At 39.1% G+C, this 72,089-nt stretch overlaps 1 protein-coding gene and 1 non-coding gene across 4 annotated transcripts; both read right to left on the bottom strand.

Annotated features, from left to right (window-relative positions):
* Positions 1 to 11,555: 11,555 nt before the first annotated feature.
* SMAD4 (SMAD family member 4) lies at positions 11,556 to 68,760 on the bottom strand. Of its 3 annotated transcripts, XR_009733323.1 has the most exons (13): positions 68,668 to 68,760; positions 48,685 to 49,063; positions 47,642 to 47,816; positions 47,182 to 47,211; positions 42,196 to 42,408; positions 38,852 to 38,971; positions 38,639 to 38,755; positions 37,153 to 37,206; positions 30,775 to 30,958; positions 29,455 to 29,623; positions 19,853 to 19,991; positions 19,198 to 19,310; positions 18,261 to 18,347 (listed from the first exon to the last, which is right to left on the bottom strand). XR_009733323.1 is itself a non-coding variant. In XM_061400224.1 (12 exons), exons 2-12 carry the CDS (start codon positions 48,931 to 48,933, stop codon positions 18,136 to 18,138), a joined length of 1,662 nt encoding a protein of 553 aa, XP_061256208.1. In that variant the 5' UTR covers positions 48,934 to 49,063; positions 68,668 to 68,760; the 3' UTR covers positions 11,556 to 18,135. The 3 variants fall into 3 exon arrangements, 2 of the variants coding, with proteins under 2 accessions (XP_061256208.1, XP_061256209.1); XM_061400224.1 differs by lacking the exon at positions 19,198 to 19,310 and having other exon boundaries at positions 11,556 to 18,347; XM_061400225.1 differs by lacking the exons at positions 19,198 to 19,310; positions 68,668 to 68,760 and adding an exon at positions 68,357 to 68,447 and having other exon boundaries at positions 11,556 to 18,347.
* Positions 30,569 to 30,732, bottom strand: LOC133237878 (U1 spliceosomal RNA). The gene has a single exon (XR_009733391.1). It is a non-coding gene; the product is annotated as a U1 spliceosomal RNA (small nuclear RNA).
* Positions 68,761 to 72,089: the final 3,329 nt, after the last annotated feature.

Here is a 72,089-nt window from a genome sequence, read left to right as displayed (position 1 = left end):
GTACAAAAAGGCAACAAAAAAATTATGTATATACAAGCAATCAATTTCACTCTGAGGTGTTCACTTGAGAGAAATAAAAGCAGATATCCATTCAAAAACTTGTACATCAGTGGTCGTAGCAGCTGATGCGTAATAGTGAAAAACTAAGACAATCTTGATACTATGCCAAAATATTAGGCTTCTAACATTCTTAAATACCTCCCGGTGGGCTGGTTCAATTAAGTCAAAAACCACGAATAGTGACAAATGCCCTGCTCCCTCTATTACTTTAGGACTCATTCCTGGGCAAGGGTTTAGTTGAGTCCTGCCCTGATCACAAGTTGGGAACAACCTACTGACTACATATGACAGGTACCATTCTAGGCACAAAGCAATGCGAGGTAGGGTCCCTGTCTTAGCCTCTAAACGCTCTATCTAGTCTTGGGGAACTCCCACCTGCCAGGCAGAGCCCACCTCCCACTATCGAGTCAGAACCTGACAAATACTTGCTCTCCCAGCTTCTCCTGCAGCCAAGACATGGACACAGTGATCTAGGCTCTCCAACTATGTGATCTCGATGCAAACTTGGTGGGCCACCCACAGTAGATGTGGAAAAGGTGCAGGATCCATGCCGGCGAGGGGGGCTGTGGCAGGGGCAGATTGCTCCAGGATCCAGGGCCAGCGACATTAGAGGCCAGCGTGTGCAGTACAGGCAAAGCTTGCTGCCCTTTCAGGACCCAGCGACCAGATCTGCCATGTGACACGGGCAGTGCCTGGCTCCGTGGGCTCCAAGCTCGCATCTCCTGCTCTAGTGCTAAGTCATTTCTGTCGTGTCCGACTCCTTGCGACCCCATGGACTGTAGCCCACCAGGTTCCTCTGCCCATGGGACTTCCCTGGCAATAATACTAAAGAGGGTTGCCATTCCCTGCTCCAGGGGATCTTCCCAACCCAGGCATCCAGGTCTCCCGCATTGCAGGCAGATTCTTTATGGATCTGAGCCACCAGGGAAGCCTTCTCTAGCTAGGATTCTACTTACTAAGCCACATCTTTTTAATACATTCATTTTCTACTCAGCCAGAGTTGGTTTATTTGCTTGCTAGATAAACCAGGTCCTTAAGAATTTCACGCTCTAGACAAGACATTTACACAGTCTTCCTGAAACAAGAGGGAACAAAGACAGTGAAACAAAGACAGTATTACACAAGTGTTAAACTGAGTAGAATAAGCTAGAAGCTCAGAGCCAGGGCGATTGCTCAGGGATTGGGAAGGGCATGGATGACGGCATAGAAGAGCCACCATAATGTGGGAAGTGAGGGGTGCCCTGCCCCAGGGCCTCAGGGCTGTGAGACCTGCGGGTTCCGGAATGCTCTGTTCCCCAGGATTGTTTCCAGCCTGGAGGGATGGATCAGAGCACCCCTTTCTCTTAGAGCCAGACCCCTGGGCAGCACAGTGATGAGCTGGGGTTGACTTCAAGAGCGTTTCTCTGGGCTCACTCCCGAGTAGTCCTAGGGTGTCCTGGAGAACCTGCTGACGACATCATCTGGGGAGAACAGCCCAATGGGAGCAAGTCCTAGCTCCTAGAGATCAGCCTCCACTGTAAGCGGCACAGAGCAGACGGGGACGTGGCTGGTTTCCAGTCCTCCCATCGGCACATCGGATTGAGCATCTAAAACAAGAGATTTCGTGTGCAGAACCCAGCATAAGCTGTGAGGACCTGGAAAGACTGCCGGCTCGCAGGACAACAGTCTCCTCTAGCAGACGGGAGGGCTGAAGGGCCCCTCCCAGCCTACGTGGGCTCCCCTGAGCTGTATCCTACAGGAACCCCAGAGGGGACAGCGGTGCTCACAGGTGTCCTGGCCCCCCTCACCCTGCGTTTCTGTGACCCACGCTGTCTAGGGTGGCAGCTGTGTGCCACAGCCGTTCTGCGGGGTTGTCTCAATGAAGAAAGGTTTCCCCCAAGGTCCCAGCAGCTCTGGGCGTTCAAACCCACGTGAGACGTGTAAAAGGTTGTTCCTGCCACAAGTATGCTGGTTCTGAAGGGGGGGAGTGAGTTTGTGGGTGTTCATTTTCTCATTATAATCCATACATCCTGTGTATTATGGTCATTCATTTTCATTGGGTTTAATTTGGTTAAAAGTTTTACAGGCAAACACTATAGCAAATAGAGCTTCCCACGCAGCCCTGGTGGTAAAGGATCCACCTGCTAATGCAGGAGATGTGGCTTCAATCCCTGGGAGAAGGAAGTGGCAACCCACTCCAGTATTCTTGCCTGCCAAGTCCCATGGACAGAGGAGCGTGGGACAGTCCATCGGGTTGCAAAGAGTCGGACATGACTGAAGCAACTTAGCACACACGCACTAGAGCAAATGGGATGTCTGCAAAGTTCTAAGGTATCTTGGGACACACACGAGTCGCAGGCACTGGACAGTGTGCTCTTGACTCCTGGAGAGATTCCCCAACAGTAACATCTTGCTAAATGATACAGCAACTCCACACCAAGTTGTCCACATTAATACAGCTGACCGTTGATCAACACAGGTTGACCTGTGCTGGTCCACTTATATGCAGTTGATTGAAACCACAGATATGGAACCCAGGAGAACAATAATGTGATACACAAATCTTCCACTGCTCAAGGGTCGTAACCCCTCACCCCCGGGTTGTTCAAGGTCCACTGTACAGTCAGCGTACGCATTTCCATCACTTCAAGGATCCCTCTGTTACCTTCGACTTTCTACTCCTTAACCTCCCACCTTGGCCTCTGGAAACCACTCCTCTGCTCTCCATTTCTGTAATTTTGTCATTTCAGGAATGTTCTACAATTGGAATAATTTGTAATTTGGGGGAATTGTCTTTTTTCACTCAGCAGCATGCTCTGGAGTTTCCCCCAGACGTGCATGTATCAACTGTTTGCTCCCTTTTATGGCTGAGTTGGGGCTTCCCAGGTGGCGCTAGCGGTAAAGAACCCGCCTGCCACTGCAGGAGACATAAGAGATATGGGTTCCATCCCTGGGGCAGAAAGACCCCCTGGAGGAGGACACAGCAATACACTCCAGAATTCACGCCTAGAAAATCCCATGGACAGAGGAGCCTAGCAGGCTGCAGTCCACAGGGTCACACAGAGTTGGACACAACTGAAGCGACTTAGCACGCACGCACAGTATTCCATGATGTAGCTACATCCCAGTTTGCTTAACCTGTTCGTCTGTTGAAGGACATCTGGGTTGTTTCCAGTTTTCATCTATTACAAATAAAGCTGCTATAAACGTTCAGGTACGACAGGTTTTGTGTGTGAACATAAGTTTTCAGTTCTCTGAGATAAATGCCCAGGAGTGCAGTTGGTGAGCTGTGATCGGTTCATATTTTTTGTTTGTTTAAGAAACTGCCCAAGTGTTTTTCAGAGCCAGCCGTAACATTTTACATCCCCACCAGCAATGTATGCGTGGCCGTTCTCTGCATTCCCTTAGCATATGATGTCACTGTTTTTATTTTGCCATTACAGGTATATAATGAGATCTCATTGTGGTTTTAATTTAGATCTAGTGATATTGAATATGTTTTCATGTATTAATACTTAAATGCCACCTTCAGTGGCATTCTTTAGTGAAATGTCTCTTCATGTCTTATGCCCATTTTCTAATGGGATTATTTGTGGTTTTTTTTTTTTTTTTTTACTCTTTTGAGACTTCTTTATTCTAGATATTGTCATTTCATTCTCTTAACAGGGTCTTTCAAAGAGCAAATATTTTTAATTTTGACAGAATCAAATGTATCAAATTTTCCACTTATGGATCTTGATTTTGGTGCCAAGTCTAAGAACTTCTTTTAGGGGAAAAAAAAACTTTAGGATTTAAGAACTTCTTGCTTGATCTTAAATCCTAAATTTTCTTTCCTAAAAGTTTTATAACTTAAGGTTCCACATGTTAAGTCTATGATTCATCTTAATTTATGTGTAAAGGGTAAAACTTAGGTCAAAGTTTCTTTCTTTGTGTGTATCAAACTTCTCCATCACCACGTGGTAAAAAAAACTATCATTTCTCCATTGAATGGCTTTTGCACCTTCATCAAAAGTCAGTTGCGCATATTTCTGTGGGTCTATCTCGGGGTTCTTTGCATGTGTACTATGTTACTTCAGTCATGTCCAACTCTGTGCGACCCTATGGACTGCAGCCCACCAGGCTCCTCCGTCCACGGGATTCTCCAGGCAAGAACACTTGCCTGCAGCGGGTTGCCATGCCCGCCTCCAGGGATCTTTCCGACCTAGGGACCGAACTCGTGTCTCTTACATCTACCTGCATTGACAGGCAGGTTCTTTACCGCTAGTGCTACCTGGAAATCCCCATCCATCATATTGATTTGTGTGTCTGTCCTCCAATACCACAGTCTCGATTACAGTAATCATGTCCGACTCTTTGTGACCCCATAGACTGTAGCCCGTCAGGCTCCTCCGTCCATGGAATTCTTCAGGCAACAGTACTAGAGTGGGTGGCCATTTCCTTCTACAGGGGATCTTCCCGGCCCAGAGATGGAACCGAGGGCTCCTGTATTGCAGGTAGATTCTTTACCACCTGAGCCAGCAGGGAAGCCCTCTCTCTCTGTGTCTCTCTCTATACACACACACACACACACACACACACACACACACCAGGGAAGCCCTCTCTCTATATATACACACACACACATTCAGTACACACACACACATATATATGCTATGTTTATATTATCTTGATTTGAGTAAACTAACTCTTCCTACTTCTTTGTCAAAACTGTCTTACCTTCTGTTTGCCTTCCCATGTACATTTTAGAATAATCTTGTCTATATATACAAAAAACAATCTTGCTTGGATTTTGACAGGATGTGTATTAAATCTCTACCAGTCTAGGGAGAATTGACATGTTTACTATGTACAGCGTTCCAATCCATGAACACACAGCATGTTTTTCCATTTATTAATATTTAGATGTTCTTCGATTTATTTCATCAGCATTTGTAGTTTTCACCATACAAGTCCTTTACATGTTTTGTTAGATTATATCTGTGTTTCTTTTTCAAGTGATTGTAAATAGTATTGTATTTTAAATTCAGTGTCAACATGTTCATTGTTTATGATAAAACTACAGTTGACTTTTGTATGTAAGTCTTATATTCAGTGACCTCACTGGACTCACTTATTAGTTGTGAGAATTTTTAAATACATCCCTTGGGAATCTCTACATAGACAATCATGTCATTTACATATAAGGACTGTTTTACTCCCTCCTTTCCAGTCTGTAGGGCTTCCCTGATAGCTCAGTTGGTACAGAATCCGCCTGCAATGCCGGAGACCCCTGTTCGGTTTCTGGGTCAGGAAGATCTGCGGGAAAAGGGATAGGCTACCCACTCCAGTATACTTGAGCTTCTCTTGTGGCTCAGGTGGTAAAGAAACTGCCTGCAATGCAGGAGACCTGGTTCAATCCCTGGGTTGGGAAGATCCTCTGGAGAAGGGAAAGGCGACCCACTCCACATTTCACGGAATGTATAGTCCATGGGGTCACAAAGAGTCGGACACGACTGAATGACTTTCACTTTCACTTTTCCAATCTGTATGCCTTTTATTTCCTTTTCTTGCTTTATTACACTGGCAAAAACTTTCAGCACTCTATTGAATAAGTAGTGAGAGTAGACATCCTTGACTTGTTCCTGATCTAAGATGGACAGCATTCATTTTTTCACCATTAAATATTGTTAGTTGTAGGTTTTCTATAGATGTGCTTTATTGCATTGAGGAATTTCCCCTCTATGCTTATTTTCTGAGTTTACTGTGAATGGGTGTAGAATTTTGTCACATGCTTTGTCTGCATCAATTGCTAGAACAATGAGACTTTTTTCCCTTTAGTCTGATAATGTGGCAGTTGGACTAATTGACTTTCAAATACTGAACCAGTCTGGAATTCCTAGAAAAAACTCTCCTTGGTTGTGTATAATTTTTTGTATATTTCTGAATTCTATTTGCTAATATTTTGTTAAGGATTATTGTATATCTGTTCATGAAGGTTATTGGTCTATTATTTTTTCTTTTGGTATTGTCTTTGGTTTTGTATCAGGGTAATACTTGCTTCATAAGATGAATTAGAAAGCGTTCTCTTCTATTTTCTGGATAAGACTGTGTAATTGGTATTAATTCTTCTGTAGTAGAATCTTCAGTGAAACTCTGGGGATTGGAGATTTCTTTTCAGGGATTTTAAAATTAATCTTATTTCCTTAATAGCTGTCAAATAACCTATCTCATATTGGGTGAGTTCTAATAATTTGTGACTTCAGCAAATTGGTCAGTTTCATCTAAGTTGTCGAACTTATAAGTGTAAAGTTGTTTGCAGTATTCACTTGTTATCCTTTTGATGTCTATAGTGGCTGCAGTAATATCCCATTTTATTCCCTAAAAAAGAGCTTTCAAACTGTGGTGTTGGAGAAGACTCTTGAGACTCCCTTGGACAGCAAGGAGATCAAACCAGTCAATCCTAAAGGAAATCAACCTGAATATTCATTGGAAGGACTGATGCTGAGGCTCTAATGCTTTGGCCACCTGACTCGAAGAGCCAATTCACTGGAAAAGACCCTGATGCTGGGAAAGACTGAAGGCAGGAGAACGGGAAGACAGAGGACGAGATGGTTGGATGGCATCACCAACACAATGGACATGAGTTTGAGCAAACCCCGGGAAATGGTGAAGGACAGGGAAGCTTGGCATGCTGCAGTCCATGGGGTTGAAAAGAGTCGGACACGACTGAGTGATTGAACAACAATTCCCTATATTGGTAATTTGTGTCTTGTCTTTTTCTGTCAGTCTTGCTAGAGGTTTGTTGATTTTACTGACTTTTCCAAAGAATCAGCTTTTGTTTCATTGATTTTTCTCTGTTGGTTTTGTTTCAATTTTATTGATTCCTGCTCTAACTTTATTTTCTTCCTCTGCTTGCTTTGAGTTTTTCTAGGTGTTTGATGTGGAAGCTTTAGAGTATTGAGATTTTTTTCCTCTTCTTCTCTAATGTTTGCGTTTAGTGCTATAAATTTCCCCTTCAGTACTGCTTTAGCTGAATCCTACAGACATAAACATTCTAGTTTCATTTCTCATTCAGTTCAGTGTTGTTGGTGAGTCACTAAGTCATGTCCAACTCTTTGCAACCCCATGAATTGCAGCACACCAGGCTTCCCTGTCCTTCACTATCTCCTGGAGTTTGCTCAAACTCATGTCCATTGAGTCGGTGATGCCGTCCAACTATTTCATCCTCTGTTGTCCCCTTCTCCTCCTGCCTTCAATCTTTCCCAGCATCAGGGTCTTTTCCAATGAGTTGGTTCTTCACATGAGATGGCCAAAGTATTGGAGTTTCAGCATCAGTCATTCCAATGAACACTCAGGACTGATTTCCTTTAGGATTGCCTGGTTTCATCTCCTTGCTGTCCACAGGACTCTCAAGAGTCTTCTCCAACACCACAGTTCAAAGTATCAATTCTTCAGTGCTCAGCTTTCTTTATAGTCCAACTCTCACATCCATACATGACTACTGGAAAAACCACAGCTTTGACTATATAGACCTTTGTTGGCAAAGTGATGTCTCTTAATAGGTTGTCTGGGTTTGTAATAGCTTTTCTTCCAAAGAGCAAGCATCTTTTAACTTCATGGCTGCAGTCACCATCCACAGTGATTTTGGAGCCGAAGAAAATAAAATCTGTCACTGCTTCTACTTTTTCCCCTTCTATTTACATGAAGTGATGGGACCGTATACCACAATCTTAGTTTTTTGAATGTTGAGTTTTAAGCCAGTTTTTTCCCCCTCTCCTCTTTCACCCTCATCAAGATGTTCTTTAGTTCCTCTTTGCTTTCTGCCATTAGAGTGGTATCACCTGCATATCTGAGGTTGGTATTTCTTCCAGCAATCCTGATTCCAGCTTTTGATTCATCCAGCCTGGCATTTTGCATAATATCCTCTGCATAGAAGTTAAGTAAGCAAGGTGACAATACAGCTTTTATGTACTCCTTTCCCAATTTTGAACTAGTCTGTTATTTCATGTTTGGTTCTGTTGCTTCTTGACCTGCATACAGGTTTCTCAGGAGACAAGGTGGTCTGGTATTCCCATCTCTTAAAGAATTTTCCACAATTTGTTGTGATCCACACAGTCAAAGACTTCCACATAGCCAACAAAGTAGAAGTAGATGGTTTTTTGGAATCCCCTTGCTTTCTTTATGATCCAGTGGATGTTGGCGATTTGATCTCTGGATTCTCTGCCTTTTCTAAATCCAGCTTGGACTTCTGGAATTTCTCAAGCCTAGCTTAAAGCATATTGAGCATTACCTTGTTAACATGTAAAATGAGCACAAGTGTACGGTAGTTTGAGCATACTTTGGCATTGCCTTTCTTTGGGACTGGCATGAAAACTGATCTTTTCCAGTCCTGTGACCACTGCTGTGTTTTCCAAATTTGCTGGCATATTGAGAGCAGCACGTTAATAGTATCATCTTTTGGATTTGCAAGATCTCAGCTGGAATTTCATCACCTCCACTAACTCTGTTCATAATAATGCTGCCTAAGGCCCTCTTGCGGAGAAGGCAATGGCAACCCACTCTAGTGTTCTTGCCTGGAGAATCCCAGGGACGGCAGAGCCTGGTGGGCTACCGTCTATGGGGTTGCACAGAGTTGGACACGACTGAAGTGACTTAGCAGCAGCAGCAGCAGCAGCAAGACCCTCTTGACTTCACACTCTAGCATGTCTGGCTCTAGGTGAGTGACCACACTATCGTGGTTATCTGGGTCATTAAGATCTTTTTCGTACAGTTCTGTGTACCCTGCCACCTCTTCGTAATCTCTTCTGCTTCTGTTAGGTCTTTGCTGTTTCTGTCCTTTATTGTGGAGAAGGCAATGGCACCCCACTCCAGTACTCTTGCCTGAAAAATCCCATGGACAGAGGAGCCTGGTAGGCTGCAGTCCATGGGGTCGCTAAGAGTCGGACACAACTGAGCGACTTCGGCTTTTCACTTTCATGCACTGGAGAGAAAATGGCAACCCGCTCCAGTGTTCTTGCCTGGAGAATCCCAGGGACAGGGGAGCCTGGTGGGCTGCCGTCTATGGGGTCGCACGGAGTCGGACACGACTGAAGCGACTTAGCAGCAGCAGCAGTCCTTTATTGCGCTCATCTTTGCATGAAATGTTTCCTTGGTATCTCCAATTTTCTTGAAGCGATCTATAGTCTTTCCCATTTTATTGTTTCCCTCTATTTCTTTGCGTTGTTCACTTAAGGAGGCTTTCCTATTTCTCCTTGCTATTCTCTGGAACTCTGCACTCAGTTGGGTTTATTTTTCCCTTTCTCCTTTGCCTTTCGCTTCTCTTTTCTCAGCTATTTGTAAGGCCACCTCAGACAACCACTGTTTTGTTCAGTTCAGTGCATTATTTTTAATTTCCCTCAGGACTTGCTCTTAATCCCATGGTTTAGAAATATTTTGTTTAGTTTATAAGGGCTTGGAGATTTTCCTGTTATCTTTCTACTATTGATTTCCAGTTTGATTCCCTTGTGGTTGGAGAACATTCATGATTTAATTTTTGCTGGGCTTTGAGTCTATCCAGGATATGGTTTGTGTATGTTCTGTTTGCATTAAAAAAGCAAAATAGTATATTTGGGTACTATGTTGTTGGATGACTTGTTCTATAAATCATATTGGTTGATGGTGGTGTTCACTTCTTCTATACCCTCGATGATTTTATGTTTGGCTGTTCTATCAATTGTTTAAAAAGCTGTGTTGAAGTCCCCAACTATGGTAATGGCTATATTTCTCCATTCAATTCTTTAAAATTTGCTTCTCATATCTTCCTCACACTTAGGATTAACTGTCTTGATGAGTCAAACTCTTTTTATCATTATATAATGTCCCTATCTCTGGTATTTTTCTTTGCTCTGATATCTCCTTTATCTGATATTAATATAGCCATTCCTGCTTTTGTTTACCTAATATGTATTTTCCTATAAACTTTCTTTCAGATTTTGTTTCAGATATTATTATATTTGAAGTTTCTTGTAGATACATAGTTTGGTCATGTTTCTCAATACATGCTACTAATATCTGCCTTTTAATTGGTGTATTTAGACCATTTATTAATATGTTAAAGCTTGTCTGATTTTTTAAAAAGTATTTCTTTGTTCTTTTTGCTTGTTTTATTCCACCTGACCACCCCCTTCACCTGCCTCATTGTGAGTTACCTGAACATACTTTAGAGTTCCATCTTGATTTATCTATTAGTACTCTGAGTTCATCTGTTTCATTTTTTCAGCAGTTTTAAATATTTACTCTGTATACATTTAGAATCACCTTAGGTAGTGTTACAATTTTGCTTCAACTATCAAACTCAAGATTTACACATTTTTCCTTACTGTATGTATTTTTTGCTTACCATATTTTAAATTTCTTCTTTTATAATTTCCTGTTTAAAGAAACTCTTTTGCCATTCTTTTAGGGTAGATCTGCTGATGAAAATTCCCTGAACCCATTCTGTGCATCTGTCTGAGCCTGAGCAATGGCCCAAAAGGACCACATCAAAATCCCATCCCCATAGCAGGGCCAGAACAAAAAGAATTGCTCATTTTGAACAGAAAGGGCTGAGGGGTAAAGAGCACTACAATTCATCACAGAAGATGGAGTGAGAAGGGTTTGAGAGGAGCTGGGACTTTTCAGGTTGTCATTTTTGGGGAGCCGTGGTAAGGAATAAAGCACAAAGAGTCAAGGGTCAAAAGCACGGGGCAGAAAGAGACAAATACATAAAACTGCCCTTTCTCCTGAAGTATTCCACAGAGAAAGGCTTTTCTTGCCCTCAAGAGAATGCCAACTGACAACCCTCTTCAAGTTCTGGCTTAAAATACTATGAACTTTAGGTCAGGTGAGGACAAGTCTCTTGCCCTGATAAACACCTCTAGAACTTACATCAGCAAGATCAGAAAGAAAATCCTGATTTGGTCATACTTTTTTTTTTTTTTACAAGTCACTGCCAAAGGATCACCTTACCTGACCACCCCCTGCCCCACACGGACCCTTCATTTCATAGAGGAGGCAGCTAGAGGGGAATAGCTTTCCTTGCCTTTAGATAGGCAATGATAGGGTTCCCAATTTCCGTCTCTCCTTTAAGCATCTTGGGTTTCCCTTGTGGCTCAGCTGGAGAAGAATCCACCTGCGATGCAGGAGACCGTTGGGAAGATCCCCTGGAGAAGGGAAAGGCTACCCACTCCAGTATTCTGGCCTGGAGAATTCCATGGACTATAGCCCATGGGGTCACAAAGAGTCACACACAGCTGAGCGACTTTCACTTTAAGCATCTTGGTTCTAATTCCCTAGCAGCCACCTCTTCAAGCAACACCACTTCACTCTCTCCTTTTAGAAATAAGAATGGGGTTTCTTCTCCCATGGTCTTATTTGAAATGCTTCAGTTTCCATTTCAATGGTCACAAAGCAATAAAGCAAAATGTTGTCCTCAAGTCTAAGAATTCACTCAGTGATTAGGAATTATTTTTAGATCTAAAACACCCACAAACTTAAGAAAAAGAATGAGCACATAATGATTTAATTGGCTTTCTCTTTTAATCAAAAACATACTTTGTTACAGAGTTCTCAGGAAAGGTTCAACTGTTTTTTAGCCACAGACTTCAACCAGGCAAAAGCATACAGAAAGCCACAAAGGACCTACCAGAGCCCTTAGCTGATCAGTTTTCCCCAAAGCATAAGCTAAGTGTGGCTCGTCTCTTGAGTTACGGCATGGCTCCTCTGACTTCAGGATAGGAAACAGAATTGGCAGATACTACCGCCAAATCTGTCCCCAACCCCTAGTCGCCTCTTCCAAATGGTTCTGCAGCCCACCAGGTTTTCATCATCTACAAGCTTTCACACTTTTCCCTTAAATCACACGTCCAAGGCATTGGCCAGAACCCAACACTTGGAAGAAGTTTGTTGAATCCGTGTTTAGCCTTTTAACCGATCCAAGCCCTGAGTCCTTCTATCAATGACAAGCAGCCATAGCAATAGCAGCTGGTTTCATCCCTTCCTTTCCAGCTACCACTGAGCTGGCCTCTACCAGGACTCCCCAACCCCCCTACCCTTGACCCACCCCCAAAGAAGGCTTGATCCTTGAAAAAGCCAAGTCCATTAATTATACTAATCCAAGGATGGGCTGGAAGAGAACTCTGAAAGGAATGCTCCAGCCAAGTTTTCTGATCAAAATGGACCTAACAAGAGCCAAAAATAAAGTGAATAATCATCCACTGGTATTGTTTTCTTGAGTCATATAAACCATTTTAATTGATACAGTTTAAGGGAATTTCCCTATTTTGAGAGGAGTTAAGAAACCAAAGACCCAAAGCAATGACCTCTAATATCACTAGGCATTTACAGTAAGTTTTCAACTCATTTTAGTTTTAAAAATTTTTACCAGCACACAGCACTAAGATGATGGTGTCATAAACAGACCCAAAAGGTAAAAATACCATGACTCAAAAGAAGCCTTAATACACCATGAAAACAGATGATGGGAAAATAAAATGAAGGCTTTTCTCCCTCTTTTTTAAGTATTTATTGCAGCCCCCAAGGTGGTGCTAGGCCTTTGGTTGAATTTAAGTCTTAAGGACATATTATGTAACTTCTTGTCCACAGAACAGTAATAAAATATCAAGCCCAGTCTCATTTGAATAACATGGAAATAAGTAAAAAGCCCCCTCAAACAGCAGACCAAAGTAAGGAAGAACTCCCCAACTGCTGCAAGGTAGGCAAGGTCACTTAAACTTCAGAGCTGGAAGAACTCATCTAGTCCAACTCCCTCATTTTACAGATGAGGCAACTGAGGCCCAAGGAAGGGAAATGACTTGCCCAAGGTCATATACATCAAGTTTCAGTGGCAGAGCGCAAACTAGAGGGTGCAGCTTCTGGCCCCAGCCCAGAGCCACCAGTTTCAGGCTGAGCAAGAACACTGGTTCTGAGACCTATTTGAGAAAGCATCTGAGATAAACTGAAAATTATCCACATCAGTAGAGAGAAATGATTGTCTTCACCAGTTTTCTCCTTAGTTCTTCCTACATTAAAAAAAAAAATGATGAAGGGGAAGAAAAAAGGTTCATTCACTCATTCAAAGCTGATGTTAAAATCCCTGAAAACATCAGCAATCACTTTAGCTACTCCTTGGGGCAGGTTATCAGACCCTCAATTCTCATAAAGGCACCTAAAGGTCAAAAATATCTGTGAGGAGGAAGGCCAGAAGATAGGACTCAAAAAGGGACACCAAAACAAAACAAAAATAACCCTCTCATTTTCCAAGCTTTCGTTTTTTGCTGTTTTTTTTCTTTTTTTGCTGGTGTCCTCTAGGCAGTGATGCTGCCTTTGACTATTGATGCTCATTTCATAACCAACCAACACTTGTAACCCCAGTTTTTGTTTTGAGCAGCACTCAAGTGGAAGCAACAAAACCTGTCAAAGGGGAAAAAATATATGAATATGACTCACTTCTCTCTATTCTCAACTACCTGAAACTCAGCAAGGATCAGGAAGCACACTCAGTGTCAAACTGATATCAAATGCCAAAGCCCTGAAGTCCTTTCAGCACTTTACAGGAAAGTTTCTTGGGTCCTGTCCCAGTTGCCCGTGTTTTAAAGAAAGTTCTAATAAGTATGGTTATCGGGTTTTCTTGCCTAAGCAGTCCGGAAAATCAATCAGAAAGGGGAGAAGGAAGAAAGGGGAGGTATACTGACAACACACAGGAAGTGGCTGCTGTCATTAACTGGCGGGAGGAAGGGGTCTGTGTATAACAAAACCAAACACTCCAAACCACAGCAGCCTGTGACCATTTAGTGAAGGTAAAACTGTCCCACATGTCTCAGCAGCCCCTCAAGTCTACAAGCCAGTAGGCACAAGAGAAACACCGTATCCAATATGTTCTCTGACACACATATCAAATAACTCCACCCCAGAAAATGAGCACAGTAAAAAAAGTTTTACTGCTTAAACAAGGTAAATTTGGATTATGCAAAAATTTCCATTCTGTGGTGATAGCAGAAGAGTAAGATAAACACTCTGGCAACACTGGGGCAAGTGCTTAGGGACAAGGCTGGGCTTGAGGATGCTACGAATAAGGTCACTAGCTTTTTATGTCCTTCCTAATGTATCTTAGGAGAAAAGAAATTACCTAGTTGTCCAAAGGAAAAAATGGAAAGGTTGCACACAAGGTTCTCATATCCCATTTTCTATCATATTGCAAAGGAGGGTTCAGGCAATTATTTTACAGATAGCTATCTGCAACAAGAGGGGTCCTGCCTTTAGGAAGGAAAAAAAGCATTTCTTCCATCTGCAAGTCTTAGCCAAGCCCATCCACAGGAGTTGTTAACTGACTTTACAGGTAATTACTTTCATATACTCATCTACCCCAGTAACTTAAACACTCCATTTTCCCAATCTGCTGTCATTAAACACAAAGCCAGTAAAATGACTCAGTGATGGTGAGAACCTTTAGAAACTATCAACAAAAAGGATTCTGCCTTACTCAGAATACCACCGTTTCTTCCAAAAGGCTCTCAAAAAGGTTCAAAACTAATCTGATTTTGTATAATCGCTAGTAACTATTAACTAGTTAATACCAAATCAAGAATAGAAATACTTCACCATATATTCTTTAACCTTCACAGATACTTAAGGAGCACCATGGGAAAAATGCAAAATTTCCCTTCTTTAGGTGGGCATGGTCAAGAAGAGAACTGCAATTAAGCTTTTAAAATAAGATATTTATCATCTGGAAGACAGGACATTTTATTCTGCCGTCAAATGTTCTATCACAAATACCCGTTCTTTACACTACACCCTTCCTCATGAAAGCGGATTTTTGACTTTGAAATGCAACACAACTAATACGTGTTCAGTTTATCTGGATATTTTGAGTATGGTTCTCCTTAAGCCAGGTCACCTAAACTGTAAACCTACAATGTTTACAAGAGGAATGGGACAGGCAACCTATTTAGTGGTTAGGTCAATACAAATGAGCCATGCTTCTAGAAAAACAAGGTTATATGGCAGTGATTTACTATCATTATCTTTGTATAACAGGGGTAGTATACTATAAAAAATGAGATAAGACTATATCCCACAAAAGAACCTACCCCCTGGAAAATAAAGGCAACAACACCATTTTGGATTTAAGGATTTCCTTTTGATAATGCACTGAAAGGCACTAGACAAAGTGGAAGGGGCCTCGTACTGGATTATAAAGGTACATACTTGGTTCAACTCTCACTCAGTTCTCACCGAAACTCAACATTCTGAGCATTTTTGAGATATGAACTAGCTAGAGAAAACCCACCCAGAACCCTATCCTCATAACAATCAGATTCCAAGAAATGTGGAAACTATTCTACTCTTAAAATAGCCATAAAATCTTAAACCTAGTGGTTCTTTTAGTCTTACTCATCAAAGATGACTACCTCTAAGAAATGTAAATACTGTTCAACAACTAAGACCTCAGAAATAACTGATTATAATATACTAAATGTTTTCTTAAAAGCATGTGACTGAACCTAGGCACAAATATAAAGCAATTAATAACTAGAAGTACTTCTATGTACTTGTAGGATTTTTATGGCTCTTTGCAAAAAGCAATCAAGGTGGGTGGCCTGGCCTCAAAGACAGACTGCTGCTGCTGCTGCTAAGTCGCTTCAGTCATGTCTGACTCTGTGCGACCCCATGGACAGCAGCCCACCAGGCTCCCCCGTCCCTGGGATTCTCCAGGCGAGAACACTGGAGTGGGTTGCCATTTCCTTCTCCAATGCATGAAAGTGAAAAGTGAAAGTGAAGTCACTCAGTCATGTCTGACTCTTAGCGACCCCATGGACTGCAGCCCACCAGGCCCTCCGTCCATGGGATTTTCCACGCAAGAGTACTGGAGTGGGGTGCCATTGCCTTCTCCGCAAAGACAGACTACTTAGCAAATATTTTCCACAATACTTCCCCCAGATGATTAAACACGCAAACTTTCTTTAAAGTAGAAAAGGAGGCAATGTATTATATCATAGCATGCTTATAGTTCTAATCAAATAAACTGTTTTTAAAATCTGTTACTCTAAAACTCTCTCCTCTCGCTCCTACTCTTCATTCACAGTAAAACAGACCTAAAGTCAAAAATTCCTAGAGAATGAAGATACCTTTCTAGACAATCTGCCAATAAAGCATAAAATCACCACATTTTTACAGCTTAGAACTAGGTCTTTAACAGAAGTGTTTGTAAGAACTCAAGAATATAAATGAGTTGGTAGAAATGTTATTTTAAAAAAGCAAAAGACATGTAGCTTGGATCAAGATATGTTTAAATCACAGAAATAAGCAAACTCAGTGGTTTCTAGGATGGTCTTATTAAGAAGACCTAAGCAAGGAAGTAGAAGATTTGTTGATTTAAGCTGATATAAGGATGACTATCATGCGTAAGTATTTCTCAAGTCTCAAACTTATAACACACCTGAAATAATCTTATTACACTAAGAAAGGCCCTCCACGAAAAAAGCAAAAACACCTGAAAGATCATCTTTGATTTCACACTATTTATCCTGCAGATAACCTATTTATCTTATAGACAATCAGGGCTAGCTTTGCTACAGTAAAATAAAAGTGAAAAAATTAACCAACCCTACACTTGATACGTAACGTCCGTGGGGAGTCCTAGTAGAGTGGAGAAGAAAGCCAGAGCTGCCCGAGAGCACCAGCTGTTGCCTGTCATTTAGTAGAAGGTGTCTCACCACTAAGGCTGGACTCAAAAGTGCAAAAGAAAAAAAAAATTAAAAATCAAACCTAGAATTCAACTTTGCATGTTGAGATTCAGTTTTATTTATGCTACTAGCTAAGTAAAAAGCATACATATTGTGTCTGTGGTACAGTCAATACATTTGCAACTTTTCTACTTAAATTCTCTATACAAAGTCACTGCCAATTGATATGATCATTGATGGCAAAGGGCTTAGAATAACCAAAAGGTATAAAAAAGTTTGCAGTCTTGCCCCAAGATACAAAAACTGAATTTTAAACATTGGCATAACATACATGATTTAAACAGTATACGAAAAAAAAAGTCACACATCAAATCAAGTACAAAAATATCCAAACTACCTATCAATGAATGGTAATGTTTCTATTATTCTGCACAGTACTTAACACAGAATTTAGCAGTTTCCAAAATACTCATTATTTAGCTTAGCATTGCCACCTGTGCAGAACGGTAAGATATTAGATGGAGTGACACTGCTTTTAGTGTTTTTAAAAATATAAAATCTTTCCCTATGTTAAGGAAGGAAAGAAATTCCTCTTCTAGGCTCCTTAGTAACCAACCCTGTGCGCCTAGAAATACAGAATACATCTACTGTTTAACAGGGCAAAAGTATATTTATTGATAAATAGTTATCCAACAAAAATAACAAATGTAATTTTAAACGATACTCCTTTGTCTGGTAATTTTAAGGAATTCTCAATATACACAGATTAGTGTTTTGCCTTGGCAAAAGAAAAATTGGGTCGCAAGACAATCTGAGTTAAAATCATCTTCACTAGTTTAACTTGAAAAAAAATATTTTGGATAAAAGGTTATAATACATTACTATGTTTTTTAAACACAGAGTAAAGTTGCTCTTGGTAAAATTAACTCACCCACATGGCACAATATTTCGGAGTAAAGTATGTTCAACAGTAACAACTCACACACAAGATAACATAGGTGAATTAACTTTGAGAACTCCTCTGCCTTTAAAATCAGCAATATTAAATTTATTCTGTAGAGTAACACACATATTGATGTTCTGCATATAAAAGGCTCTAAAACATTTCAAAGGGCTAAATTTTCCAGCATTGGAATGATTCCTTCAAACAAAACTGGTGAAGATTTAATAAGAATGTATTTGTCCCAATCTTCAAGCTCTGAGCCATGCCTGAAAAGTTCTAAGTAGGAAAAAGAAAATTATTTTAATCCAGTTTCTGTCTGCTAGGAGCAAGGCAGCAAACACATTTTCCAACCCTTTATGAAAAGATAAAGCAGAACAAAAGTGAAATATATCTTCAGATTATAAACAGGATTGCATCTTATAGTCCACCATCCTGATAATGGTAAGGGCCCCAACGTTAAGTTAAAAGACCTCAGTCTAAAGGCTGTGGGTCGGCAATAGGCATGGTGTGAAGGACTTCATCGAGGAGCTGGAGGGCCCGGTGTAAGTGAATCTCAATCCAACAAGGTGTTTCCTTGATGCTCTGTCTTGGGTAATCAGGTCCCCAGCCTTTCACAAAACTCATCCTGAGTATGCATAAACGACGGAGGTCATCCACACCGATCCCGGCGGCAGCCGACAAACCTATCAGAAAAGATTTGGAAGACGTCAGTGGGACAGGCTGACCCCTTCCATCCCCCCTAAATCTTACATTAACAAGGTGACCAGCTTTCTTTACTGCATTCTCCCCAGCACAAGACTTCTCTGCCAAAGTGCCAAAAAGTAAGCATAGATCTATACTTTGTCAACAGGGACTGAAAACTTTTGGTTAAGACAATGTATATTCCACATGGGTCTTCTAGCTACCATCAATTATAAATTACCACAATCCACCAACACCCCATCTGTTTTTTCTCTTTAGAAGTGGAGGTGAAGGGATAAGAAATAACTTGTTTTTAAGAGGCAGTGCATGTCTACACGTTGGTTCTAAGAACTTTACTCTGTCTAAACTATCTAGTTCAAGGTAAAACATGACTAACAATGAGACAGAAAATAGTCCTGGTTCCACTAAGACTTCTTGGATGACCTATATGACGTCTGTCTCTCAGTTTCACAATGTAACAGAGATAGTATGTAATTACTCGATGGGGTGGGGATGGGCAGTAGACGAGGAGAAATTTAGTAACAGCTCTGGATTCTTCAGTAAAAGCATATTTGTAACATCAAAACTAGCAAATTAATGGTTTAGATGCCCAAATTTAAAAAAAAAAATCAAATTCTATAAATGAGTATGCCTTATCTACCTCGAAATTGTAAACTCCTGAGCATAAGTCACAACGGAGACTCTGCATCTAATTCTCCAGTCAGAACATACAGTCATATAGTCAATCTGCATTCATCAATATTACAATGAAACTAATGGGAGGAATTTGCATGTACTGTAGAGAAACCTGCAGGGCCACTGCAGTTTTCTTAGCCAGTGTGATTTGCTTACCACACTGAAGAGGTTAAGAACAGGGGTTGAATGAATCACTAGTTATGCCTTCAGACGTGGAAGATGGGTGCCACGTGTTTCCATCATAAAAGTCTATAGTCAGGAGTTTAACTCTGCAGTAAAAAATTCCCCATCAGTGTGAAACCTGGCACACAGTTCAATTTTACCCCAAAATTAAACACAAGTCTACACGCTATCCAAACGCCACCCTCGCTTGGTTTTCTCTCCATGCTCAGTACACTTAAAAAAAAGTTGGAGAGACGTCTAATTCTGAAATTGAAATATGCTTTCCTTCTAGAATGAAGCAAAGCACACTGGTGATTACAACCCACCCTAGCTGGTGAAGCAAGAATTAAAAGCATCAACAAAAATAGGGGAGACTGATCAATATAATAATAACAACCCCCTTTCTTCTTTATCCCACAGTCCCTTTTTTGATACAAAAAGAATGAACACAGGGCCATAAACAAAGGGCAACTATTATAGATGAACAGGCTTTTTTATTTTTTTTGGTACAAATTCAAAAATGTTATTATCCCAGTAAAAAGAACTTCACTTTCCATTACTGGTTAAAGTAACTAATTAACTGAGTCAATCAAGATAAAGCACCAACTACTACACTTGAAAAAACAAAAAAAATCAAAAGCATACTTACTGATGGCTGGGGCTATTCCACCTACTGACCCTGGGCCGGGGATGTTTCCTGCCACGGCCGCTGCCTGGGCAGCTGCTGCAGCTTGTGCCGTGGCTGCCTGTTGCTGCATCTGACGGTGACACTGACGCAAATCAAAGACCTTAAAGAAAAAATTAAGTGTAAGTTTCATGCCGTGAGTCCAGCAGAAATATTCCGTATGTCAAAAACCAATGCACAATCTACTTAAAACTCACAGCTTGACTTAGCTCTCAGGATTAAAGAATTAATTCAATTGTTTAATTTTTTTATGTAGATGGTAAGTTCTTAGGAAAGCTGGCTTGAATGAAGCTCACCAAAGAGGCACAGCTCACTATTAGGACAGTTTTGGTTGCCACTGGCCTCTGTATCCTTCATCTGAGTTCAGTGTGGGTCAGCCATTAGTGCCTTTGTGAAAAACCACACCACTGTGTGAAACGAAGTTAAGAAATCATCCCACCCTTTCATAACTAAATGAAGAGTTTTCTGTAGGTTGAATTGACGGCCTAGGTCATACAGTCAGCTTCTTTTCTTTATCATTCTAACTACTTGGAGGAATGAATAAAAGGCATTGTCACTATGTGACGAAACAAGGGCATATCTCAGAGCTGCACAGAAGCATCTAACAGGATATTTAGGTCTTGTTTAAATAGAAACAAAGGAAAAAGAACTGATCACGTAAATGTAAAACCTTAACTACTGAATCTCAGTGATGGATACATGGGATTCCATTAACTAGTTTCTCATCAATTTAAGAAATGCTCATGATTTTTAAAAAATTGTTTAGCTTTGAATCCTATCATTGATGTCTGCTACTTACATGGGTTAAATTTCTTAACCTTTCTGAAGCCTCAACTTTCATATCTATAAAACGGGAATGCTAAGTATGCAATGCTTTTTCATATTGTTGTAAACTTGGCATAGTATATAGGAAGCTCTCAATAAACGTCATTTATTCTTTTTTATTTTGTTTTGGTCTCCCAGGTAGCCACCAACCTTGCAAGATGAGTTAAGGAGCTTATAAGTAATTTCAATGCTCTTTACCAACCATGCCAAGGGCTGGCATTTTTTAAAGCATTGGAAGGTTACACAAGCAGAGTGGTCACCTTGAGAAGTTAGTTGTAGGAAAGGAAGACAAGGACAGAGTAGAAGCTCAAGACTGCTCAACGCACATTTTAAACAGCATTTTAATTTCTGAACCATGTGACTATACTCCTTCAACAAAAGTAAAGTACAATTGAAAACAATCCAAGTATGCACAAAACCCAAATATGAGTGAGGATAATTATCTTTAACAATAAAAGAAAAAGAAGAATGCATAACACAGAACTTTATCAGATAAAGAACAGGTTTGAAACCCATGCCAGTAATTTTCAGATTCCTGAAAAAATTCTGATTGTCTTTAGTCACAGTCTTTACATGAACCGTAAGAGCATACAACAATAATAAACAAAAGAATCCTCTCCAAATGGCAAACCAAATTCCTATTTATTATTTTTCTACTCAGTGCCTATCCTCTAGCATCAACAATGGACAAAACTTAGACTACCTCAGTCTCTGGATCGAAGTTTGTCAAATATGGATGTACTATTACCTAACCAAGCTACTGGTCCTAAAAGGGACAGGAAGCATGATGAAGGTCTGGAAATCAGAAATCCCACAACACCCAGAACAAAAACCGCTGTTTTTTCAAGAGTCCGTTAGATTCTGAATTTTTCCACTGTGCTCTGACCTCTCAGAATGCCTTACCCAGCACAGCACAAAATAGGGATGCAAACATCTGAAAAGCCAATTAGCTCCACAATGACTTTTTTTTTTAAAGAAGGAAACTGACAAACTTTATCTTTTAGAGGAGTTTTAGGTTCATGATAAAATTCAGCAAAAAAGTAAAGAGTTCTCTATTTCTACCCAGATACAGCCTCTCCCACTGCCACATCCCACACCACAGAGGCACACCTGTTATCAATGAGCCTACACTGACACAACATTATCACCAAAAGTCACAGTTTACATTAGGTCTCACTCTTGGTTTTATGATTCTATGGGTTTAGACAAATGTATAGTGATATGTGGGCTTCTCTGGTGGCTCAGATGGTAAAGAAGCTGCTTGCAATGCAGGAGAGTCAGGTTTGAACCTTGCGACAGGAAGATCCCTTGGAGAAGAGAATGGCAACCTGCTCCCGTATTCTTGCCTGGAGAATTCCATGGACAGATGAACCTGGTGGGCTACAGCCATGGGGCTGTAAAGTAGACACGACTGAGTGGCACACCCACACCCACACCCACACCCCCACCCACCCACCCACCATAGTGATATAGTATTTTCGCTGCCCTAAAAATCCTCTGAAAACTACCTATCCATCCGTTTTTTCCCTCCTCTCTATGCCTGTAAACAACTCATCTTCTGTGTCCATAGTTTTACCTCTTTCAGAATGTCAGTTAGAATCATATAGAATATATGTAGCCTTTTCAGATTGGCTTCTTCCACTTAGAAATATGCATTTAAGGTTGCTCGGTGTCTTTTCATGACTTAATAGTTCATTTCTTTTCAGTGCTGAGTAACATTCCACTCTGTGATGTGTTGGTTGCTTCTAAGTTTTTGGCAGCTGTGAATAAAGCTGCTATAAACATCCAGGTGCAGGTTTTTCTGTGGACATAAACTTTCAGATCATTTGGGTAAATGTTAAGGAGTGTTGATGGATGGATCATATGGTTAGAAAATGTTTGGGAATATAAGAAACTACCAAACTGTCTTCCAAAGTGTCCCACCAGTAACGAATCAGTGTCTGATGCTCCCCACCCTGGCCAGCACCTGGTGGTGTCAGTTTTCTGGATTTGGGCCATTCTTCAAGTATGCAGTGGTGTCCCAGTGCTGTTTTAATTCACAATTCCATAATGGCATATGAAGCTGAAAGTCTATTCATATGCTTACTTGCTATCATTATATCCTCTTTCCTGAAGCACCAATTTGGGTCTTTTGCCCCTTTTTTAATTAGGTTTGTTTGTTTTCTTATTGCTAAATTTAAGTATTTTCTATACTTTTGATAACAGTCCTTTATCAGATGTGTCTTTTGCAAATATATTCTCCCAGTCTGTGGCTAATCTTCTCATTCTCTTGACACCATCTTTCATGGAGCAGACAGTTTAAATCTTAATGAAATCTAGTCTATCAACTGTTTCTTTCATGGATTCTGCCTTTGATGTTATGTCTCAAAAGTCATTGCCATACCCCAGGTCATGTACATTTTCTCCTACATTATCCTCTAGGAGTTTTACATTTTACATTTACATTTTACAACCACTTAAAAAAAATTTTCTTTAACCATCATTAACCTGCTGCTGTTGCTGTTAAGTCACTTTAGTCGTGTCCAACTCTGTGTGACCCCATAGAAAGCAGCCCACCAGGCTTCCTCGTCCCTGGGATTCTCCAGGCAAGAACACCGGAATGGGCTGCCATTTCCTTCTCCAATGCATGAAAGTGAAAAGTGAAACTGAAGTTGCTCAGTCGTGTCCGACTCTGTCTGACCCCATGGACTACAGCCTACCAGGCTCCTCCGTCCATGGGATTTTCCACGCAAGAGTACTGGAGTGGGGTGCCATTGCCTTCTCCATCATTAACCTAGTATGGCCCATATATAATCTTATATCCTCTGGGAGGAGGGAATACAACTTATAATTTCCTGGGTTCAAATATGTTCTCAACATACCCCCAACTCCACCAAGAGTAATTAAAAATTAACCAAGGGTTCTTTACAATATGTTATAAACAATCGTAATTATGATGGTCTTTAGATCTATGCTAACACCAGGAGCACATATCACAGATAACCAACCACAAAGATGAAACTTTAAAACACTGCGACTCTTATCTACAGACGTAGTAAACACGATTCATTAAACACCTCAGCAAATCTCCTTTCCACATGGATTATTTATGTAATTACAGCACTCACACCAAAAGACTTAACTGTTGACTATACTGCTAAACTGAAACCCGGGCTGCCTCCTCACTGTGCGCTGTCTACACCATAACAGGTTTCATCTGTTATACTGGATGATAAAATTAAGGCTTCCACTGAAAAGGAAACATCTTCCTTTCAGAATCTGAGCTGTTGATAAAGACAATTCAAAGTAACCAAAGGTTTTAAATATTCTTTTTGTCTCAGATCCAAATGATACTCCTGATCTCCATCCCTGGGTTAATCAACAATTTACCTCTGATTTCATCTGTTTAAACATATTTCCTTACTCTCTTCTAAGTTTATTACAAACCCATTACTTAACAAAGGTGTCTTATAAAGATCACTGTCAACACCTTCAGGATATTCTCTTTCAACCAGTAGTCAAATTTTGGCATTCTTTTTTCATAAGGCTCAATTTATAGTACACTGTTTATATCAACACCAAGAAACAGTAATCCAGGAAGAGAAACAGGTCACTGTGTTGATGGTATATTGGACATTTGAACAGAAGACTGCACTAAAGACCTGCTAAGTTATCTGACCTGGGGATGTAAGACACATAATATCTAGTGACTGGGAATAAATTTAAGTGGATCATCAGATCACATCAGTCCCTCAGTCGTGTCCGACTCTTTGCGACCCCATGAATCACAGCACGCCAGGCCTCCCTGTCCATCACCAACTCCCGGAGTTCACTCAGACTCACGTCCATCAAGTCAGTGATGCCATCTAGCCATCTCATCCTCTGTCATCCCCTTCTCCTCCTGTCCCCAACCCCTCCCAGCATCAGAGTCTCTTCCAATGAGTCAACTCTTCGCATGAGGTGGCCAAACTACTGCTGTGATTTAGAAGCCCTGCCTGCCCCGTCCCTTACATATATGTGTGCAACAACAAACCTGACACAGCGTCAGAGAATACAAATCAAAACCCACCATAAATGAGATACCACGTCACATGCCCTTAGGAAGGCTAACATGGAAAAGGCAGATAATAATAAATATTCATGAGACTGTAAAGAAATCAGAAATTTCATACACTGCTGCTGGAAATATCAAATGGTACAGCCACTTTGGAAAACAGTTTGGCGGTCTCTTAAAAAGTTACACATAGTTACATTATGATCCAGAAATTCCACTCCTTGGTATTTGTAAGAGAAATGAAGATGTACATTCACACAAAAACTGTACATGAATGTTCACAGTGGTATTATTCGTAATACAGCCAAAACTCAGATGTCCATCAACTGATGAACGAATAAACAAAATGCAATGCTTGGAATGTTATTCAGCCCTAAAAAGAATGAAGTACAGATATATGCTACATGAATGAAGCTTGAAAACATGAGGCTTAGTGAAAGAAGTCACAGAAGACCAAATTGGATGATTCCATTTACAAAAACTGTTCTGAGTAGGCAAATCCATAAAGAGAAAAAGTAGATTAGTAGCTGGCTAGGGCTGGAGGGTACAGGGGGTTGGGAGGTAGCACATAACGGGTGCAAGATTTCTTTCTAGGGTAATGAAAATGTTCTAAAACTGACTGTGGTGATGGCTGTAGCTCTGTGAATATACTAAAAATCACTGTACTGTACACGTCTAACGGGAGAATTATATGGTATGTGAATTATTTCTGTATCTCAATAAAGCTCTTAACCTGAGTGTCCAGTGCTTAAGCAACACAAAGGAACAGATCTTACTTTTGAAAGCAAAAGAGCAATGACACTTGAAAAGAATTCAAACATCTGCTCCATTTAAAGCTTGTAAAATGCTATTTTATTACATCAAATTTTCATAAATATAAGGTGACTGCTATGTCATGAGAGAAGTAGGGGAAAAAATCAGTATCATAGAAGAAAAAAAATACAATTTAGTCCTAGCTTCTTAAGTTTATAAAATGAAAGAATGGCTCTCCAAATCTATGTTTTCCTCATTTTAACTGAAAAGAGAAAAAATATGTTTGTGTATATGTGTGTGATTGGGCCTGGGCTGGATTCCCCCATGTAAAGGCACTCTTTCCACAGGTTCATATATATGCACTCACCCCAGTAACATCACCTCTGGTAAAAGTCTATGTGACAATCTAAAACACTAAAATACACATCCTTTAGGTTACTGCTACTGCTGCTGCTGCTAAGTCGATTTAGTCGTGTCCGACTCTGTGCGACCCCATGGATGGCAGCCCACCAGGCTCCCCCGTCCCTGGGATTCTCCAGACAAGAACACTGGAGTGGGTTGCCGTTTCCTTCTCCAATGCATGAAAGTGAAAAGTGAAAATGAAGTCGCTCAGTCGTGTCCGACTCTAGCAACCCCACGGACTGCAGCCTACCAGGCTCCTCCGTCCAAGGGATTTTCCAGGCAAGAGTACTGGAGTGGGGTGCCATTGCCTTCTCCGCTTTAGGTTACTGGTGCCCCCTAAATTAGTAAGTGAAGAAAATGCCAAGGGCCAGATTTAGGATATACTTGAATCTCCTTCTGGCTAATAAGACTCTTCTAAAGAATAATATACTTAATAAACAATAAATTAAAAATAATTATTTCAAAATCTTAGTTAAGAAAACAAAATTGGGATTTCTTTTACGCCATGAAAATATTCCAGAAGATAATTTATTGTTCAAGGCAAAAGTCTGAGTTTTCTATTAAAATCTATCCACGATATAGTGGTTTATCATATTTGGGGGACTTTTCAAGCACCATTTGTACCAGAATAGAGATATTACATTATTTGACAATCCTAAAAATTAAATTATACAAGATACCACATTTTTAAAGCTTAAATGTTTTAAATACTACCTCATATCTGATAAGTTCATAATTACTGTCTGGCACAAAGTATATATTCAACACTGTAGCCCTCTGTCCATCGACTTCTAATTGTACAAATAATCTAGAGACTTCTAGTCAAGATGGATACACAGGTACAAACACGTTAAAAGGCTAAAAAAAACTATTAAAAATAAGTATCTTCCAAACCAATCATAAAATTCACATGGAAATCCAAGGGGATGGCAATAGCCAAAAGAATCCTGAAAAGTAACAAAGCTGGAGGGCTAACACTCACCAATTTCAAAACTCCCTACAAAGCTACAGCAATCAAGACAGGGTAGTGCTATCCCAAGGACAGATATACAGATCAATGAAATAAACAGAAATAAATCTTTACCATTTAAGGTCAACTGAATTTTCAACAAGGGTGTCAAAATAATTCAGTAAGGGGAAAAAAACAGTGTTTTAGATAAATGGTTACTCAAACAACTGGTTCTCATGACAAAAAACAGAGTGGGATCCTTTCCTCATAGCACACACAAAAATGCACTCAAAATGGATCACAGACCTAAATGCAAAACCTAAAACTATACAATGCTTAGAAGAAAAAAAATAATAATAAAATAAAATGCTTAGAAGAAAACACAGGTGTAAATCTTCATAACCTTGGATTAGGCAACAGTTTCTTAGACATGACACAAAAAACACAAGCAACCAAAGAATAGACTACAACAAAATTTAGAACTTTTGTGCTGCAGTATCTGATATAGGACTGATACCCAGAATATACAAAGAACTCTCACAACAATAATAAAAAGACAAAAAAATCCAATTAAAAAATGGGAAAAGATGGGAACAGACCTTCTCCAAAGAAGACACACAAATGGCCAAAAAAGAAGTGCAATGTTATTAGCCACTGGGGAAATGCAAATCAAAACCACAATGAGGTAGATACCACTTCACATCCAATAGGATGGCTAAAATAAAAAAGACAGATGAGAACAAGTGTTGATGAGTATATAGAGAAACTGAAGCCCTCCGTGTACATTGCTGGTGGAAAGGTAAAACGGCACTGCCATTTACAAAACAAGTCCGGCAGTCCCTCAAGTAGACAGACGTAGAGTCATCTTTTGATTCAGGAATTCCACTCCTAGGTATACATTCACGAAGACAGAAACATACATCTACCTAAAAACTTATGAATATTCACAGCTGCATTATTCATAATAGCCAAAAAAAGTAGAGCAACAACCCGTGGATCCCTTAACTGATGATGGACAAACACAATCCCCAGGGGACAGCAGGGTCTAAAGACAGAAGCTACTTAAGGTACCAGCACCAAACAGAAGGTGTACAGGACAGGAAGTGACATGGAAAGAGAAAACAGGCAGGCTCTATGAGGGCTGCACTGGATACCTGACCATGTATCAAGTGCTGGTGAAACAGTCTGACAGTTAATTCAGAAATGCATCCAGGAATAAAATTCTTGTCCATGGCACAGGTAAGCATCAGAGAAATCTATGCAACAGGATTTAGCCCTGAGCATACCTGGGGATTTTAACTCAATTTTCTCAAGGGACAAAATCCCTCTACCTTGTAAATATAAGAATTGGTTCTGAGATGTGTATCTCAATTCGTGCCAGACTAAGGCAGAACTGCCCTACAGGGAGAAACAATGACAAGGAGGAAAAAACAAAACCTCTTGAGACAACTTGCCAACAAATACTAAATAGATTACAAAGTATATGAGGAAATCCAGCACCACTTAAAAATAATAACAAAGCACAAATAACTAAAATTCCTTGTGGAAAAATTAGAAAATGCAAATAAAGATAATTTTATTTGTGTGCTAAGCAATTTCCTAAGGACTAAGTAGTGAGAGTTAAACCTACTAACTTACAACTGCTTTTTAACTAACCTTAAAGACACTTTAGGACTTTAAAAAAATGTGAAAAATCTAAATTAGAAATATAGGACTTCCCTAGTGGCCCAGGGGTTAAGAATCCACCATGTAATGAGAGAACACTGGTTGGATCCTGGTCCAGGAAGTTCCCACATGCCATGGGACAACAAAGCCTCTGTGCCACAGCTACTGAACCTGTGCTCAGAGCCCGGGAGCCGGACCCCCTCAGCCTATGTGCTATAATAACCGAAGCCCGCCCGTCTAGAGTCGCGCTCCGCAACGAGAGAAGCCGCCACAATGAGAAGCCTGCACACTGCGACTGGAGAGCAGCCCCCACTCCCCACAACGAGAAAGCCAGCGTGCAGCAACAAAGACCCAGCACGGTCAAATACATACTGAAGTTTTTTATTGAAAAGAAAAGAAAATGCTTTTGTTTTCTTTAAAGAAATATATTTAGGCTATCTAATTACAACTATCTTTCTCTTTCAAAAACAGTGTATGTTATAAATTCAAACCGAAATGGGTTGAACATGAAACAAGTAATGAAAACTACCTCAGGTTTAATTTGCAAAATGATATAGCAAATAAAACTCATTCAAAGAACAAAATAACTAACCTTTAAAAAAACATAGTTTTGAAGAATTTTTCATTTCTCAGTTCTTAAGTCAAAAAGCTTTTACTTTTAGAATTTTCTTCCATAAAATCCTGAAGATTGGCTAAGATGAAATTTCAGAGGCTGATTTTTACATATTTTAAACATCAAAGAAACACAAATTTGGAGGTTTCACTCACTATTTCCAAGAACTTGTGTATTTCTCTAAAACATTTAACAAATTTTCTAATAGAAACATAATTTCTTTAATACATAAGACATTTTTACATCTCTCCCACATCCATCTCAATTCCTTAAATAACAAATAGAGCTTTCCAAATCTAAAATGTTTGGGTAAAATTACAACTAACCTTTATATATGCACTTGGGTAGATCTTATGAACAGCATCTCCAGGTGCACGCCCAGCTTCTCTGTCTAAGTAGTAGCTCTGTACAAAGACTGCGTGGTCACTAAGGCACCTGACCCAAACATCACCTTCACCTTTACATTCCAACTGCACACCTTTGCCTATGTGCAACCTTAGGAAGAAAAAGTGAGTCATATTTCATTTTGATAGGTATTTAAAAATAAATTTTAGTTCAGACTGTACAGCATACCCAATACTGAAAATTTTTAAAGAATAAAGGACATTTTATTTTGGTTATAAACCATAGCCAAAAGATAGATAGCCACTGTTAACATTTTTCTGTTTCTTTTTTTAGTATCCTAGTCACATGTAATAATGATGAGCATTCACATAATGCTTATTATGTGTCAGAAACATTTAATATAAATTCTCATTTAACCTTCACATTCAATTAAAATTAATTTTACAATCCAGTTCATCATATGAACCAAATGCTCAATAGCTATGTGTGGCCAGTAGTTACTATACTGGACAATACAGGTAAACCACTTCCTTTGTCACAGAAAATTCTACTCGACAGCACTGGCTTGGAGAGTAGATAATTTGCCAAAGGCACACAAATAGTGACAGAGTCAAGACTGTCTGCTTACACACACACATATTTCCTTAAAGAGTTGAGATCACACAATACTTAAAATTGAGTACGTTTTCCTGTAATATTTCATAAGTATTTGATTATATAACATTTACTTAAGCATTTTTCTTTTTTTATCAGTCTTTCATTATAAATAACACTTGCAGAAACATGTCTTCATTTTATGTTATTTCCTCTCCGTAAATTTGTAGAAATACTATACAATCAGAGGAAATAAAAACTAGTTTTCAAACTGGGTTCCATAGGGTCCAGTTACTATTCAAAACATAGAAACCTCATGAACTTTTAAAAAGAGACTGCATTTTATCAAATAACAAACATCTACACTTAAAATGAAATGCTTACAAGTTCTAAATGTTTAAAATTATCTTTATTCCTTTATATTCAAAAACATAATTTACACTGAAAAACATAGCTTCAAATAGAAGTTCAGTTTTTAATTTTTTTTTTCTTTTTTTTAAATAGGGGAAAGCGCAAACGTAGTCCCCTACCACCACAAATTATGCAGTCGGGTTTCCCACATCTGGGGAAATTGCAGGGGTCAGCACATCTGGAGTGCAACGGATAAGCCTCACCCTGGGAAAACCACCTTCGTGATCATGGTATCTCCCCTGCCAGTTAAGTATTAGAAGTTCAGTATTTAAAATGAACTAACTATACTGCAATACCTTGCTCTCTCAATGGCTTCTGTCCTGTGGACATTGGAGAGTTGACCCAAGCAAAAGCGATCTCCTCCAGAAGGGTCTACATATCCATCAACAGTAACAATAGGACAGCTTGAAGGAACCTTAAATGTCTCTCCTACTTGAACATCCATCTCAAAGTAAGCAATGGAACACCAATACTCAGGAGCTACAGGAGACAAATGGGAGAAGACAGTCACTCATGTGAGAAAGGTACAAGGCTCTCACTTTCACTCCATATGACAAAGCTTTTCTTAAAGGCTAAAGGAAGGGGAGAGCATCCAGGAGAACTGACAATGCATTACAAAGTAAGCACGGCCAGGTCTTCTATTTTTCAGCTTATTACCTAGCATTCTTAAAGTTAAAAAAATATATCATTTTTAAAATCCTTAATTTTGTTCTTACTTCAAAGTACTCAATCAACAGGGAATTTAAAGAATGGAAACAATTAGAATCATAAAATTTTTCCCATGATGTTTCATCTGACTGCACATAATATTTTCTATGTAGTCTGAACTTTAAAAAAAACAAACAACACACAGATTCTAATACGTATTTCAAAGAAGTGTTCTTGAGTAACATCAGTCTATGGTATATATTTATAGATCCCTAAATGAGAGAAAGTACATAACCAAGTTAGACATTCAACGCTACAGAGTCAAAGTTAATTACACTCCAACTACATAGCTTCTGTGAGCACGAATTTTCAACCGTCTCTGGGATGAAAGGTCATTTGTCCCATCTGTATTTTTGGTGAAGTCCATTTATAACTACTACAATTTTACCTTTGAGAATGTGTGTAGTGTATTCATTTAACAACAATAAATGATTTTAAATAATTTTAAATGATTGGGGGGAAAGAAAGCCACTATCTAGTTTGGTATGTAAATATAGCTAACCAAGTATTTCTAATTTTTGTTAGAATACAATTATTACATAGAGCCCACATATATGGAAATTATTTGATTTTCCTTTTTGAAATAACAAGTATTTATGGGGTACATGGGAATTGTTGTAGGCACTACATATACAGCAGTGAACAAGGCAGCTACTGTTAGCTACTGTCCTTATTTTCATGGAGGTGCAGCAGACAAATAAGTGAATAAATTAGCAAGATAACTCAGGTAATGACAAACACTATGAAGGAAATTTAAAAGGGTATGGGACAGAAGATTGGGAAGGTCCTTCAAACTAGACGGCAGGGCTGCACCCTATCTGAAGAAGTCAGACCTGGAAGGCCATGCGCGTATGTGGAGACTGCAAATGTAACTCTCAGGAGGAAAGCCAAAGTCTAGAGAGTAGAAAGGAGTCTGACACAGGTGGGAAAAGGCCAGTGCCACCAACGAGAGGATTAACGTTTTCTATGATGAACCAATTATTTATCTGCATATTACTGTGCCATTTATGAACTCTGGCTGAACTAGAATATGAATAAAACTTTCAACAAGATGAAAAGATACTCAGTATGACCAAAAAAAAAACCCATTTTAAAACCTCCCAAAAGATCTAAAAATGAAATATGATAAATGCTTAAAATGTATTAAAAACAAAGTTCTTATCAAGTCTGTAAGTATCTAATTGCTTTTCAAAATGTTGTCAAGGAAAAAAGGACTTCCCAATGATGTATTAATAAAAAAAGACCATATGAAAACTGGGTGATTCAAAATCTGAATAATGCAAATGTTCTGCCATACAGAAGAACCAACTAGTCACAAACACTCCTTTAATTATTTTTTATTATAATAACATGAAAACTAGCAATATATTAAAGTGTCTTCTTAAAAAGCTAGTTTTGAAATATTTATAAAGTTGAAACTTTATAAATATTTATATAGTAAAACTTTATAAATATTTATATAGTAAATATTTACTGATGTATAGAACAGTCTTTTGGACTCAGTGGGAGAGGGAGAGGGTGGGATGATTTGGGAGAATGGCATTGAAACATGTATAATATCATATATGAAACGAGTCGCCATTCCAGGTTCGATGCACGATACTGGATGCTTGGAGTTGGTGCACTGGGATGACCCAGAGGGATGGTATGGGGAGGGAGGAGGGAGGAGGGTTCAGGATGAGGAACACACGTATACCTGTGGCGGATTCATTTTGATATATGGCAAAACCAATACAATATTGTAAAGTTAAAAAATAAAATTAAATTAAAAAAAAAAGATTAAAAGCATTATATTATGCTCTAGACAAAGAAGCTTCATCAAACATTAACAGGTGATATATTGGTTGAAGCTAAAACTAAAGAGGTAGTCTAAGACAACATAAAAATTACCCAATGTTTTGGCAGCAAAAAATGGTAATAGCACTTAAAAAAGATCTTTAAATAATCAGCTCAAAGAGTAAATTTTGTTACAAATAATATCCTGAAGTCATGAATGTTTTCAATGGTACTTAAAAAAATGAGATCCAAGAACATGCATTTCCTAGTTCATACTAAAGAACACTATTTCAAGCAAAGTGCCATAGCAAGCAGTCTTTTTTCCATGAGAGCCAACTGAGGGGGGAAAAGAGAGTTGTATTATCTTCATGTTTAAATAAGAAAAATATACTTTCATCATCATAAATTACAACATTTGCAACTACACTTAAACCTTACTTTACTATTTCCAAGTCACCAAAGGGATTTTTGTTTGCTTAATATTTCACAACACACATTTCCCAGTGGCTCAGCAGTAAAGAACCTGCCTGCCAACGCAGGAGACGTGGGTTTGATCCCTGGGTTGGGAAGATCCCCTGGAGAAGGGCATGGCAACCCACTCCAGTATTCTTGCCTGTAGAATCCCATGAGCCTGGTGGGCTATGGTCCGCGGGGTCGCAAATAGATGGACAAAACTGAAGCGACCGAGCTCAACACAACAATGACACCATACAATAAAGCTGCATTTTGGCGGTTGTGAGGATCAAATGAAACTGACATCAGAGTTGTACCATAGACCAGGGATAAAAACAACCACCTAATTAACAGGATTATTAAGGCCCAGGAAAGCAAGAGCAAAGGGGTTATCTGTGAGGAGGGAGGGTGCTAGAGGTAACCTAAAAGGCAATCCAGAGAATTTGGTGGTGTGGGGATATAAAATACCATGTGAAAACATTTTCTAGTTCACTTAAACCTACTATACAACTAGGAGGGAACATTCTTATTTTTAAAACAGGAGAAGGTAATAGGAAACACGCATTCAGCCTTTCTGGATCTCTCTGTGCTCTTTTGCTCCAAGAACCAAATGCCATATAGGTGACAAGCCTGCAGCCTCTCAAAGCTAACAGCAATAGCAAGACAGAATTTAATCAACTCCAAGAGAGCATTCTTAATGTCCCAACTCACCTAAAAGGGAGAGAGACTGTTAGTATCTGCTGACATAGCTATTTTTAGTTTCTTGTTCCTTAAATTAGTGAGGCTGAACTGGTCTCGTGAAGTCTACGGGCTGCTCATCACTGACCAGGGGAAAGGTTTTGAAAGACTGACTTAACAACATGAATTTCTTTAACACTGTATTAAAAACTCAGCTAAGTATTTTTTTGTAATGGGGAAATGTATTACAAAGCACAGCTTTATCAAAAAAATGTTGTTCAATTATAATAGAAAATATAAGTCTCCAAGGCATTATCTTTAATTTCTTAAACAAAAGTTTAAGAATTCTCTTATTTCTCTTTATTCTCTTGAATAAAGAGAAAGTTAATCATTTGGTTAAAGAACCTACGTGGCTCATTATGAATTACTCTTTTTGTTATTTAGATCTGAATGAGATGTCCTGTGAGAATCTTTTATGAACACATAAAATCACTCTCTTAAATGGTAGTTCCAGAGTACTAGAATACAATCTGGATCTGCAAATCTGTGAATTCTGTATCCATGTATCAATGACTAAGACCACCTCAAGACACTGAGAAAAACTCTTCACTTTAATTTGCAATCAATATTTAATGAGTATTATCTCAGTTTCATAAAAAAGGAAAAGAGCATCAGTCAAAAGAAATTAGAAATGAAAGATCAGCTTTTTCCAAAAATATTCTTCAACTTAGCCATCAAAGTCAAAGCACATAACTCACCAAGCAGATGTCCTGTTTGAAACCCTTTACACCAAGGTAAAGACCAATACTAATTGGTCATTTCCCATTCTACTCATAAAATAGAAGCTTTAATGCCAGTGCATGGCACTACAGATGCGTATCCTAGTAACTAATGAATGTTATTCCCTAATCATCAGGAGGTGTTAAGTCTCAACATCAGTTCTACAATGAGAAAAATGAAGTAAATCCATCAAGAGGCCAAAGCAATTGATGAATCCAAAATTGAACCCAAATAACTAGCTCCATGCCACCATTCCCAGCTCCCTGCCACTGCTCCTCCAGGGTAGGCTCTGTTCAGGGCCCTCGTTACCCTTCCCCCTGTAGACCGCCGGTCACCAAGCCCTGAGAACACTGAGACCCCCCAAGCTGCTGGGGCCACCACTCTCAGTGATGCTGCCTGAAACCAGCAACATTCTCATTCTTAAGCCTCTAGATTTTCCTGGCTTCTCACAATATATTTATTAACATGAAGTAAGATTCTGATATAATGATTCCATTTATGTAATTTCAAAAAGTGGTAAAATCAAACTACTAAACAGGATTGTCTAGGGATGCATTCATCGTAAATGAAATACAAGTCCATAAAAAGCAAGACAACAGTCACCTCCAGAGGAGGGGAGAAGAAGCCTTTGGCTGAGGCAACGGTAGGGGAGGGAGGCTTCTGGTAGTGCTGCAGTGTGTTAATTTTCAGTCTGGGTGCTGGTGACACAGGTGCTGGCTTCCACACTATTCACTAGACTGTATGTACACTGGTTTTATGTGCTTCTCTGTTTATTACATTTCTTAATTAAATGTTTATAGAAAGGCAAGACCCCTTGACTCACAAAAATGTGAAAATAAGATTAGAAATCCACTAAAAAGGATAATTCAGTAAATAATATGGTTAAAAAATGTATACATGTAACTACTAAATCATTGCTGTTGTTCAGTCACTATTTGTGTCTGACTGACTGTGACCCCATGGACTACAGCACGCCAAGCTCCCCTGTCCTCCACCATCTCCTGGAGTTTGCTCAACTAGTAAATACGTATGTTTAAAAAATACTTCTGTCCCGCCAGCAGCGTTCTTCTCCTTATCAAAACAAACATTTGCCTCTCAAATCAGTAAAAGTTAATGAAAGTATCACATCTACTATTGGTGAGCATCGTAAAATGGTTCTCATACTCTGATGTGATCACTAAAGCAACGTGACCTTTTGAGATAGAAATTCTTTAAATCTCCTAAACTGAAATATGAGACTAATTAAAGAATAAAGAGCCTACCCTCAATGCTTTTTTTTTAACAGCTAGAAGTCAGAACCAACAAAAAAATAGATAACTGAACACTATTTAAGAAAATAATGTAGATTTATTTGAGGAACTATGAGTTATCCTTTAATTTGATCTTATGGTTACTGTAGTTATATTTTTAAAAAACCTTCACTGAAAATAAATATGGAAATATTTATGTATCAAATGATTATATAGGATTTCTACCCTAATAAAAGGTAAGGGTATGAAAAGTAGGTAAGGGTATGAAAGAAACAAGACTGGCCAGTAGTTAATAACAGCTGAAACTGAGGAATGAGAATTTTCTATACTGGTATTTGGTATATGTTGAAATTCTTCATAATTAAACAAACTGGGGAAAAACTAAGGTGATGAAATTATGTATCTGCATCTTTCTAAGCAAAGAAAAACAGATACAATAGGACGGAGGGAAGAAAAACAAATCAAAATCCTATGTTTATGTTAAGAAGCCTTCAGTATTTTATTTCCAAACTTTCTGTTTTATTATGTTTATAGTTGAAATCTACTGAGGTATTTAATCTACTATTTTGAACATAATTTAATGCAAATAGTTTCTAAATTCCAATTAAGAAGAGATTCCTGAACCTACCTAAGACAGATACAGTGAATTATTTTTCTGTTCAGCATCTACTTAAGAGTCTTCCTGGCTTTTTAAGCTACAGTGTTACAGATGTTCTATTTTGAAACCTGGTTTCTTCCACTGCACATTTATGTATCAAATGTTTGTCTTAAAAGCAGAATTTTGGTACTTTATATTTTAGCCAAAAACAGGAATCTTGTCATTTCTTTCAGACAGTTAAAAAAAATCAAATGTGAACAGTTTATGTGTGATTATATCTGTTACTCATAAACTGTTAATTAACTAATGCCATAATGAATATCATACTTACCTGAAGTTATTCTGCAGTTATATTAAAATCTGTGTGCATATATGTCTCATTGTCATTAAGAAAAACTAAATGTAGGTAATTTATTCTGAAATACACTTACCAGGATGATTAGAAATAGGAGGCTGGAATGCAAGCTCATTGTGAACTGGTGGCCCTAAAGAAAAGACAGTAAAAAAAAAATCCCATTTTTATTTATTAAAAGTTTTCCAGTGCCAAAACTTTTAATAAACCTTTAAATATAACTATTATACCTTAGGAATTGTTTAGATCAAGTTTATACAATGTCTAAGAACTTAAAAACTTGATTTTAAAATTATAGTATGCAAATACTCTTGAATCACTTTTTTCTTGAATTGCTTTTGTAGACATTTAATAGCCAACATTTTAATGCCATATGCCAACTATTAATTTATAATACCTATACATGCAGTTTAAATATATGCAAACTTCAATGCAAATTATTAAGTAAATTATTCATGTAACATGTAATACAGTATATTTCATACTGTAAGATATAATTATAATCCAAACCGTTAGATCCATTTTAAAATAAGTGTTTATGATTTATTAAATTAAGAATATTTACAAACTGGCAATAACTGTGAGATCATTATGTGTTAAGACATTGTGTTAAATGAATCACATGAATTAATACATTTACTTCTTACAGCGTCCCTTGAGACATATACTACTGTTAATACCCTTAAGGCTTAGGGAGGTTAAATAACTTGCCAATGGTCACACAGGTAGTTAAGCATCCACACTCAGCACCCTTAACAACTATGCTGGCCACGCAGCCAGTAAAAGTTACACTTTCATAAGACAGGGAAACATAGTAACATAACTGTAAAAAAGCAAGGTACAGTAACATATTCACAGTCTGACAGCCTCCTCCCCCCAAATTAACACATATACCAATTATATGACTGGAAAGAAAAATGTGACAAAATATTAGGAGTAGATATCTCTGGGTAGTAGAATTCTGGGTAATTTTTATTTTCTTATTCACTCCTCTGTGTTATTTTCCAAGTTTCCTTTGGTACTACTGCTCTTATAATTGAGGAAAAGGGTTTAATATATATGAAAGATTTATACTCTTGATTTTATTAAGCCAAATGAACAATGTTCCTATTCTGCCTGAAACTACAAGCTACGGTTGGTTATCAGTAGGGTACCCCAATCAAGCCTGCACAGAATAATGACAGATTTAACATCCGTGTGTCTACGGTATGCTGAGCTCCACAGTGAGAGAAACCTTGAGACCGTGACTCTCAAGGAGTTTCAGTCCACTTAGGATGGATATACAAATACACATGAGATCTAAGAACATATACAAAACAAACAAATGAATGGCAATCAATGTGGTGTTAATGAAACATCAGCAAGGAAGAAATAAAAGTGTTTTGTAAATATCAATCCTCTAAAACAAAGGTATGATAACATAACTATGAAAAACTGAAAAGCACTAATCATTTAATGAAACTAAATTGTAAGATGAATAAAAGATGTAAAAACATTTTTTAAAAAACAGAAAGAAAACAAACTTCAAAAAAGAAAAGGCCCTTACAACAAAAACAAGAGCTTACAGTAATGTCCGGGATGGGGCGGCATAGGCGGGTGGTGCTGGAGATGGCCGTTTTGGTGGTGAGGCAAATTAGGTGTGTATGGTGCAGTCCTACTTCCCGTCCAGGTGGTAGTGCTGTCTAAAAATTAAGGCCCACATGGATTAATTTGCTTTTATATAAAGTCTGCCTATTTTTTCTCAACTACTTAAAAGATTTTAAAAAGCATGTACATACTATGATGATAAGTAGCTGGCTGACCAGTAAATCCATTCTGCTGCTGTCCTGGCTGAGGCCCTGAAGCTATCTGCAACAATCCTTCACTATGGCTGCCTGCCAGTATACTGGCGGGCTGACCTAGAGGAACAAGAAGACATTAATATGGTACATTTATAGATGCAATCCTATGGCTTATACAGTAAATGAAGGATTAATTACACCTGAAAGTCACAACTATAAAGATGAGCAAAGAGTGGAACTCGCCCATGGCCTATCAAATAAAAACCCTACAGTCATCCATAAAGGCAAATCTTCACTTGAAGAAGTTCAAAATTATTCTAATATCTAGCTGATTTTAGTGGCCCACTCTTCACAAATATTCTCCAAATGCCAGCAAAACCCCAGTACAGGTCCAGCCTATCTTAATAACTTCTTCAGAAGTACATTAGCTCACCCACAGCCACTCCATCTAGCTTTTGCATCTTTCTGTTAGGATTCCAAAAGTCCAGGCTCAAGGAAATGTTGAAAATTGGAAAGTTCATTAGTATCAGCAATGCTACTAGTAATGGCAGAATGCTAAAGTTCAATAAAAAAGGAGAGCAGGCAAGTATTTTAAATGGAATGTAATGGGTAAGGTGAGAAAGTTAAAAGGAAAAAAGGTAAGCTCCACTGTCCAGTCAACGCAGCATTTGCGAGTTTTAATAAATAAAACAAACCAAAAAAAAAAAAATTCAGTCTATTTTGAAATTTTCTCATGTACTTTTAAAAATCAAGAATTGCCTCTAAGAACACTATCATATTCCTGGATTTACAGGAAATTAGTTGCCCTCTTATATGTAATGAAACAGGAAAACTATTCTATTCAAAACCATTCTATGAAATTGCTTACATTTTTAAGGCTTTATCTTTCGTGTGGAAAAAGCTAAATTTCTTCAAGCAAGTATTAAGTCAACTGTGCATCTCACTTGGAAAGCACTAAAATTCCATAATTATTGTTACTGGCATTACCTCAATCTTTTCTCATCCATATGGGAGTATAATCAGATAGAAGAGAGTAAATGACACCATTGCCCAAATATGCAACAAACAGCTCAAAGTATGAAGAAAAAGAAAATTTTTCTTCCTGCTACAAATCAGATTTCTGTAAGGCTAAGGTTATAAAATTAAAAGCTAAAGAGACTATTTCAATACTCCTTAAACTATTAATTTTTTAAAGATGATGTTTTCAGCAACCTCCCTTCCTACTCATCCCCCTCAAATTTTTACAGGTTATCTTTAAAGGTTAATTACATATTTGCTCTTATTTTTAACAACTGTACATGTTATATACTCTTAGCTATCTTATAAAAATTGTCACTACACAGGAGAAATTGAACTGTTTTAATTTAGAAAGAATCCCTGAAGATATTCAGGTTCCAACTGAACCTAACGCCCACTACAGTTATCTATACTGAATACGTTCATTACACAATTCCAAGTATAGAAAATGAAATTAAACAACTCATGAAGTCTTTCAATTCCTCTATTTTAGTCATTTCTTTTCCTTTTTCTAATTTTATCAGTATACTTTTTAAGATCTAAGGAAACATTCTGCAACAAATTCTAAAACTTACAGTTAATTACTACTCATTGTGAAAATACATCCAAAAAACACCAAGACAAAATTACCCATATTTCATTCATACCACTTTTTCTGATCTTGACTAGGACTTGGTCCCAGGGAACATTAATGGTTAAAATGAAGTTGCATGAGCAATCATCAACAAAGGCATGCCAATTCAATCCTCAGATAGGATCAACAGAGGTAAGTGGCACTCATCTATGCTCAAGTGGCTATAATGTACCTTCTTTTCTTTTCTTTCCTTACCCACTCGTTTATCAACTATATTCCCAAACTGGTTAATACAGAGATAACAGAAGCACCAAGTGATTAAAGGTTCAGGCTCTAAAGTATGTGTTTAACCTATATGGTCCAATCTATTTGGAATATACTGTCTGTATGAAGACTGTCATCTTGTGTAGGAAATACAAAGGATATTATTTGAAAAGGTAAAATAAATTAAACCAGGGGAAATTTGGTATACTCTATCTGAAATTCAACTGTAGAAATAAATCCTCCATTTGTTCCAAAGATCAAATTTCTATGTTGAACTTGATCTGATACTAAAATAAACAGAATGTGCTTTCTTTGATATCAATGTACAAAGTATCAGTCCAGATGCATCAACAATTCACTGCGGTTGTGGGCTGAGATACAATCTCCTTAGCACCGACGTACAAATAACACAGTAATACAAATGCCAAGACCCTGTTCTGTGATTAATTAAAAAAAGGAACGATGCGGGGTGGGGACAAATTGGGAGACTGGGACTAACACACATGCACTACAATGTATAAAACTGAGAACCAGTGAGAACCTACTGTGCAGCACAGGGACCTCCGCTCAGTGCTCTGCGGTGACTTCAATGGGAAGCAAATCCAAGGAAGAGGAGAGACATACATACGGCTGACTCACTCTGCTACACAGCAGAAACTGACGCAGCGGCATAAAGCAACTATACCCCCATTTTTTTTTTTTTTTTAAAAAGGCCACTCCACTTGCCAAGCTGAAAACTGTTCAACATAAGGTCATTATTGCCTTGACCAGGCCCCAAGAAAAGCTGAACCTAATAGCCCTCTGCTTCCATGACACGGCAGAGAAGGCAGTACCTCTAAACTGGAAACAATCTTTTTAAAATACACTTCTTGTTAGGAAAAAAAAAGATACATATAATTTAGCTTTATTCCAAAATTGACCAGAACACTTAACATCTATCTTGAGGGTCCTATGTTACAAACAAATTTGTCAAGATCCTTTTTTCTAATAAGCTTGTACAACTGGAGACTGAGATGACAATTATAAAGTAATCTGCCAGATAAAGCAAAATAAAACACTGATTAGAGGAAAGTTTGCAATTCCATTAATACAGATTTCTATAAACATCTTGGTTCAAAACTATTTGTTCTCTACTTAAACATTTCTCTAAAATTTATGTGAAAGCTCAAAAGACTTCTTCTGCATGTAATAAAGTACAAATTAGACCACTAATTTAAAGCATTACTTAAATTCCAAGGGACTATACATCAACATAAGACGGTTTATGTCCTGTTACATTAATATAAATTTAAATTTTTTTAAATTACAAATATCTTTTTTTTTCCAGGACAACTCAAAAACCTATCTGATGCTTGTTAACCCATGAAAGACAACCACAGTACTTTTAATATTCACTTACTCGGAGGTCCCCTCCAAGTGACTACCTATAAATATTCAATGGTTAGGAAAATTCATGTTGCTGACTACATCTGACTCTACAACTCACTTGTGGAAGCCACAGGAATGTTGGGAAAATTGGTGGTGCTGGTAGCATTAGACTCAGATGGAGCTAAGAGAGCTGGGGTGCTGTATGTCTCCGTCGATGCACGATTACTTGGTGGATGCTGGATGGTTTGAATTGAATGCCCTTCAGTGGATAATGATGGCTGTCCCTCAAAGTCATGAACATATTCATCCTTCACCAACATACTTGGTGGAGCTACACAGAAAAACAAACATATTTTAAAATCTTATAAGCTTTTATTCCCAGGAAAAAAAAATTTTGTAAGTAACATTAACAACACCTAAAATCAACTACAGTGTAACTCAGAATTTTCTCATACAACTTTAAAAGCATTCTACTTTATCAGCGAAAGCTATTTATTTAGAGATAGTGGCATCAGATCAATCTGATTAATGCCTTGAAATTTGAAGGCTACTAAATTCCAACAACCTCCAGCTATGGTCCTGAAAAGGTATTTCTGAGCTTCCCAATTAATAATCTAAACGTAATTATCACCTTAAATATATAACATAGGCAAAAATCAAGTGGCTGGAGAAAGTGTTTACCTCATTAAGAAGACCAAATTTGAGATTAATTAATTTTTTTCATCTTTTTGCTAATTTCACAGTGTAAAAATATGAGTGGGATCTGACAGCTATCCAATGCCAGGATCCAGCATTATTAAGTAATGTATCCTTTGAAAGTGAAGTATACTAAATGTCCCCTAAAAAATTAGAAGGAGCAGAAAAATCTCAAATGGTAAGTCAAACTGAAATTTCCTTCTAGAAACCCAACCCAAATTATGATGCTTTATAAATATGTAGTGTGGAAACTCAACAAATAACATCTCTCTCCTACATAGTTACACCTTAATGTAACCCTGTAAACTGACCCTACTTGATACAACATCTTTTTCTTGAACAAACCAGGAATAGTTAGTCGGCTTTACTGTGAGGAAAAAAAGAAAACTGAAATTGCATTTATAGTATCAGTGGCTCTGCCCAGAACTTCCCACTTCTTTTTAGGTAATAGTTTTGGGGTTTGCTTTTTATCTTTAGCAAGCAACCCTTTACTGCACCTGAACACTACCCTAGAATTTTACAATCTACTGAACTCTTAACACTAGGTTCTGTTCCTAGAGCAGTCAACAGTCCACAAACAGCCATTCTCTTTTCCATTAAGAATCAGCATGTAATGCTCCTTATCTTTCTCTATGTCAATCTTTGATAAAATCTATTACACATAAATACTAATTCATTACAACGTGGCTATTTTTATTAAATTAGAACATTTCAAAGAGGTAAGAATAATCTATTGTTCAAATGTTGACATATAATCTCTTAAAGGACTTTGTCATGCATCATAATGAAGACATTGATATTTTTAAGATCCATAAATTCCACTCCAAAGGGTTTCTGTTTAGAAAATTCTATGGAAATAAAAAGACAACCAAAAGGAGCTTAACATATCATTGTATGTCAGTTAAAAAAAAAAAAGAGTGGATCTAACCATTCATCACTAATGTTGGCTAAATTATAAAAATGCAAAGAAAAAACCATGTGGATATGACTGTATTTATTCAATTTTTTAAAAATTACACTTGTCAACAAAGTCCTGTAATTTTCTCCATAAGATCCTAATATCTCTATTTAATTTTTGGAAATTTTAGGGCTTTTGTTGTTTATAGTGACTGGAATCTTTTTATCAAGATATTGTTATTGCTAGTACCTAAGGAGAAAGTTACTAATTTGAAGATACAGCTGGTTAACTTGATATTCATCGCTTCTACTTTCCAACTGACACTTTGGCTTACTGTGTAATTTTAACACTTGAATTACGGGAATTCCCTGATGGTCCACTGGTTGGGACTAGGTGCTCTCATTGCCATAGCCCAGGTTCAATTCCTGGTTGGGGAACTAAGAGCCTGCAAGCCACACAGCGCAGCCAAAAAAAAAAAAAGATATGAAAATAATTGAATTCTGCTTTTAAAAAGTTACGTCTCATAACTTCTTCTTGCCTAACACATTGACTAAACCTTTCCAAGTGTAAGTTTGGAACTTCTACCAGTCTACAAGACTCTTTAATCAAGTAATTTAAAACAAGTTTCTTAGGTAAAACTGGGGTATCAACAAGGAGCGATGTCTGTACGACATTTTTTCAAAGAGCAAAAAAGTTGGTTAAAAAACACTACTGTACACTATAATCATACTTACGTTTCAAAAAATCATATACTCTACGTAAAAAAGCAAGGTCCAGAAAAGTGCACAATATGTTTTTGTGTAAAAAAGGAGGGAAATAAAACATGTATTTTTGCGCAAAGAAACCCTGGAAGGAAACACCAGAAACTAATAAAAGTGATTACCTGAGGTAGGGGGGAATGGGGACAGGGGTGGGAGCACTTCTTTTCACTGTATACCTTTTTATAGTATTTTGATTTTATGGACCATGTATTGCCTATTCAAAAAAAAATTAAAAAAACATATAGTATATATTTTTAAAGTCCAGGAAACAGACATCAAACTATTAAGTATTTCTCTTTATGGACTAGCAGTCAACAAATTAATTCATTGAAAAAAATATTTACTGAGCACCTATGTTCCAGGTACTGTTCTAATACTTGGGATACATTAATAAACAAAAGAAAGTTCATTGCCTTAGCAGGGCTTACAGTCTTTTATGACACTTAGGTATTTAAACAATAGTGAGCCCCTCCCAGCTGCCTTAATCTTGGGCAAGTTCCCTGACCTCTCCAGGAACCAGTTTCTTCGTATCTGATAAATGTGGATAATGCCACCTACCATGTAGGAGTATTATGACAATGATGACACAATATCTGTAGATCATTTTGACACAGAATAAGTACCTAGCAAGTGTTAGCTATTATGATTTAACCGTATTTTTAGAGCAGTCATACACGTATATAGATTGTAAAATGCTCTGTGAGGAGTAAAGAACTCACAGCGGACAGAAGAGCTGAAGACACTGAGCTCATCCTAGGCCTCTGCTCTTTAACACCACTAGCAAGCAGGGCACAGCCTGTCTGATGGAACTGCCACTGTCTTATTTACCTTTTCTTTCCTCCATTAGACTATGTGCTTCCTCGAGTGGAAAAAACATACCTATTTATCCTATCGTCCCTGGAACCTAACACAGTACCAGGCAATACATGCTCATTAAATATTTGTTAAAATCAATACACAAGTGGATGTGGTCATGGAAAGTTTCATATAAGAGATGAGACAGGCTGGAAATAATTACCACCAAGATCCCAACTCAAAAGTGAAGGAATTATCCCATTTGCTTAACTTTTAGCTACATGGCCTTATAAACTTTGTCCAAATCTAAAAGGACCTTGTGAGAAACACCTGTCGTTTTCTGAGGAAAGTCACTGAGGCCAGCCTTTTTTTATAGACAGCCACCACTAGGGGGATCCATAAGGCTGATTACAGGGCTAGAGCACCTGAAAAGGGGCTATCGACCCACACAAGTCCATCAATGACAAGGACTCATAACAGCAATAGTTTAGGACAGGAAGCAGTGTAATGAGTCTTCAGAATTAGATCGCATCACAACCGCTCCCTAGGGGGATTCTAATACAGTTATCACCGCTAACATCCACTGAGTTAAAAGCTTTCACTCTCCAAAAATGCAGACAGAGAATAGTGAATATCTAAAGGGTGTTTACTTTCAAAAAGAGGTGACATGATATCAATGTCTGGGTGATGAATAAGCTGGGCTTTACCCAATTAATCTTAAAGCTACCCTTTCAGACCACAACAGCTTCCATTATTAACCCACTGTTCTCAGAAACCAACTAACCCTTAACAAATACCAAAAGGCACTAGTCTTCCTTTATTATTATTGACATGGAAGAGAAGTGGAGAATAAAAACAAGTAGGCTTTCATGTTCTTCCCAAATTTTAAGGTCAGGTGATACTTCTGACACATTTCTAGGATTCTGTAGCAAAAGTACTGCTGAATCACTAATTCCACTTCAGAACAACAGCACACCTTTCTACGGTGATAGTACTGGTTTAGTTGCTCAGTCTTGTCTGACTCTTTGCGACCCCAGACTGTAGCCCACCAGGCTCCTCTGTCCATGGGATTTTCCAGGCAAGAACACTGGAGTGGTTTGCCATTTCCTCCTCCAGGGGATCTTCCTGACCCAGGGGGTTCAAACCCAGGTCTCCCATATTCCAGACAGATTCTTTACCATTTGAGTCACCAGGGAAGCCTTCTAAGGTGATGGTGGCTTTTTATCAGTTGCTGTTCAATGTAACTAGTTCTTACAGAAATTTTAGCTCCTTAACATGTTCCAAGAAACAGAGCTAAAGTTTTAACAGATCTCTGTTCTCAAATACTACACAAAAAATAAAAAACACCCTCTTATTTGTTTCATTTTCCTATCTCAAAACTTTCTTTTAAAAATAGGCTTAGAACATCTGTGATTGCCATATACTTTAAAGTAGCCTTGTTTTATTTACTCAAAATATAATAAGACTGAAAAAAATTTAATACAGTATACAATTTTAAGTCACTCACAAAATTATCAATCATAAAAATAAGTTCGGCTGAAATGAAGAAAAATGAGAATTTGGGTGTTTTTAAACTATGTTACACATGATTCTAAATTATCAAACACATTATTTATACCCACTGAAACTGGTTCTGTGAGACTTACTTCTAAAATAGCCAGTTTTTACCAATTCAAAACTTACTCTTTCTGTGTATGTTTTATGTTCCCCATCACATTTTTTAGACTACTTGCAGGCATAAATAGCAGTTCAAATTCAAAGAGTCAACAGCCTACTAAATCCAGTTTTAAATCCTGATGCATGCCCCCCACCCCTGCAAAATGTACATTTTCAAAGCAGTAAGTACTTTTCTTGTAAATGTTACCAGCACTCACCCATACAGACTAGTTCTAGGTCAATAAAAATTAAAGGGGATGGAATAAAAGAAGAAAGTTAAAAGAAAGGGATTACCTACCATTACTCTGCAGTGTTAATCCTGAGAGATCTTAAATTTTTAAAGGGGGAAAAAAATAAAATATTAATCATTATCATGAAAATAATTTCCATCATATTTAAAATTACAGAATATAAATTTAAGCCAGGGATTCAAAACTTCCATGAACCATTTCAATTCAAGCATAGTAATATAAATGCTATCTAACAATGCAAAAGTGCTTTCCATCTTATTTTTCAAGAACAGTGTTCTAAGCAGGCAAAATACCAAGTATGTACACTTAGTTTTAGTAGTCAAAATATAAGCTTGCTCAGAATTCAAATTTAAATAAACATATTTCATTAAAAATGTCTGACTTTTAACATTAGTTGAAATCCTGGGCTATCTCCAAATTTACAATTTAACTTAGAAAAATTAAAACACTATTGATATCTTTTCCCTTTATTTTATGCTTCTAAGCATAAAAGTCAAGTTTACTTACCAATTCCAGGTGATACAACTCGTTCATAGTGATATGGATTCACACAGACACTATCACATTTTAAGTCAAATGCATACTGACAATATTTAACATGTTTTAGTTCATTTTTGTGAAGGTCAGGCCACCTCCAGAGACGGGCATAGATCACATGAGGAAATCCCTTGCGACCAGCCACCTAAGAAAAGTAAACAACCATTTAATGAGCATCACACATTATGCAAGTCACTTGATACATTCTCATTTAATCCTTGCAATACTACAAAGTCAGTACTATAATTCCTATTTCTTAAACGAGAAAACTAAAGTTCAAAATAACTTAATTGGACAAGGTCACAAAGTAGTAAACTTAAGCATGATTTCAAGGCTTAGGCTCAGGTTTTAAAAATAAACAAAAAAGTATGCATTTAATGAAGAAACAATACCCAAAATCTAGCAATAAAAAATTTTAAACATAACAATATGTTTTCTATGTGTTTCTTTAAAAATATCAAACACATGAAATTATGTAATTCTACATGAAAAATCTGATCCCTGAAAACAAAAGGTAAAGACTTGTAAATTTAAGTTAACTCCATAAGTTTTCAAAATATTGTTGAATTCTTCTGGATTGTTTTTCACATAAAAGTACCAGACATACAATATCAGATTTCTAAATTACAAAAAAAAAAAAAAAGCTGAGTTGTACATATAATACCAAAAAAGAAAAAAAAGGCTACAAGGAGGAATACCAAAGGGCTAAAGATGTAGGTTTTCTTCTGATCTTTATTTTCCAAATTTTCTATACTGAACATTTTTTTTAGTCAAAACATTTAAAAAAATTTTTAAGCTATACCTCTATTGTAAAGAAGATACATTCTTCCATTTATTTCCACATAGTGTATCAGTACAGGATCCTGTATTGATAATATCTGTGCTATAGGATGTACTACAGTATCTAAAGAGACGCAGCAAGCATCAAATTTCCGTAGTAACTTGAGAGGAAACAAGAATCTGTAGAAACCTGCCACTACAGAGTACAGAAGAGACCCTGGAACAAGACTAACCTGAAGCCTTCCATCCAATGTTCTCTGTATGGTAACACACTTGCTAGGGTGAGCTCCATTTGTAGTTATAGCTGTTATTAAAGAATCCAATTCATCTTTTTTCTCCTTCAGCTTTTTAACTAAACTTTCAATTGCTCTTTTGGCGAATGTTTCACTCTCTCCACCTTGTCTATGGCACATCAAACTATGTACAATGCTCAGACAGGCATCATTACTTGTTGGTGTATTCGTAATAGACATATTGTCCATTTGTTAAAGTTATTTCTTTTAAATCAAATATGTCTCCAATTTCCGGAGCAATTTTGATCTTTCGGAGGCAGCGAAAAACAACAGTTAACGTTGCAAGGAAAATTGTTAGACATGTAGTATTCAGGATAATCTAAAAAAAAAAAAAAAGAGAGAGAGACAGGTATCAGAACACATTTCATAAAGCAGATTCAATTACTTTGGAAAAGATGGAATTGCTTCAGTTGAGTCAAAGACTCAATGCACATAATTAAACGTGGTGCTTAGAGTTTTAAATGACTTAATTAAAATGTTGCCATTTTTGACATTCCCAAAATATTAAAGTTAGACCTTATTATTATAGAGGCATGTTCAATCAAGTCTTGTTGACTGTACTAGTCACCCTAAAGTAAAATCTTAACAGAACTTTCAAAATGGATTACTTCTGAAGAGCAGCACTTTAAAACATTCTTGATTAACAACTAGCTAAAGCTAAAAGTCAACCACTAATACACATGAAAAATTCGCCATCACCTGGCACCAAACGCTGTTTATCCATCAGCAACAGCCATCTTTGTTATGAGCCCACCGACAACAAAGAGATGAATAATTTTTAAATGGGCAAAGGATTCTAATACTCATTTCTCCAAAGAAGAATGGCCAATAAGCACATGAAAGATACTCAATATCATTCATCATTACTGAACTGCAAATCAAAACTACAAAGAGATACCACTTAACATTCATTAGGCTGGATAACTCTAAAGAATAGACAAAAAGCATTCATGAGAAAATGGAACCCTCATACACTGCCCGTGGGATTGCAAAATGGTACAGCCACCTTGGAAAAGGACTCTTACCATTCCTCAAAATGTTAAACACAAAGTTACCATATAATCCAGCAATCATACCCTCAGCAATTCCATCCAAAATTACCAAAAACCTATGTCCACACAAAAATATGTACATAAATGTTCATAGCAGTATCATTTCTAATAGCCAAAACAACTCAAATGCCCATCAACTGATGAATGTATAAATACATACAATGTAATATTATCTAGTCATAAAAAAAGAATGAAGTACTGGTACATGCTTCAACATGGATGAACCTGGAAAACATGCTAAGCGAAAGTCACAGAAGGCCACTTGCTATATAACCCCATTTATATGAAACATCCAGAACAGGCAAAGCACCAAAAAAAAAAAAAAAAAGTGGATTAGTGGTTGCCAAAGGTTTAGGGGGGGAGAGTGAGGAGTGATTGCTAATATGTATGGAGCTTCCTTTGTGTCAGTCGCTCAGCCCTGACTCTTTTCGACTCCATGAACTATATAGCATGCCAGGCTCCTCTGTCCATGGAATTCTCCAGCAAGAATACTGGAGTGAGTAACCATGTCCTTCTCCAGATCTTCCGAACCCAGGGATCGAACCCACATCTCCGGTGTCTCCTACACTGCAGGCAGATTCTTTACCACTGAGCCACTAGTCTTTTAGGAGTAATGAAAATGTTCTAAAATTGATACTTGTGGTGGCTGCATAACTCTGTCACTACAGGGAAAACCATCAAATCATACACCTTAAAAGGGAGACTTTTATAGTATGTGAATTAACACATCAACAAAGTTATTATTAAAAGAGACACCACTAAACTCCTCAGAAGATTTTACCCATAAAAGCAACAAGGTAAATTCCTTTCAAAAGAAATTAAAATATAGGAAATTAATATTCATTAAAAATCCATTCAACATCTATAACACAAACTAACTCATCTAACCTCAAAATCTCACGTGAAATAAGAAAAGGCCATCAGCCTAAGAACAAAGGCAACGAAGCAGGAGCAGAGGCTGTTCTCATGCCGGGTTGTTCTGCACGCGTTTGCTAATGTTGCTGTGTCCCATGCTTGTTTTACTTTTATTTTCTTTGGCTGTTTACTTGAATTTTAAAAACTCATTCTCCACTACCAAATTAATAAAACTAACTCATCAGTCTGCCAAAATCGATTCCTCTTCTGACAACCTTTACTTGCACAGCTTGCTGATGTGCTCAGTCGTGGCCGACTCTGCGATCCCCTGGACTGTAGCCTGCCAGGTTCCTCTGTCCGTGCAATTTTCCAGGCAAGAATACGGGAGTGGGCTGCCATTTCCTTCTCCATGTACAGCTTGACCACCACTCAATTACCCAGCTCTGGAAAGCCTGGTAAATCATCTGTGACCTATCTGTCTGTGACCTCCCCTACATTCTCTCATAAAGTTACATGATTCTTTACCTTGGTCATTTCCACCAATTCCTATTCTATCACACACTGATGTAATTCTGGGCTTCCTTTAAATTTATATTACTTGATATTTAATACATACTCCCTCTTTTTGTTATCTATTTTATATAAACACCTAACCCAGGCAAACAGAAACACATTTTTCATGTATCTTTGATTACTAAGCTACTTGCCCACATTCAATAAATACATGCTGAAGGTGTACTTTTCAGATAACCAGAGATTACCTGCCTGGTGGGTTCTGAAGTTGAGAGATATGGATTAGAATCCCAAGTCTTACACTAAACAGTGGGACAGATTAAGTTACTTCAACTCTCTCTCCGAACCTGGATTAAAAGGAGAATATACAGAGCTCAAAGTGGAAAAATCTATATAAAGGTGTCTAGCACGTAACGCTGAGTAAAAAGGAGAACTTTCTGAATACCAAAATGTTTAATTGTTTTAAAGAGATTTTCCTACATTACGCATTTTTCTGCATTTTCTCTTATTAAAATTTGTCCAAGAAAATTTAGTAGGGCAGGAACAGCAGTAAACCACCCATCCAGGACTCATAACACAAAGGCATACAGGAGTCAGGCAAATTATATAAATGAATACAATGTGGCAGGTGTAAAGAAAAGTACTAGGCAAGGTGTCCATCTAAAGTGAGCAGCCGATACTCCCAGCAGAAGTAGCATTTGAGTTGCCACATTTTCAAAGCCCATCTGTATGTCAAAAATAAGTACTGGCAACTTACTTGCAGGGAAAGGGGAGGAAGGAATGAGAAAGAGAAACTACTGTGGATGCCAAACCAAACACACCTTCAACTCAAATCTGTCCCAAGAGAACCATCAGTTTGAAAACTCAGAAAACCAACCTCATAACAATTTTAATTTCTAGACTGAAAGCTCTCAGGGACAGGGAGTAATACTTGTCTTACTAATCATTATGTGCCCACAGGACATATAAGTGCTTCTTCTTATTAAACGAATGCAGTCATGTCCAGGCTATTTCTTTTGCCTAACAGTCCCATATCCAGTCCCACTTTATCTACTCGGTAAATTCCTAGCCACCTTTCAAAGTGCAGTGTAAATGTCTCAATGCCTCCAAGAGTTTCCCCTAACACACTGTCTCCTCTCACCGCAATCCTGAAGGAGAACTACTTCCCTGGTATGTTTACTGTGTGCCCTATCACTTCACACCACTCTCAAAACCACACCCCAATTACAACTCAACACATTATATTGTAGTTATATGATTATGTATTTGCTTCACACCGTGTTGCCAAAGTTTAGAAAATGGCAGTACTTTCTCATCTTAGAAATTCCCAGTACAATGCCCTGTTCCTTTCATATACTAGGTAAATGCTTACAAGCTGACTATAGTTTTTTAATTCAGTATCATTACCTTGCAACAAATTTGGAAGAATGCAAACACTTATGTCGCTGAATTCATTCTGACATTACATCCAAAAGACTTGTTCCACCTTATAATGTAATTAAGGATAAATTAAATTCAGATGACCATCATATCTACTACTGTGGGCAAGAATCCCTTAGAAGAAATGGAATAGCCCTCAGTCAACAAAAGTCCAAAATGCAGTGTGTGCATCTTGTGTGCGATCTCAAAAACGACAGAATGATCTCGATTCATTTCCAAGGCAAACCATTCAACATCACAGTAATCCAAGTCTATGCCTCAATCACTTATGCCAAAGAATCTGAAGTTGAAAGATTCTATGAAGACCTACAAGACATTTCGCAACCAACACCAAAAAAAAGTTGTTCTTTTCATCACACTGGAGTGCAAAAGTAGGAAGTCAAGAGACACCTGGAGTAGCAGGCAAGTTTGGCCTTGGAGTACAGAGTGAAGCAGGGCAAAGGCTAACAGAGCTTTGCCAAGAGAACACACTGGTCATAGCAAACACCCTCTTTCAACAACACAAGAGAAAACTCTACACATGGACATCACCAGATGGTCAATATCAAAATCAGACTGATTATATTCTTTTCAGCCAAAGATGGAGAAGCTCTACACAGTAAGGAAAAAACAAGACCTGGAGTTGACTACAGCTCAGATCATGAGCTCCTTATTGCAAAATTCAGACCTAAACTGAAGAAAGTGGAGAAAACCACTAGGCCATTCAGGTATGATGTAAATCAAATCCCTGATAATTACAGTGGAGGTTGACCAACAGATTCAAGGGATTAGATCCGGTAGACAGAGTGCCTAAAGAACTATGGGTGGAGGTTTGTAACACTGTACAGGAGGTGATGACCAAAACCACCCCAAAGAAAAAGAAATGAAAGAAGGCAAAGTGGTTGTCTGACAAGGCTTTACAAACAGTTGAGAAAAGAACAGAGGTGAAAGGTAGAGGACAAAGGGAAAGATATACCCAACTGATTGCAGAGTTTCAGAGAACAGCAAGGAAAGATCAGAAAGTCTTAAGTGAACAATGCAAAGAAATAGAGGGAAACAATAGAATGGGAAAGACAAGAGATCTCAAGAAAACTGGAGATACCAAGGGAACATTTCATGCAAAGATGGGCACAATAAAGGACAGAAACAGCAAAGACCTAACAAAAGCAGAAGAGATTAAGAAGAGGTAGCAAGAATACACAGAAAAACTATACAAAAAAGATCTTAATGACCCAGATAACCACAATAGTGTGGTCAATCACCTAGAGTCAAACATTCTGGAGTGTGAAGTCAAGTGGGCCCTTCTAAGAAGTATTACTACAAATAAAGCTAGTGCAGGTGATGAAATGGCAGCTGAGCTATTTCAAATTCTAAAAGATGATGCTGTTAAAATGCTACACTCAATATGTCAGCAAATTTGGAAAACTCAGCCTTGGCCACAGGACTGGAAAAGGTCCGTGTTCATTCCAATCCTAAAGAACATTCTAACTATCATACAATTGCACTCATTTCACATGCTATGAAGGTAATTCTCCAAATCCTTTAAGCTAGGCTTCAGCAGCACATGAACTGAGAACTTACAGACGCACAAGCTGGATTTAGAAAAGACAGAGGAACCAGAGATCAAATTGCTAACATCTGTCGGATCATAGAAAGAGGAAGGGAATTCCAGAAAAATATCTACTACTGCTTCATTGACTATGCTGAAGTCTTTGACTATGTGGATCACAACAAACTGTGGAAAAATTCTTAAAGAGGTGAGAATATCACACCACTTTATCTGTCTCCAGAGAAACCTGAATTGAGGTCAAGAAGCAACAATTAGAACTGGACATGGAACAACAGACCAGTTCAAAATTGGGAAAGGAGTACATCAAGGATATACAATGTCACCCTGCTTATTTAACTTATATGCAGAATACATCATGCAAAATGCCGAGGTGGATGAAGCACAAGCTGGAATCAAGACTGCCGGGAGAAATATCAATAACCTCAGATATGCAGATGATACCACTCTAACGGTAGGAAGTGAAGGGGAACTAAAGAGTCCCTTGATGAGAGTGAAAGAGGAGTAAAAAGCTGGCTTAAAATTCAACACTCAAAAACTAAGATCATAGCATCTGGTCCCATCAGTTCAGTTCAGTCGCTCAGTCGTGTCCGACTCTCTGCGACCCCATGAATCGCAGCACGCCAGGCCTCCCTGTCCATCACCAACTCCCGGAGTTCACTGAGATTCACGTCCATCGAGTCAGTGATGCCATCCAGCCATCTCATCCTCTGTCATCCCCTTCTCCTCCTGCTCCCAATCCCTGCCAGCATCAGTCTTTTCCAATGAGTCAACTCTTCCCATGAGGTGGCCTAAGTACTGGAGTTTCAGCTTTAGCATCATTCCTTCCAAAGAACACCCAGGGCTAATCTCCTTTAGAATGGACTGGTTGGATTTCCTTGCAGTCCAAGGGACTCTCAAGAGTCTTCTCCAACAGCAAATAGATGGGGGAAAGTGAAAACAGTGACAGATTTTATTTTCTCAGGCTCCAAAATCACTGTGGACAGTGACTGCAGCCATGAAATTAAAAGATGCATGTTTCTTAGTGGGGGGGTGGGGCGGGGGGTGGTGTTAGCTATGATAAACCTAGACAGTGGATTAAAAAGCAGAGACATCACTTTGCCAAGAAAGGTCTATATAGTCAAAGCTACGGTTTTTCCAGCAGTCATGTACAGATGTGAGAGCTGGACCATAAAGAAGGCTGAGCGCCAAGAATTGATGTTTTTGAACTGTGGTGCTGGAGAAAACACTTGAGAGTCCCTTGGACTGCAAGGAGACCAAACCAGTCAACCCTAAAGGAAATCAAGCCCGAGTAGTCACTGCAAGGACAGATGCTAAAACTGAAGCACTAATAATCTGGCCACCTGATGTGAAGAGCGGACTCACTGGAAAAGACCCTGATGCTGGGAAGATTGAGGGCAGGAGGAGAAGGAACAGAGAATGACATGGTTGGATGGCATGACTGACTCAATGGACATGAATTTGAGCAAATTCAGGGATATAGTGAACAACACGGAAGTGATCAACCTGGTGTGATGCAGTCAACGGGGCAGCAGCGTCAGATACACTGAAAAACAACAACCAAGCACCTGAGTGCAACTATTTCATCACAATCTCACTATCAGATGTAACCACCTCTAAAATTTAAGCTATTTTTGGCCCTAACAGTATCTCAGAAAACGTTTTAATTGCACATTTCTCTGAAAAGTAGTAGAAATATTCCTATGACCACAAGTGTCTGAAACATAATAGGGGCATACAGGTGTTTTCCTAAATTAAACAGTTCTAGATTACAATTTTTTAAAGAGTGATATGGAATGACAGTAGACAAGAGCATTTAAGTGGTATAAACAAATGCACAGATTTTAACCAAAGTTCTAGTAGCATGACTGTAAGTTAACATCTCTCTAAGTTCTCTAGTCTATAAAATGGAAACAGTATCTGCCTTGCCAAGTTTACAGACTGGCTATGGTAATCAAATGCAACAGTGTATACATCAAAGCAACCTGGGGACCATAAATTGGCCAATTCAACAAACACTGTATCCCCTCTGAAGAAAGCACTTACAGATTCAGAAACAAGGAACAGGTAGTCAGAAAACGGTGCTCTAGGGGAACACCCCATTGTTGTAACAATTCATATCACCTCATTAGCTATCCTGAAACAAATTTCCAACCTACTTAGGATTTTTAAAATAAACAATACCCTAATATAAAGGGGGGAAAAGATTAATATATAATGCAGTATATATTTCAGTAAAAATGCTCAAGCATATCAACAAAATTAGAAAGTATAATCAAGAGGTTAGATGCTAGGACATATATGGTAAATCACCATAAATATGACAGCTATGAATTTAGACCTTCCAAGACAGGTATGTTGTTTTGACACAATGGCATTGTAGTCAGTGACACGGATTTTCCAAAATGTTAACTGCTGATAAAGTTCCAACAACTTCAGTTAAGAAACTGAATTAACAGGACTGACATGTATACACTACTTTATATAAAATAGATAACTAGTAAGAACTGACTGTTCAGCACAGGGAACTCTATACAACACTCTGTAATGATCTATATGGGAAAAGAATCTAAAATAGAGTGTACATATGTATAACTGATTCACTTTGCTCTATAGCAGAAACATGACATTGTAAACCAACAATACTCCAATAAAAAGTAAACAAAAACATAGAAACTTAATTCCCCAAAACTGAATATATATTAAGATGGAGCTAGGGTCCAGACTATTTGTTTTCCTTCTGCATGAATATTCTGGGCATTTGAAAGCACTGTGGAAAGCAAAGGATTCTTGACAGTCTCTCCCATGCAGGATGTCATGCTCATTCCCCATGCACCAAAGTTCCTCCCACTAACTTCCACAACATCTCTTAAACAACAGTTGTTGTTGTTCAGTCCTTCAGTCATGTCCAACTCTTTGTGACCCCATGGACTGCAGCACACCAGGCTTCCCTGTCCTTCACCATCTCCCAGAGTTTGCTCAAACTCATGTCCATGGAGTCAGTGATGCCATCCAATGATGTCATCTTCTGTCACCCCCTTCTCCTTCTGCCCTCAATCTTTCTCAACATCAGGGTCTTTTAAAATGAGTCAGCTCTTTGCATCAGGTGGCCAAAGTGTTGGAGTTTCAGCATTTATTCCACTGAGAACCACTGACTGAGACAATCCAAACATATCATTATACTAAGTAACAGATGCCTAAAAGAGGTAGAAATTAAAGTGATCCGGAAATAGGAAAGCATGGAAAATCCACAAGTTAGCTAAGTCTTAGCATGATGTATCAGTCAAGCGAGGCTAGTCTATGTCACAGTGACACAGACTCCCCAAAATCAGCAGCCTAAAACAAAGCTTTGTTTTCTGCATAAACTAAACGTCAATCACAAATATATGCCCAGAATAGCAATGTTCATCTCTCACAGATTAGGCTAAGAAAGCTCCATTTCTACATGTCCTTAAATGACAGGGGGAAAGATCAGTTCAGTTCAGTTCGGTCGCTCAGTTGTGTCCAACTCTTTGCAACCCCATGGAGTGCAGCACGCCAGGCCTCCCTGTCCATCATCAACTCCCGGAGTTTACCCAAACTCATGTCCATTGAGTCGGTGATGCCATCCAACCATCTCATCCTCTGTTGTCCCCCTCTCCTCCCAACTTCAATCTTTCCCAGCATCAGGGTCTTTTTCAATGAGTCGGTTCTTCACGTCAGGTGGCCAAAGTATTGGAGTTTCAGCTTCAGCATCAGTCCTTCCAATGAACATTCAGGACTGATTTCCTTTAGGATGGACTGACTGACTGGATATCCTTGCAGTCCAAGGGACTCTCAAGAGTCTTCTCCAACAACACAGTTCAAAAGCATCAATTCTTCGGCGCTCAGCTTTCTTTATAGTCCAACTCTCACATCCATACATGACTACTGGAAAGACCACAGCCTTGACTAGATGGACCTTTGTTGGCAAAGTAATGTCTCTGCTTTTTAATATGCTGTCTAGGTTGTTCATAACTTTTCCTCCAAGGAGTAAGCGTCTTTTAATTTCAAGGCTGCAGTCACCATCTGCAGTGATTTTTGGAGCCCAAAAGAATAAAGTCAGTCACTGTTTCCCCATCTATTTCCCATGAAGTGATGGGACCAGATGCCATGATCTTTGTTTTCTGAATGTTGAGCTTTAAGCCAACTTTTTCACTCTCCTCTTTCACTTTCATCAAGAGGCTCTTTAGTTCTTCTTCACTTTCTGCCATAAGGGTGGTGTGTCACCTGCATACCTGAGGTTACTGATATTTCTCCCGGCAATCTTGATTCCAGCTTGCACTTCATCCAGCCCAGCGTTTCTCATGATGTACTCTTCATATAAGTTAAATAAGCAGGAGGAAAGATAGTATAACTCATACTCTGGCTTTTATTTATTTTTTTTTTATACTCTGGCTTTTAAAGGCTGACTATTGCTTCTGCTCACACTTGATGGGCAGTCATATGGCCGTGCCAGTGCTTCTCAACCAGAGCAACTCTGTCCTTCTAGGAACATTTGGAAATGTCTAGAGACATTTTTGACTGCCACAACTGGAATGGGGGAGATGGGGGCAGTGGCGGTGGTGGAGGGCAGAGTACTACTGGGTATCTAGTGGGTCGAGACCAGGGCTACTGCTAAACATCGTGCAATGCACAGTACAGCACCCCGTAAGAAAAATTTACCAAGCCCAAAATGTCAATAGGGCTGACAAACCCAGGCTGACAAACCCAGGACCAAGGCTAATTTCAAGGTCGGGGAGGGAGATAAAGAGAAATACAATATTACCAGGCACCAGAAGAGCCATGAGAATATTGATGAAATAGTACTACCAAATGTGAGTAAGAATTTGCCAAGCTGAAGGAAAACCATAGGAAAAAGCAGAGGGACAGGAGTGTAGATGTTTCACCTTGAGCAGGTTTACAGTAGGAAGGGTGGGGGGAGGAGAAACAGCATTGGATCTGCATTAAAGAAAACCTTCGTGGCAGCAAGAAGATAGCTTTGCAAAGAGGAAAAGAAAACCAGTTAGGAGACAGTGATGAGTGGGCCTAGACTAGGGGCATGGGCAATGAAAACCAACAGGACACTTCTAGGCAGAACAAACGAGAATTTTTGTAGTCAACTGCATACAAGGAGTGAAAAGAAAACAGTCAAAAGATGGCCCATTTCCTAGATAGGTTTACTGAAAGATGAATAAAAGATTTGAAAGTGGTTAAGTAACAAAATCAGCTTTAAATATGCTGTATTAACAGCCCATTAAAGATGTTAAGCCTATGTGAAAGTCTCTAACACACAGATATTAGATAGAGTCACTGTAATAGAAAAACAATCCCATTGCAAAGGGGTAATTAATGGGAAGCAGGAAGTCAGCAAATGGGACAGAGGTATGTTCTTACATCTACCTATTTTCTGTTTTGTCCGTAGCCTTGCTATTAAACATAAGGTGCCACCTGAAGTTGACCATAGATCTAGAAGCAACTCCATGAAGTATAAACCCACAATAATTAAAATACTCAGTAAAATTAAACAGGCTGAGTGCTGCCTGGAGAGGCTCTCATGGAGATTCATGAACTGTGATTAATGAATGCTGCCATTTTTTAATTTCTCAGAAGTCTGTTTACTTTTGGATGATTACATTTGTAAAACAAACACAGAGGCATATTTTCTAGAAGTTATACATATCTTAGTCAAGGATCAAGTATGGGAATATTTGAGAAACTGCTTAAGTTTAACAAGAAAAAAAAAACAGCCTAGCCTGGTGAAGTATCATTAGAAAGAATTCTAAACAAGCGTGCACCAGGGGTGGAGCGGGAGAGGGCGCAAGCTTAATTCAATTACCTGAAGACCCAAGTTACCTGAAGCACAAGTTACAGCCTAGACTGAGCCTCATCAAAATGAGGGCAGCTGGAGGAAAACCTCCAAGAGTACAAGGACTTATATGCACAGTATTAATTGGCTCAGAAGGTAAAGAATCTGCCCGCAATGCAGGAGACCCAGGTTCAATCCCTGCATCCGGAAGATCCCCTGGAAAAGGGCATGACAACCCACTCCATTCTTGCCTGGAAAATCCCATGGACAGAGGAACCTGGCAGGCTACAGTCCATGGGTCACCAAGTGTTGGACACAACTGAGTGACTAACACTTTTCAATGATTATAAAGATTTAAGATAAGAATAATACAAAGAAACAAAAAGAACATTTTTGTGATAACTTTTAAGATGAACTACAAGGGACAAATTTTAAAATGTTTGCTGTTCACCCTCTGGGCTTAGGTTTAAATGTCATACTGGTATACCAATTTCCTAAATAATTTAATAATTAATAATCTTATTGTAAAATCAAGTTTTCTGAATGAATATATTAAAGGTTGCTAAAAGAAGTATCAATAAAGTCCTCTAGTTGACATGTTTTTTGTCTGCCAGCATATATTTTCCTTTCTGTAATAGTACTCTGATTTCCCAAGGAGAATCTACCTGGGAAGGTAGGATAATCCCACTTGTGCCTAACCATAGTCACCTCCATGGCATATCAGCTGTTTCAAAAATGGGAGAGGACCCAAGTCAGGCTAACGACAGCTCTAGGACTTCTGTTGGAACTACAGAAAAAATTTAAAAAGGCCTTTCTTTGCTGGACCTGAACTTGAAGCTGGGAGTAGTCAGTCTGGAGCCTGCCTGCCTGCTAAGTCACTGCAGTTGTGTCTGACTCTCTGAAACCACAAGGACTGTAACCCACCAGGCTCCTCTGTCCTTGGGATTCTCCAGGCAAGAATACTGGAGTGGGTTTCCATTTCCTACTCCAGGGGATCTTCTTGATCCAGGGATCAAACCCACTTTTCTTATGTCTCCTGCACTGGCTGATGGATTCCTTACCACTAGCACCACCTGGGACCCTACCTGAGACTTAAACTAACCGAAAGGGAAGCACAACCAGAAGACAGAATCCTGATGACACTGGCTCCTTGTGATCCCAGATCCAGCACTCTGAGCCCAACTCTGATTCAGACCAAATCAATGAATTCCCTTTTCACTTGACTGCAACATATTTCCCAAATTAACTGAACAAAAATTGACTTGAGGACCTACTGTATAGCACAGAAAACTATACTCAATATTTTATGATAATTTATAAGTAAAAAAGACCTGAAAAAAAATATATGTATCTGAATCACTGCACTGTCCACTTGAAACTAACACGATATTGTAAATCAACTCTATGCTTCAATTTTTTTTTAAACTGAGTTAATAACATTCTCAGAGATAAGAGTAATATAATACAAACCACATATATCAACAATAATAACCAATAATTTTGTCAGTAACACAGATAACGAGTTACTTTAAAATAGCAGTTGCCAAACTGGTCTCCAGTCCACTTACTTACATGCTTAATTATTGAGAATTCCAAACAACCTTTGTTTACATGAGTTACACCTATTAATATTTACCATATCACAAATTAAAAATGTTTACTCTATCCAATTAACTTAATAAACCCATTACATATTAATATAAATGTTATGAAAAATAAGTATTTTCTTAAACAAAAAAGTCAATATTCAGAATGACATCATTTTTGTTTTGGCAAATTTCTTTAATGTCTAGCTTAAGAGAAGACAGCTGGATTCTCATAAGTGCTGCTGCATTCAATCTATTGTGATGTTTAATGTTTATGAAGAAAATACACCTTACACAGATAAGTAAGTAATTGGAAAAGACAGGAATATTTTAATGGCCCTTTTATATAATGATGGCTGTTCATCTTTTATTCAACGCAAAATGCAACAAATGGCAATTCCTAAAAGTTAGTTGCAATGTGGAATCTGAAACTATCAGTGAATTTCTTGGCTCTGTTACACAAAAATCCACTGGTCCATATTACCCTTTGAATGGCTCTCCTACCCACACATGATTTGTAACATCATGCATTGGTCATCCAGAAAATACTGGTTCAATGAGTTATACAGACCTTCCCAGGGTTGACACATTTCTTATAGAATATATTTTTTTTTAATCACATTCTTAAATATCACCACCAATCTCATCAGAAAAATCTTTTAAGTATGGGGAAGCTGGCAAGCCCACGGTGACAGGTACACATTTTCCAGAAATCTAATTTTCACTTAAAAGACTAGATTCTTATCACTGGTAGCAACCAGTTATTATCCTTGAATGGCAGGCTCATTTCACTCACTTTCAAGGAAAATGCCTGCCAAATATCCAAGTCTAAGTACTGACAGTTTATTATCTTTTTAAGTAAAAATAAAAGTGGTGTTCCATTTAAAAAGTGGCGAGTGGTTTTCCTAGAGATGAACTTTGTACATAGATGTGCAGAAAAACTTTATGCACACCTCAATTTTTTAAATATTTATTTATTGTTGTTGTTTAGTGGCTAAATTATGTCCGACTGTTTGCGACCCCATGGACTGTAGCCCCACCAGGCTCCTGTGTCCGTGGGATTTCTCCAACAAGAATACTGGAGTGGGTTGCCATTTCCTTCTGGGGATCTTGCCCACCCAGGGATTGAATTCTATAGTCTCCTACATTGGAAGGCGGATTCTTTATCACTGACCCACCAAGGAAGCTCAATTTATTAACTTATTTAACATTTATGTGGCTGTGTTGGGTCTTAGTTGCGTCATGCAGGATCTGCTGCAGTGAACAGACTTGTGGTGCGTGGGCTCAGCAGCCACAGCAGGTGGGTTTTACTTGCTCTGTGCACAGCACGCAGCACGGTGGATTTTAGTTTCCTCTCCAGGGAATCGAACCCGTGTCCCCTGCAGTGCAAGGCAGATTTTTAACCACTGGACCACCAGGGAAGTCTCCACACATTTATTTAATCATACTGAAAAGACATGCACTCCACGGTAGAGATTTTAAAAATTAAAACATTTTACTGCTTTACCAAGGAAATTTTTAAGTGAAATTGGCATTTTTTTTTCAAATGCTTAACATGTGTTTGGTACCACTGCCTTGATTCAAACTAAGGTGCCAGAAGTTTACCCACCACTGCTTCCTCATGATCAGTGCAAATGCCAACACAGCAACAGTGCACATAATGTCTGTTTTATTATAAGAATGATTTTGGTTTCATGAGCCCCTAGAAGGGACATGGAGATCCCCGGGAGTCTGTCAATCACACTTTGGAAAACACTGTTTTAAAAGATTGTAAAGTAGGGTGGATTTTAATAACTGGAAACTGAAAAATACATTTCATAAAACCTCATAATTGAAGACTATCAAGTCATCAAGCTTATTCTTTCAAACAGGGGCTATATCAGAATTCCCGCAGGTCACACCAGCCCTACTAAATCTATACTGAGTGGGGCCCTAACTTTAAAAGCACCCAGAGTCTGAGGTGCTATCAATTTCACAAAGCACTGATGTCGTCTGTACTAGTCTACATGCTTCACTTTACAAATTACCAGAAAGACAATGGAACAAACTGCAATGTCACGGATATATGAAACTAGTAAAAAGACTAATTACATAGAAATTGTGCCATTTTTCTTATTATTAGCCAGCTGCTTGATTTCAACATCTGTACACATAAAATTCTTCCTTCATCTAGTTTTGGTAGACCTGTATGACATAGATGCACTGAGTGTTACTTTAAACAATAATTCCTCTTTATCTCATCACAGTAAGCACTACTTTCAGTTGTCCTCTCATCAGATGATTCAGTTATTACAATGACTGGCCACCTACTGATATCGGATGCTCCAGAATTCACTAGTGAATACCATAGATAAACAACCTTAACCCAGTCTTACATTGAGAAATACATTTTGAAAAATGTAAAAGATCTGAATTACACACATTCATCTACATTAAGATTTAAAAAAATTATACCTTACTCATACCAAAGACAAATATTCAGCAGAAGTCCTTTTTTTTTTTTTTAACATCATAAAGAAGATTGGGGTTTGATGAATTTTAAGTAAATTACTCCAGTGCATCAAGGACTGCAAAATAAAGCTTATACTGCATCAAAACAGATGAAGCAACGAAGATAAGCATACTAACATATCCAAACACTTTAAAATCAAGAGGTTCTTTTATTTTTTTTTTAAACAATATAGACTCCCATGCCTCCTCCACTCCATTCTCATCCTGAATCCGTGTGTTTGGGGGATGGGACGTACAGCAGGGACAGAGAATATCCTGTTTTATTTTTTTAAATAGCTCGTCCAGATGCAACTACTGGCAAACCAGCACTTGTGAACTACTTCAGGTAATGTAAATGGAGAACTGATCATGCTCTCCTGGATGATCTCTAAAAAACTGCTAATGGGGCTTCCCTGATGGCCCAGTAGTTAAATAAGAATCCGCCTTGCAATGCAGGGAACACTGGTTTGACCCCTGATCCAGGAAGATCCCACAAGCTGCAGGGCAACTAAGCCCATGTGCCGCTGCTACTGAAGCCCAGGCCTAGAGCCTAAGCTCAGCCACAAGAGGAGCCCCGGCCACGAGAAGCCCTTGCACTACAACCAGAGAAGGCCTGGGCCCCGCAACAAAGACCCAGCGCAGCCAAAACTAAATAATTCATTTTTTTAAAAGAAGAACTCACTAGTTGGGCTTGTTGAACAACCGTCTCATAGTGTGTAAGTTAACCTCTGACAGTAAAATCTAAATCAATGCAACTCCCTTCTCAGGAACCAATGAAGTGACCAGTTAATTGTTGCCTACAAAATACAATGGTTTCCAAGCAGATCAACCCCCTATGAAGACCAAATTCCCACTGGGAGTTTAGATGCAAAGTTCAGCACCTAACCCAAGTCATTAGTCTTTAAAAGGAGCCCAAGTAAGCATTTTAGAATATGTTAAAATATCAACTTCCTATTTAGGATAGCAATGATAAACCAACTTCTCAGCAGGGGAAATACAGCTTCCTAAAACTTGCTACCAGACAAATCAAATGAATTGAAAAATGAAGAAAGGTTCAAACAGAAGACAGAGGGACAGACTTGGAAGCAAAAGAAATATGGCAATACCTTCAAGGAACCATGTGAATGTGTATATCCCTGTATTAAAGAATGTAAAGCTGACACAGTGAAACAGTTAAAAAATTTAAAAAAGAAGTCAGAGGACCCTGTAGCTCAACCATTTTGGAACTCTGATCTGGCTGCAACCCAAGCCAACTGAGTCACAATTTCTGGAAGTGCGATCCAGCCATCAGTATTTTGCAAAACTCCCCAAGAGACATCAAAACACAACCAAGGTTGAGAATCACTGCCTTAAACCTTAAGAGTAAAAAACAACAACAACAACAAAAAGATGAACGCCACACAGTAACAAGTTTTCCAAAATGCAAACAATTCTCATTTAAAATGTAAATAATGAAGTATAGACTTTAAATTTAAAGGTATTTAGAATTATCACCAACTTTAAATTAAGATGTAAAAACAGACTCTTTACAGTATGTAGTAGCTATCTGACCTATAATTCACAATAGTAAATAATCAAAACTTAAGTTTTAAGATTCTAATGAGCTACCATCTCAGTTCTACATAGGTAAGTGCTACCCTAGTTTTTATCCACTCTCACGGTTAAAACAAATTTTCCTGGATGCCAAGTACACCATGTAATAGTGTCAAGGTGACACAACCTAAAATACTTTGTTCCTGAGAAGCTGGAATTCAGCCACATTTCCTATCACCAAAATTACACATTTTAGGATGAGGGGGAAAAAATCCAAAAACTCTAAATATGACTCATTACTAAGCATATGTTTTGGCATATTATCTGTGCTAACAGTACTGAAAGTTGCTCAAATGAATAATATCTAGACATATTTGTCAACTGCTTGAATTTCTCTTTTCTTTTTTGATGTTTTTTTAATTTCTCTTTTTAAAACAATTAAATCTTCATCAACTGTGGAGCAAATAATCCAAAATTTAATAATTTAACAAAATGGTATTAAATTCTGGTTTAGGTTTATCTAACTCCTTTAACTTTGGTGTAGAAAACAATGAAATCAATTGAAACCATTTCCATCAGATTAGTTTTACACATAATAGTCACTTTTAATCATCACTAAAGCAAAACAAAAATTTCTGCCTAACTACACAATCTTGTAGGGTACAAAAATAAAGGAAATCCAAACATGTACAAAGAGCACTGAAATGACTAACATGTTCACTGAATGAAAAAAACTGGGGGAAAAAAAAGAAAGAAGCATAAGCTAGAGGGGGACACAACAGAACTAAGTTTACACATAAGAAAAATAATGTATGTTCTCACCAAAATGGACAAAATTTTAGATGAAACTAAATATGCGTTTTACATATAATGAGGCAGATCCTGTAGGGTTAACTGCCCTAGTAGAGGCTTCAGCAATTCAGGGCTCAATTAGAACAGTGTCTAAGGATGTTACTATAACACCAGCTCAATCAGAAAAAAAAACAACTTTCAAGCCAGAGAGCTGGAGTGTGACTGGACAGCATAAATTAGTTTAACACTTGGGCAAGGGGTGGGGGGTGGAGGGGAGGATCTGAAGGGGAATGCAGAAAAATAAATTAACACACAAATAGTGAAACAGCTCAACTAAAATGTAGCTTAAGAAAGTGAAGCACAGGTTTTTATAAGCAAATAAGACTTGCTGCTTCCCAGTATAAGCAGAATTGCTTCGAACAGCAAAGCCATCGAAAAAGGTCAATGATGCACGTAAAACTTATTTCAAAAAACTTCACAGTGACTTTCTCAGCACAGGTTTTCATTAAATCTGAAACCGCCTTGCAGTTTTTTCTAAGCTTAAGATATACAACCAAGGAACTTAACTAAACAAAGAAGTTTCTACACAGGCATTTAATTAAAAAATAAAGATGCAATATCTCTTTAAAGCAAGTTCCCCCCAAACCTGGAAAGCAAGAAAAAGCCACTTCTATTAACAGATTCACAAAATGTTATATCAATTTTCTCTATAAGGGGTTTTAGTTTTAACTCCAACAACTTAAACCTACATAATTCATCACCACCCTTAGACCTAAACAGACTCCAAATTTTAAACACCTGGCCTACCTTTATTATATTTGTACTGTAACAAACCCAAAGTAAAACTGTAAAATTAAGGAAGAAACATTAATTTAAAAAATCATACTTTAAGATGATAATGGTATCAATCATTTACAACTTGAAATGTCAAATACTACTCATATCCGAACTTTCCAAAAGAGAAAATAAATCCTTTAGCAGAGAAAGAAAAGCTGCACACTAGCACTCCCCAAGCTGAAATAAATTTGGTCTAAGCACAACACAGCAAAGACAACGTGTGAAAACTGCAATAAAAATTACTGAAATGCAATTGACTAAATCTAGTAAAGTTCGTAAAGGTATTTATTTCTGTATTTTCTATTAGGACTAAATAGTTTCTACCAGAAAAAAAGTACTGAACCTTCTTTTTAAGCACTCTGAAACTGAAAGAATGCTAAGTCTTGCAAAAGTCAAAGGTTGTTAAAATCAGCCAAGACAACGTGCTTTTAGAAAGTCAATTCAGACTAATTAAAATGACTCCCCATTATATTTACTATTCCTAAATAAACTAGCAGTTTCACCTTTAAACTACAGCCTAAAAACTAAAGGCATCAAGAAACTAAATTCAAAATAAACTATTTGGAAACAGGCACATATACTTATTTTCAAAAATTTTACTACGGTTTTCTAGGGGGAAATATTAATAATCATCAATTTTCAGTAGAGTTTTATTTTTTTAAACCTCTCTATATTGCACCCCCCCCCCCCAAAAAAAAAATCTTTCAAGTTAACGAAACACACCCACTTCTTCGAAAATCTCAAACTCAGCTTGAGAAATCACAAGAGCAGTTTGGGGCTTGAGATGGAGCCACCGCCCTACACAGCCTACACCGATTTCACGCTCGGTACTTGCAGTCGGAGCAATAAAATAAGTTGGCTCTTATTTTTCATTACGAGTGCGGGGCGGGGGGGTGGAAGCGGGCTGGTCAGTTAGGTGCTAATAATGTTTCCTGCACGCCGCCATCACCCACGGTACTCAAAAAAGTACAGTCAACAAACCAAAGCCAGAAACACGAACTGGAGTGACACAACCAGGAAGAGAAAATAAGGGACAAAGAAAAAAAAAACAACTGCTGGAGAAAAGAAATGAAGAGAGACCATTCACAACTTTCATTCAGACCGAAGGCAGCCCGCTCCCGCCGGGGCCGACACGCTCCGCCGTGAGGGACGGGGGAACTACCTCAGAACAACAAAGAGCGGCGACGGCCGCGGCAGCACGCCCAGCGCGGGCTCCACTCGGTTCCGCCGCGGACCCCGCGGGCAGCTCGGGGCCGCAGGACCGACTCCGGAGCCCGAGAGATGCGAGGCGCCGCGGCCCGGCTCGGCCCGGCCCGGCCCGTCAGGCGGCCGCGCCGGCTCTCCGGGCCGGGCCCGCCGGCTTCCCGCGCGCGCTCCCCGCCGCCGCCGGGAGCCCGCCCCGGGGCGGGGAAGCCGCGGGCGGGGGCGCGCGGGCCCAGCCCGGGAGAAGGGGAGGGGGACATGGCGCGTTACCTGGGCCCGGGCGACGGCGAGGGGCTTCCGCTCTCCCGCCGCGGCTCGTCCCTCCGCCCGGCGGGCTCCGGCGCGCTCCTCGCCCCGCGCCCCGAGGCGTCCGGGCCAGGCCGCCCGCTCCTCGGCGCCGCGCCCCTGCCCGCGCGGGCCGGGCCGCCTCCGAGCTCCCGGGCCGCCCCGCGGCAGGGCCGGGGCAGGGGGATTGCCCCTCTCTCGGGGCGCCCGGCTCCCCTCACCCGCTCCCGCCCCTTTGGGCGGCCGCGGAGCCGAGGGGAGGGCGGGAAGGGAGCCTCCGGAGGACAGCGGGCGCCTACGAACGCGGGCTCCGCCACTCGAGCCGCTCCGTTACCGCGGCGGTGGCGGCGGCGACGACGACCAGGGCCGTGTTGTTGCTGCCAACTTGTCGGGAGGACACTGAGCATGCGCGCGCGGAGACCACATCCGGGTAATTTCAGGGTTTGGCCCTCTTCTCCCCCCGCTCCCCGCCTCCCCGCGCTGCTTTCCTTTCTCTTCGCTGCCCCCGCCCCGCACCCCCCGCCGGAGTGTCGGGAGGGTCGCTCTGCGCAGGCGCCCGCTGGCCAGTGCCGGCGGCGGGGAGCTCCGAATCCCGGCCTGGTCCCGGGCCCCGGCGGGGTGCGCTGCCCGCAAAGATCGCGGGAGCGGCTGCGCCCTGGGCGTCCCTTTGCCACAAAGTACCCAAACAGCGCGGGAGAGCTCGGCGTGTTAGTGGGTTTCTAGTAAGTTTATAAACAACGATCAGGAGGACCTCGTTTTTTTGTTTTGTTTTTGTTTTTGTTTTGTTTTTGAGGACCTGCGTGGCCGCAAAAAAATGAGACTTTTTAACAGCTTTGCTTTGGGGAGAACGTAGCTGTAGCGGGTTATTTGGGAAAGAAACTGGAGTGACCGTACCTTCCCTCTCCGCCATTCCTGGGTCCCTGGATCCAGAGGTGTTTAAACTCACGAGATGCCTTCTTCGGTTGAGCAGGACAGATCATGGAACCACAGATTTGAGAACCTGAACAGGTATTGAAATTCCTGAATGGTTCCTGTTGGAAGAGGTATAGGCGAAACCTCGGAGTTGGTTGGGACTTGGGTCCTACAGCACACCTGTTAAGTAGGTTACCTGCTGGGTAAAGGAAAGATGTAAACTCCACCTTTGACCTTATACTTGTGCTTTTTGAAAAGTTTACAAGATGAATGTATTTACTCGATGTTTTTAAAGTTTCAGAAAACACATACTATTTACATATATATATTTTTCTCACCAACCAGGAAATATTTCTGTTGGGGGTCCCACCAAGATTACTATCGGAAGGGAAGTCTTGTCGCTCAGAATCTGTCTTCTCCCCCAACCAAGTTTTACTCCCAGGCCCCTAACCCCATCCTGTGCTCTTTCCTTTTCTGCCCAACAGCCTCTAAAACTGTCGTCTTCAAACTGGTGTTCCCTGGGCTTTATGAAGACTTTCCAAGACTAGTTTTAAGGTGTTCATTTCCAGATGCCTCACTAGCGTGTGTTCTATGGTCTAAAACCGCTCAGTTTGGGACTTTCCTGGCCATCCAGTGGTTAAGCCTCCAGGACACAGGTTCAATTCCTGGTGAGGGAACTAAGATCCTGCATGCGACCAGATTTTTTTTTTATTATTAATTGTTCAGCTTAAGAAAGCACCTGAAGACACAGCATCCCCTTTCAAAACTGTTCAACTCCCACCATACAAACCCAAGTAAAAACTCACCCATTACTCAGACGCATAGATGCAAGATGTAGAAAACCTCTAGGACAATTCAGAGGAACGTTCAGAAAAATTTGTGTCCTGCTGAAAAGTGACTCAGAACAAATGGGTTATAAGTTGTACAAGTCAGGTGGCTTCCAGTTCTTTGCTATCAACAGCATTGAAGGAAAGTTTACGTGACTTGATAACAGATCACCGTGTGACTCTTGGGCAGTATACTTGGAAGAACTTAGAGAACGAGTAATATTGCTAAATCTAAACTTCTTCCATTCCTATCTCTAGTAGTTATCTATACACGTGCATCTTGTCACCTTTGCCGTACTCTATTGGAAGCAAATCACCAGTCCCACCCCCATCCAAGGGAAAGAGACCACACCGGGCATGTATTCCTGGAGGCCAGATCCTGTGGGGCCACATTAGAGTCTGTCTGTTCACTCATGCAAGGGACAGTTCCTATAAGCTCAACCTCCCCAGAATTTCTTCGGATTCCTTTCCGGTCCTGGTTTAAGGAAAACCTGACTTCCCTGGGGCACCATTTCCCCTTCCCCCCTCAAGTAGTACGTCCTGTTTTTTCACCCGTGAGCCTCCTAGACTGGCCTTGGAGGTGAGGTAAGCATCCTGCTTGCACTGGCACCGTGTTTCGAGACCATCCTCTCTCTTCCCGATTCACCTGCAGCTTTAAGTCTTGTCATCCAGTGTCCCTCATCCTTGCTCACATTCCCCCTCATTTTTTTCATCATTTGCTCTCATCAGGCCCTCCAACACCATTTCAGTCCTAATCCCAGGCAGTTATCCTATAGCATGTATACTCCGACGATCATCCACCTTCCCTAACCTCTCAGTTCCTTGACCTCTCCTCCGAGGATCTAGTCCTACCCTCACTGTGCCTCTCGTTCCCTTGGCATAATCACGGGAGCCTCGTCAAACTTGGCAACTTTCTTCATCATCACAATTTCAAACACCTCTCTCTGAACACTACCTCCCGTTTCCATATTTCCCTGTAGTACTCTAACCCCAACAGTTCTGCAACCCACTTACCACTCTTTCCCATCCTTAAAAGTGAGTCGCTCAGTCACTCGCTCACTCTTTGAGACCCCATGGACTATATAGTCCATGGAATTCTCCAGGCCAGAATAGTGGAGTGGGTAGCCATTCCCTTCTTCAGGGGGTCTTCCCAACCCAGGGATTGAATCCAGGTCTCCTGCATTGCAGGCAGACTCTTTACCAGCTGAGCCAGTCCCGTCCTTGACCAACTTAAATCCTGGCCAGTCATCCCACAGTCGCTCTCTTGCACACACTCTCAACCCTCTCCCCTCTTCCCACCTCATCGTGCTTACTGGGCAAAACCACAGCCCTGAATCAAGCCCGCTCTCCATCTGTTTCATGTCGGCCCTGTGCATCTGACTGTGGCTAAAGAACACAGTCACTAACCGGCTTCACTTTGATTTCATCACCGTGAACTGCACATGGGCCTTTAGTGCTTGCTGCCCAGGAATCCTCCTTCCCTCCTCCGTTCTTCTAGATGTCAGACCTTCTCTGTCCTCCAACCTGTACCCTCTTCCCTCCCATCCTCACTGATTCATGACCTTGCTTCCTATTCCACTGAGAACGTTGAACCAATGACACAAAAACTTCCACAGAATCTCGCTGTCTCATCTACCCATAAACCTCATGCTAGCCTCTGTAACCTCT

The sequence above is a fragment of the Bos javanicus genome, chromosome 24, assembly GCF_032452875.1.
Source record: "Bos javanicus breed banteng chromosome 24, ARS-OSU_banteng_1.0, whole genome shotgun sequence".
In the NCBI taxonomy this organism is placed as follows: domain Eukaryota; kingdom Metazoa; phylum Chordata; class Mammalia; order Artiodactyla; family Bovidae; genus Bos; species Bos javanicus.
Note: the sequence above shows the minus strand (reverse complement) of the source record. Positions and strands in the feature narration are given on the sequence as shown.

What these genes read in the sequence shown, in the direction of transcription:
- SMAD4 (XM_061400224.1), bottom strand. Translation starts at nt 48,933, where the DNA reads ATGGACAATATGTCTATTACGAATACACCAACAAGTAATGATGCCTGT. An exon ending in CATTGGATGGAAGGCTTCAG is followed by an intron (nt 47,817 to 48,684) that starts GTTAGTCTTGTT and finishes TACTTTTCTTAG; the next exon opens with GTGGCTGGTCGCAAGGGATT. An exon ending in GAAGCCATTGAGAGAGCAAG is followed by an intron (nt 29,624 to 30,774) that starts GTATTGCAGTAT and finishes TTTCTTCCTAAG; the next exon opens with GTTGCACATAGGCAAAGGTG.